Raw genomic sequence first — 72,089 nt, forward strand, 5'->3', positions numbered from 1 at the left:
ATCTCTCAATCAAATTCTGACAACCTTCGAGTCCTACACACCTTAGACAGACATTCATAGATTTAAAACCTAAACCTTCACCAAGTTTGGTCCTCTAATGACCTTTAATCCTTCAATACTTCTTAAATGAATATCCGTTTCTTAAAACTATAACTCCTTCACTTACCCAAACGACCTGATAAGTGTCGTCATGCTTCCACACTCACCACTTGATCCTGCTATCCGTAATCATAACTTATTATGCTAACATCATTCAAATCTTATCACATGGTCATTATGTCCGCAACCTCATAATCAACATCAATGATCACCAACCTTAACACTCCACACAACCCAGAATTCCTTTACTTCAAGATCTCTCTTATATTATACCTCAATGGTCTTAACCCGAAGCTCACCTTCAGGTCCTCAATCTTCTAAGATTCAACTCCTATTGTCACACCTACAACCATAAGATCTCCTATTCGTACGCGATTCTCGACTCTCAAGATTCAATCTTAACCCTAAGATTTCAATCCAACTTAGTAAATCTCACTTAGTAATCTCAGCATATTTCCTTGGAATCCATATCACCAACCTCAAGTATTCAACTTATGCTAAAACTTTCTTTCTCCAACTTAATCATTAATTCAACACTTTTCAAATGAAAATTCATCTCTTACGACTATAATGTCTCCACATATTAATCAAACGCTTAGCAAAACTTATTCCTCGAACTCGACTATAACAATCTAGTTCAGAGCTAATTCTTCTCAATCTCGCTACCATCAAGGTATCATCTAAAACATGATTAAATCCAACTTATTTAGTCTCTAACAACTCCCCTCAGCAATCACATAACCTATGACTTCATAACTTCCGAGAAACTACTTAATACTTTTCCAGCACTAAATCTCTTGACTTGGTCTACCTCTACTTGGAGTAATCACACGAACTAACCAATCAATGTCTATACGACACTCATCGAATTCCAAAGATTTAAATCTTAATCTTTCACAATCAAGTGCTTAACACGAACTTTCCTCCCAAATCCGACTAATCCTCAATCAATTCAAATTCATCTTACACATCCTTCTATCAAAGTCCATAACCAGCTGTGATTCCGAATATCACCCCCTCAATATTAGGTTGATCAGGCCTAATACATCGAAGGTGGAGATTTAGAAAAACCCACTGGAACAGTCAATGAGTTCCTATCCTCCAGTAGTCACAAATATCCTGATACTAAATCCTTTAATGATCCCGCTACGGAACTACACACCCTCAACATGACACGTATACTACCCATACGGAATCTCCCTAAGATTCGTTCTTCAGCTACTAGCTTCCTCATAAACGCATCGGTGGAAGACTACTTTCTAGACTTAGTGTGCTATTCCCAACCCCGTGTAACTTCTATAGTCAAATCACGAGCAACCTCGAATAAGGTCCTACATCGTTCCCACGTTCTTCCTCGTTCAACTCCTCAGCTCTTGCCCTCCTTGGCATGAATCCTTTCCTCTGGAGCAAGTTGTTTTCCTTTCCCAACATTCCCTGATGATTCGCCCCTGAGTGCCTTGCAATCTTGGGAGAAATGTCCCGGTTGGTTGCAATTGAAGCATAGACTTTCTTTGGTCTTGCAGTTCACAGCTAGATGCCCCTCTCGGTTACACTTGAAGCATCTCCATCCAGTCACTGAGCACTTGTTAGCAAAATGCCCAAACTTTCCACAACGAGTACATGTCACACCTTTGTCACCAACTGGCTCCCCTCCAGTATCAGCAGTCGTTGGTTTGTAGACTCTTGAGATAAGATCTCTTCCCTTGAAACGCTGATATGGTCCCCACTTATGGTAGCTCTTCCTTCCGTTGTAGCCTTGGGAACCTGACCTCATTGGTCCCCCAGCTCCTGTTCGGTTCATTCCTCTTTGTTGATACATCGCCGTCGCCATCAATCGTTGGTGATGCTCACGTGCAGCGCGCATATAAGCGTCTTCCGCAGCCTGGTTCATCATTGCCTCGATCAGTGTAGCTATTGCCCCCGCCATCCGGTTAAGGTCCACCATCCTATATCTCATCGAACGTCCGATTAGTACTAACCATACGGTAGCACTAGACAAACCACTCAATCCGATTGAGTAGTAACGCAAGCAATTAGAACGAAAATCGCTCTGCAGACAATCAATTTTCACTCTTTGCAGAGTCACACAACCTAGCACAGAAGACCTATTCCCCAAAGACTCCCAAAAGACTCGACTAAGCTCTGATACCACAATGTAACACCCCGATTTCCAGGTGTCACTTTAGTAACCAAAAATAATCTTTACGCGGAAAACAGGTAATTTTTTTGTTTGATACCTTTTAAATCAAGCAATAGAAAGTAAAGACATAACCCAACAACTAACTAACCGATAAACAAACATATACAAATGTACAGCCTCAGCTGCACTCTCCCGTCACGCGCACACGCAGTGACTCCAAGGTAGCATGCCCGTAGGCGAATATTTTCAAACCAGAACTGTACGCAAAAACATCAAATATACCACTATCCAAGAGAAAGTCGGCCTCAAAATGGCCTAAGCAAAGACCCCTATGGTCCGACTGACTCACTGTGATCCCTCAGTAAGAGAACCACACAAAAGTCATGCGTCGGGAACCTACCCTGTCCCAAAAGCAAAACGAATCAGAGCTATTACTGTAACAACCAACTCAAAAGACTCTAACCTCCCATAACCCACACTACTATCAGCGACCCTCCCTCGATCAGGCATGAAGTCCGGGTCCTCGTCGAAAGCTCTAGTAATAGTCATTCCGCTCCGGGTCTTTCCCGCGCCACGAATCATCACGAACCGGCTGACAGACGCCTGGCAGCAGGCCGACCGCCCAAACACAAACATACAAACAAAGCCAAGGCGCTAGGGTCAACTTACAGAATACAATAGATATACAATCAACATGCGATAAAAGGGGTATATATATATATGTTGTATATATACATATAAGTTATGTATTGCCTACTCTAAGGTATATACATAACATGTTCTCGAATCTCCTACACAGTTCAATCATTAATACCTAACGATGTTCATCAACATCAAATCATCATAATCTCAACAAACCCATGAGTTAGTGTCGGTCAATACAACACAACTCGGAGTAAGTGTCGGTCAATACAACACAACTCCATCCACAGAATACACAAGGGTCTAGTGTCGGTCAATACAACACCGCCCAAACAACAAGAGCGCTAAGTGTCGGTCAATACAACACCGCTCCAACAACAAGAGAACCCAAGGGATTAGTGTCGGTCAATACAACACAACCCCATCAACAAGAGTACGTAAAGTACTCGGTGACTTTCAATCATCACCATAGCTCACCTTAGTGGCTTTCCCCAATTCCGATAACTCTCCAAACCCGCAACAAAGGTCGACTTTTCCCCGTCTTTCGTAAATGTTTTCCCCTTTAGTTCTCCTATGCTTAAACGTTAATAAAAATGATTTCAATTCAAATTAGTCAAATTATGAGTTTATTTCTCAAAGTCTAAGTTTCCCAAAGTCTCTAGTTTACAATATTCTATTCATTCTAGGATTTCCGAAAACCAACCACCCAAAAGAAGTTTCCCGGGGAAAGTCTAAGTAAACCAACGAATCCCAACAAATGGCTAAGTCCCAAACCCCTCGTTTGAACTTGCCTAGGGTTGTTCATCCAACCCGAAACATCAAAGATCACCAGATCAATGAATCTCCACTCCGAAGTCGCGTCAAAACGCACAATCCAATAAAGCACAACATCACAACATCAGTTCATCAACATAATCAACATCAAAGTAAAGCATAAGTCGAATTGATCGACGCCTATCATGCATTCATAGCTAATATATAGTAAGTTGCCCTAACCTCGAGCTGTTCCAGCTTCGCAAACAAAGTTCTCCTCAAACAATTGCTCTGAGTCTTCTAAAGTTCCCTCAACTGAACCTCGGAGAAAAACAAAGCAGAACCCAAACAAAATCGATTAGTTCGATCGCAAAACAATACATAAACGATAGACAAAGCATTAAAGCTTCAGAATAGGACAATCAGGTACGAAAAGACAAGTTTTCGAAACCGAAAAACTCCCCCCTGATGGTAATAACCCACGGCCTCAAAGGAAAAAGGGCTTCGGCTCTTTTTCTTCGATCAAATCAATTCACAAGGTAGTTTTAGGATAAAACTAAGGCAAAGAAACTGTCAGAACAATTTTCGGACAATCGGGCCGAAATACGACTATCTAGGGGCATTTTGGTCCAAAATAAAGGCTCAAAACTTCAAAGTTATCAGTTCTGAAAACAAATTTGACAGCAACGATCCTCATGACATCCGTGACAACAAATCCTAAAGGCACGAAGTCAAATTATGACTTTTCGACAATAAAGTTTCGAAATGTGAGACAAAAAGGTTTTGAAACAGTTTTTCAGATCCTGGACAACTGAATCGCAATCAGAGTTTACTGACAGAGGTTTTAGACTCAGGGGAACGTAAGGAACATAACCCAACCAAGAAATCGAAGAAATCGGACCATTTTAGAAAAAGCTCAAAACTGTGAGCACAGAAACGACTTCAAAAACGCAACAGAAACAACAATCAGAGGTAGGAATCGTGTTAGTTACCTTGATACCTAGAAGTAGGGACGAACTGCACGAAGATTGATCAAGTTTTCGCGGAAATCCCCTCCCCCCTTGCTCTCCACGAAATCAGCCACAAATGGAGGAAAAATGGAAGATATTTTGCTTTTTCGCCTATTTATAGGCGGGCGAAATCGCGGGAAAATGAAAATTTCGCGATTCCGATTTTTGCAGCACGTTCACCAAGGAATTTTAAGAGAGATTCTGGCGTCAGAAATCCAGAACTCAAAACAAATATCTATGATATGGGAAAAACGATATCGAAAATCTCAAAAGCGGTGTAAGTTAAATCTGTCCCGAAAAACTACTTTTTGCTGTGATGCTCAAACGACAAAACTTCCAACAGAAGAAAGATTGGAAATGTCGAAACAAGTCTGGCAACGCGGACGGAATCTTCGTTAGAAGTCCCGAATATAAAAAGTCTTCATCCATTGCTCGAAAATAGGGTTTCGAAGCAAAGAAATTAGCGTCGGCGGACATCCGAAAAGTGAAACCCATCGTGCGTACAGTCCAGAGTTCCGGAATGAAACGCTGGTCGATGGAAAAATAAAGAGAATCTTTAAATTTTCCGAGAGTTCGAAATCTCACTCAAAACGTTGCTTTAAGAGCGAAATAGCCTATTCTGGACACGCTCGCCATAAGGCAGGTGTGCAGACGACTCGTACTAACTCCGGAAGCAACTACGCAACATACCTCAAGTAATTCCTGAACTTTCCTCTTCATTAATCTTTCTCAAATACCAAACTCCTGTCACGCTTACGCTGATTCTACGCGTGAGTCGGAAACTTAACTTGTTCTGAAAATCCAGGTCTTACAAATATGGTTAGCCAAACAATGGTACGTCCTCAAAAGGATACACGCTTCTAGCTAACACTCATTATTTCTACGGTACCCTAAGGTAAATGTCGGTTTTCCGACCAAATTGCTTCAACAAGATAAAAGTGCCTCCTGCACCCTATGACTTCTCACGTCACGACGGCTCATCTTCTTGATGCTCGAAACTCAGGTTCTCTTTCTCTTCTCAACACTTCAAAACTCTTTTTAATGTCCTAAGTCTTCTTCTCAAAATGATTCTCTTTAAATTATCAAAGTGTTATCACTTGGATTAGTTTCATTGTGATATTTTATTCTCAAAACTCGAAGTCTTTTCTTCTTTTTCCAAAACCTATAATTTTCAAAAGATTCCCTTCTTTTAGGACTTTTTTCTGAGTTTTGTGTGTTCCCCAATATAATTGCTAATGAACTTTTAGTGTATTGATTATCCTTTTATGACTACGTGTTCAGTGAGTCATTAAGTAAACAAAGTTTTTCGGCAGTGAAATGTTCTACTAATCTAACAGTAATGAGAAAATCACATTGATGTATTTAGGGACACGTGTTAAAGATATGCCGTATTACTATATTTCCGTCTTTGTTGCAAATGCAATCATTTTTGTTCGCATATTGAAGAGGTGTAAACAACAGCTCAAAGAGATTGAAACAACAAATATGAATAAAATAGCACACACAAAATCTTATATGATAGATATTACCATCGTTACTTATAAGTACAAACTTCAGCCACAAACTTAAACCTGGAATATAACATTTGGGGTCCATGACGTAAAGTAGATATGATATAAAGTAGATGTGACAAGACATCACCAATTGTCAAATCATTCTTGGTATGCGAAATTGTGACTCGAAATTACTATTCAAAGGTGATGGGACCTGAAAGGTGATGAGAAAGGATAGGAAGACACATTGTTGGTCCGTGTGCATGCACTGATTAGTAGAGGATGGGGTAAGGCAGCGCACGACTTTAAAAGGGCATGTTGTTGAACTGTCTGATGTTCAACACTCTTTGTCAGGTGGTGACAGTTTATTTATAAAAGGAGATGCTTCCAACTTGTGTTGTCCAGCTGAAAGGGACCCTACACAGACCTTACTTGCCCGAAACTCTAGGAGACATTTAGTATGGAGATCACTACACTACCAGTTGGCTCTGAGCATATGAACGTGAGCGGATTTTGCGTTTTCTTGCTTCAACCTCAAAAAGTATATCATCAATTTTCATGTATGTTTTTTCATTTGACGGTTCCTATAAAAAGGAAATCTGAAATTGAAGATTGTTACGTACGTATGTATCCTTTATATCAATTAATAAGCTCCTTTGAGAATGTTGGAAACATTAGATAACTGACAGGCATATTAAACTTACAGATCTAGTCGACAACCGTTTCTTCTTGACAGTTGGATACATAAACTGCATTCCCGAACTTATATTTGGAGTGGAATCAATGGTTGATTTCTACCATTTGATGGGCCCACACATGTTGCAATTTGTTTGTGGCTCATTACATTTGTGCTTTGACATTAGAATATGGAGAGGTTGATGACCTTTAATCGATTATCCCTATTTGGTTAAATGAGAAAGGGTAGTGTCTGATTCTTTTCTTGAAGCTATGGTTCCTCTGGTAATGGACATTCAACTTCGATTTTTCTACCATTAAGATGTATGCTGACAAAGTCTTTTTAAATGTTTATTGTTATTTTTAATATTAGAAATAAAAAAATTGAATGTAATATCTTACGTTCAAAATAATATCAAATATGTCATAAAAATTGATATAAAATAGTTTTAAGGGTTTATTTGGAAATTAACTCAAAAATTTTGTATTTTATGTTTTCATATATACATCTAAAAGATTAAAATAGTTTTGGTATATTGATTCAAAGTAAAACAAATTAGAAAAAAAATAGTTGGAATGTAACTGAGATTAAAATAAAACTTAAATATGTGATATACATATTTAAAAAAGAAAAACAAGAGAGAAAATATGAAAATGTCTAATATATATCAACAAAGTGCTTTTATTCCATCTGTGCATGACGCGAGATCAATACTAATATTAAGTATCCAATGTATGATTTGATCCATGTTAACTATTGGAAACTAGGAATACCTTGGAAAAAGAAAATATAATTAGTCATAAAAGTGCATTAAAAGTTACATAATTGATAATTCATATCAGTGTCTTCAATGACTCATTGATTTTGTTATTAATATAGTAAAACTAAAGTCAAATTTCTAGTTTTTTTGGAAATAAGTCAATGTTTTTTTTTAAAATGAAATGTATGTTATTAATATAAGCACTTGAGCCAATAGCACCTCAAGGCGAGAATTAAGTACAATCTGAACTGAACTCGAACGACCTATGAACAAGCTGGCCCGAACGAAATAAACCCACCACCACCCCACAAAATGGCATTAAACGAAATCTCAAGATAGAGCCTCATTAAAACCTTGCTAGGCAAAACCTAGTGGAAAAAAAGTCAATGTTACTAAAGTGCCTTCAATGACTTCATTGATTTTGTTATTAAAAACATTATTCTAATGAGATACATCCTCTCTATATATAGATAGATAATACTGGTTTAAAATATACATTAATAACTAATTAATATTGTAATTAATGTAAAATTCAAAATAATTCCAGTTATATGTTGTGATAAAAAAAATATTTTAACTAATTATATATTTTTTATATGTATTATAAGCTTACAAGTTCATATGTCTATTATAAGTTTAACATTTAATATGTAATATAATTAATAATAGCTAACAATGTGTAATACAATTGGTACATAGTTATGCTTATTAAGTACTCCCTCCGGTCCTATTTATAAGCAACAAAAAAAAATTCACATAGTTTAAGAAATGTAGTAAAACTAGATAAAATGCATTAAATTTGTCTTGAATCAAAATAAACTTCCAAAATTACCCTTTGTTATTCATGTTGGAAATTGGAAAGAGAGAGAATAATTAATGAGACACATTCTACAAGTTAGAATTAATAAGGGCATCATTGGAAAAAAATAATTAATATAGTTCAAACTTTCATTTGGTTCTTATAAAAAGGACTAAAATTTTTCTTCTCTTTCATGCTTATAAATAGGACCGGAGGGAGTATCTAGTTATCTGTGTATGATATGATGCATGTCAACTGTTGGAATATCTTGGAAAAAAAAATACTACCTCCGTTCCAAAACTACTTTACTTTAAGGTTATGCACAAAGTTTAAGAGTTCATCAATTAATATTATAATTTGACTGAAACACTGTTATTTAATATGAGTTATATGAAAAAGAGAGAATGTAAATATTTAGTCAACTAATTGGTGAGAATTGTGATTGGTGGAAATAAGAGGTGGTACTGAAGAGATACAATATTAAATGAAGGCATGAATGAAAGAAAATTGGATAACGTGCTTTGGATATTTAAAACAAAAACAGTTTAGAACAAAACAAAAAAAAACCAAAACTACAATAGTTTTGGAACAGATGAAGTATATAATTAATCATTAATGTTCATTAATATAACTATTAAGTGCATTAAATGTTACATAATTAGTAATGCATATAAAGTGTCTTCCATGACTCATTGATTTTGTTATTAATATAGTAAAACTAAAGTTAAATTTCTAGTTTTTTTTTGGAAATAAGTCAATTTTACTAAAGTTCCTTCAATGCTTCATTGATTTTGTTATTAAAAATATTATTCTCATGAGATACATCATCTCTATATATAGATAGATATAATATATCATTAAAAGAGACATTAATAACTAATTAATATTGCAATTAATGTAATTCAAAATAATTTCAGTTATATGTTGTTATATCAAGAAATTATAAATTTTTTAATGATCATTCATACGAGTTTCGTAATACTATATTTTTCTCAGAAATATTTAATTTTCTTTTTTACATCTAAAACATTTTAAAAAGGAAAAAATTTTTAGCTTTTAAAAATTATTATTTTAAAAATATCTGAAAATAAATTATTTGTAAAATAAGAAATGACAAGCAAGAATTATGTATAATATTTAATGGAAATTAATTTTGTATACTTAATCAAATATTAATCATATAAGGTTATATATGTAATTAAAATTATGATTATATTCTAATGGCTTGGAGTTACCAAACACAGCACACAAAATATTTGGTTTTATATTTAGTTAATACGCATAAAGAGTCTTCAAATACTCATTGATTTTGTATTTAATGGTAAAACTCAAGTCAAATTTACCCTTTTTTTTGAAAATAAGTCAACTTATATATATATATGTAAATGTATATATATATATCATTAAAATTGTCATTAATTTAAGGTTCAAAACAATTTCAATTATTATCAATATATCCCAAAATGATAAATTGTTTATTTTTGCGCTCCACGTTTTATTCGATACATTGAAAAGTTAAATTGCACATTCCAATGTGCAAAATAATAAATATTCAAGTAGCCAACGCGCTTATTGTTGAAGGTAATAATTTTTTTTTTAAGTGTACTATAACAAATATCTAATTAGTTTTAATATTATATTATATTATATTATATCATATCATATAATACTATATTATATTATATTATATTATATTATATTATATTATATTATATTATATTATATTATATTATATTATATTATATTATATTATATCATATCATATAATATTCTATTATATTATATTAAAAAAAAAATGTTTCACTTTTGTTGTAAAAAAATTCACATTAGGTAAGAAAGACAAAAAGTTCGTCATGTGGCAGTTCCATGATCTCTCTTCTATATAAAGCCCCCTTCAGACTTCCTACTTCAGAAATTTTCTAACCAACAACAGTTCCAACCAAATTCTTCCTAAGCATATTCAGAAACACCCAGATAGAGAGAATGAAAAAACAAAAAGTGGCACCTGGCCACTGCCCAACCTAGTGCCTTCTTCTCTCATCACCACCACCACCACCACCACCTCCACCACCACCACCACCACCACCACCACCACCACCACTCCCAATGCTTCCAATCTAAACAAACCCTTCACATTTTGATTACATGATATAATAGTATTATGAGTAACAACAACAACATGGATCCTCTTCCCAGTCCTGAACACTCTAACCACCCTAATTTCCTACCCGCACCACCCGGAATCCCAACCCCAATTCTGACACCGAAGCTTGAACCTTTAGACGAATGGGTCACCACAACCCAAGATCCGACCCGCACCGATTTCTCCAACGGGACCCACCAATTCAACCTCAACTTCTTCGCCGATGAAACCCTAGCCGCTTCAATCGACGGCGGCAACGCCGACGACGACAACAACGGCAACTCACTGTACTCCGACTTCAACCGAGTCACCGACCTGTTCCGAACCGCGTTCACGACGGGGTTGCAGCAATGCCAGAACGATGACGTTTCGGACCCGAACTCGCGCGCGATCGTTCCGGTGCCTGCGGAGGATAGCGTCGAAGCGCCTCCGTCGGCTGTGGTCTCGGTGGCGCGGCAGCGGCGGTGGAAGGAGCTTGTGAGGGTGACGGATGCCGGCGTGGGGGAGCTTCAGCATTTCCGCGACGTGGTTCGGAGGACGAGGATGGTGTACGATTCGCTCCGGGTGCTGGCTGCGGCGGAGGAAGAGCGGAGGGTGGATACGCGGAGGGCGAGGAGCGATTTGAGGGCTTCAGGGTTGATGAGGACTTGTGGTTTGTGGCTGAATCGCGATAAGAGAATCGTTGGTGCGATTCCTGGGATTTGCATTGGTGATGTGTTTTTTTACAGAATGGAGTTGGTTGTTGTTGGTTTGCACGGTCAACCACAGGCTGGGATTGATTACTTGCCTGCTAGCATGAGTTCCAATGGTGAACCAATTGCAACGAGTGTGATAGTTTCGGGTGGTTATGAGGATGATGTGGATGAGGGTGATGTGATCATCTATTCTGGGCATGGTGGCCAGGACAAGCATTCAAGGCAGGTTTTTCATCAGAAATTGGAAGGAGGGAACCTTGCCATGGAGAGAAGCATGCATTATGGGGTCGAGGTGAGGGTTGTTCGAGGTGTTCGCTGTGAGGGCACTCTCTCTGCTTCTGGTAAGGTTTATGTTTATGATGGCTTGTATAGGATTACTGAGTGCTGGTTTGATGTTGGGAAGTCTGGTTTCGGTGTTTACAAGTATAAGCTGTGGAGGATTGAGGGTCAGCCTAAGATGGGGAGTGCGATTTTGAAGGAGGCTCTTATGCTGAGAAGGGATCCGATGTGTATTAACCCGACATATTACATGTCTCTTGATATTTCCAATAAGAAAGAAAATGTTGCTGTGAGGCTCGTTAATGACATCGATCGAAATCCCGAGCCTCTTCTTTATGAGTATCTTGTGAGGACTACTTTTCCGCAGTTTGTGTTTCATCAGAGTGGGAAGGCTACCGGTTGTGAGTGCGTGGACGGGTGTGTGGATGGATGCCTTTGTTCCATGAAGAATGGAGGGGAGTTTCCTTATAGTCAAAGTGGTGTTCTGTTGAGAGGGAAACCTTTAATATTTGAATGTGGCCCCTTTTGTAGTTGTCCTCCTCACTGTAGGAACCGTGTCACGCAGAAGGGGCTGAAAAATAGGCTTGAAGTGATTAGATCCAGGGAGACTGGTTGGGGAGTTAGGTCCTTGGACCTTATTCAAGCTGGCGCTTTTATCTGCGAGTACACAGGGGTTGTTCTGACTACAGAGCAAGCCAAAATTTTGACAATGAATGGTGATACATTGATATATCCTGGTCGGTTTTCTGAGAGGTGGGCAGAATGGGGGGATTTATCTCTGATAGACTCCACTTATGAACGTCCGAAGTATCCGTCAATTCCTCCTTTAGATTTTGCTATGGATGTATCAAGAATGAGGAATGTTGCGTGCTATATTAGTCACAGTTCAACTCCTAATGTGTTGGTTCAGTATGTTCTGTTTGATCACAATAATTTGATGTTCCCTCACCTTATGCTATTCGCAATGGAAAACATCCCTCCAATGAGAGAGCTCAGCCTTGATTATGGGGTAGCTGATGAGTTTACCGGCAAACTATCCATATGTAACTGAAAGATTTGGAAGGAATGTACACCTTATAATTGCTGAAGTTGAGTTTTGGGCATTGTTCTCAAAGGTGAAGCCAATTTATTTCATTGAACTTATTTGTTTTCACCATCATGTTCCATCTGATTTTTATTTTGCCTTTCTCTCGTGCTTTGTCCAATCTTCAATGTAAACTCTCTCAACCATAGGAGTTATTGGCATATTAGTCATTGCAAATTATTATGTATTGTGACTTCAAGGATTGTGATAATACTTTTACAGAACTGATAAATACAAAAGCCTGCTTCGCAAACTGATTATTATCATGGTAACTCTGGTATATCATATATGAACCTTCAATTTAGTTTCTTCTGCTTCAAGCAGTTCAAACCTGTTTGCTTATGTCTTTCCCCGCTGTGTGTGTATTTAGATAGCACCTATAGTTTATTGGTGCTATATTATTTAACATATGCTCTTAGAACTCTCCTTTACCAAGATCCCTCTTTTCAAGATCAGCTTCTTTGCTAAATGATTCATTTTATTTACAGTCACATCATGTTATGTATTATCAATTGAAAAATATTATGTTCACACTTATCCACCTACACTTCATAGGGAGAGAGATAGAAAGAGAAGAGAGAGAATTGAGAGATAAGATAAGTGATTGATAGGATGAGGTTCTTTGTTAATTATTTGTTGGATTCGAGCCAGTCCTTTGTACTCGTGTTAGAGATAAAGAAAACGTATCTATCTGCTAAAACAGAAGGAATGTATGCATAAACTATAAACTATTATGAAGTTATTCTTTATCAAAGCTAGCAGCATTTGCTTTGGGAAACAATATATGGTATGGGAAGTGTTTGTTATCATTAATAGTGCATGATATACAGCTTTCAATGATATCAATAGGTCTTGGTTTATCCTTTTGAATTGGACTACAACAGCAACAACAACCACCAAGGCTTTTACTCACTAGGTGGGCTAGGTTACAGGAATCAAATAGTGTCATTATGAATTAAGTGAATGTTGAATTGAACTATCTATCAATATTTTATTGGCTGAACTACAAAAAGAATTTGCTTTTTATTTCTATTGTTCAGTTTGATGGGGTTAAAAATGGGGATGAAACTTTCATGGCTAGGTTTTATTAGTAAATTCCATTGAAAAATGCTCCATGAAATTTTCAGCCTGGTTCCAAACTAGTCATATAAGCTTAAAACAAGCAGCTCAATACTTTAAATAATTCATTTTCAACTGGCTAACAATCTTATAGATGTAGATTACAGTTTGCTACTAGTTATCTTTCTGCTCTTCATTATACCCCATACAAGGTGCTAATGACTAAAGTCTTCCCTCCAAATCCAATAATTGGACCAGTGAACTGAAAAGACAAAGTAAAGGTTGGATCAAGAAGAGAACTAAAAGAACTGAAAATGGAAAATGTATAGGAGATCCTTAAGTTATCACTTAAAGATAAGAAAGATGTTTTAAGGTCATTGAGATTATTGATAAATAGATGATGGTCTAAGATGATCTTTGATTCAGCGGATTATGGGGCAAACTATTGGAAGTTGCCATTATAGGCTACCTCTCTTGAATCTGTTTTTGCTAATCAGTGAGATCATCTTCAACTTGTGATAGGGAGAAACCTCCATAGGACGGCCGCACAGCCAGGATAGGCTCAAGCAGTGGAGGCGTAAACTGCTATAGGCAGTTAAGAGCAGTTAGTGGGTTAGAAACTGTTGGGTTAGTTATTATTAGTTAGTTACATCAGTTTATGTTAGTTATGTTCTATCAAAATTGCCTAGGGAGAGAACTGGCTCTCGAAGATCCGGAGTTTGTACAATTATTCTCCAGTATTCTGTCCTTATCAACTTACCTCCATGCTTGCATGGTAGAAATTAAGACAGACTAAAAATGTTAGAACTCTTGCTTTAATTAAATATCAATGTTGAATATATCTTTCTTTTCACCCAAGTTAGTACCCAGTAATGATAAATTAGACTATTATTGAATTTTTCCCTCCTCTACTTGAACAGAAGCTTATCTGCTTTAGTATTTTGTATTGAACTACTGTGATTTCATTCCATGCTTTTCCTAAGTATAAATCAGTCAGCAATTTTGTGTTGGTCTTGTATTTTACATCCTTTCCTGTTTTGCTCATTACATTATCCCCGATCGTTGTGCTATTAGTATTATTCATATTTAAGTCTGCTGATTTGTGTTAATGTTCATTTGCAGATATACAAATTGATGTATCCACCAAAAAAAATGTATTTACCAAAACAGATATGATGCAGCAAAACTTCCATAGGATTTCAACCTCAGGAGTTTACAAGGATCAGTGGAATTAATTGTTGTATAATTCTTGTAAGGGTATCAAACATGTCAATATGATTTATTATACTGTGCTGGTTTTATCTAACTCTCGTCGGCTAGTACAATGCGCCCCTCTTGGTTTGATAGATCAGGAATGCGTTTCGATACTAGTTGAATACATCGTGAACCGACTTTCATCCAATTCTATAAGAATAGTTTCTTTTCTATAAGAATAGTTTCTTTTCGTTCACATTGTCTTAAAGCAGGTACTAACGTACATTTGTACTAGTGTCAAAAGGTATCCAAACATACTTAGTTCCCTGTGCACTTCAATCTTGAATACTTCCATAATTTTCTCTTTTGATGATATTTCTATTTTTTGTTTATTCCCTCTTTAGGCGAAGCATTTTCTTGTTTATTCCATAAGCTTGTATAGGGATATGATGTTTATGGTTGATAATGATAGATGAATACCATGCAGCTTTTTAATTGGTTATTATGATTGGGCATCTGGTTACATAAATTGCAGGGAATAGCTAATGCTACATAAGACCATGTATGATGACTACCTTGTACTCCCTCTCTTTCAATATAAGACTCCACCTAGAGAAGATGCACACATATTAAGAAATGCAATTAACTTTGTTAGGGGATGTATCATATGAGAAAGATGTTCTTATGTGAGAAAATGAGAATAAATCATGACCGTTAGATCATGTCATGAACGATCCAGATTAAAACAATTTAATACTCACATGATCAATTAAAAAAGTCATGTGACTTAATGTTTTAATCTGGACCGTTCATGATTAGATCTAACGGTCATGATTTATTCTCATGTTCTCACATAAGAACACCTTTCTCACATGATACATCCTCAACTTTGTTAACTTTTTAAAACATATTATTTGTTTCTCTATTTTACCCTTAACAATGTACTTCTATCTCTCTTCATTTACTCATAGGACACTATATGTAAAAACATCAATTAATACTCTATTGGATTTTTAAGTGGACAGTTATTATGAAACAATTTTTTTTTCTCTAAGTGGACAATTATTATGAAACTGATGGACATTGATGAAAACAAATTGTTGTAAATTTATTCTCGCAAAAATCAAAATATATAATATATAATATATGTAAATTGTATAGTATAAGAATGGTATATGGTATAAGTATGGAGTCGTCATCAATTTATTTAGGAAAATTGGAAATCCTCAAATAATAATAATAATAATAATAATAATTATTTAGGGAAATTGAAGATCCTCAAATAATAATTATTGAATTGGTCTGCAACTTAGTTTTGAATTTGGGAATCACTTTAACGGTTAACTCTAATTGTTTGCTGTCAATACAAAAACTTCAAAAATATTTTTTTTTCCCAACAAGGTTTTGTTTTTAATATTTTTATGATTTAATATTTATAGAATAGAGGAAAGATGTTTTTGTAATTTTCTTAAAAAGATATTTTAAAGTGTTTTTATGAAGTCTTTGCATGTTTTATGGATTTTATACTTTTGTGATAAACAAAAGTATATTTTTGAATTTTGGACGATTAAGATTTTACACATGTTTACAATGAGTCTAATACTGGATTTTACCATGTTTACATCATGGTGCTCAGCTATGATGTGTTATAATGGTAGAGGGTTGCATCCTCAATGGACTTCTATTAGTTGGGCCAAAAATAGCTAGTTTCATTATATTGCTCTTTTATGAATATTAGTTTAATAGTTCTAGTATTTTATTATACCTTATGATCTAGAATATTCTATTTCCTAGGATGGTGCCACATGTAAGGTCACCTTTCATTCCTTAAGAGGATAGATAGTATAAGTTGTATTGCTTCCATGGTGAAATGTTAACAAGAAAATTGACAAACTTTTATTTTATCTTCTTTTCTTAGTTTTCTTTTGGTTTTCTTCATTTGATTTTACTTGGTAGAGTTTCTCTCTACCAAGTTGGTGCTTTCATGGTTGATCTCTTGCTTCCCACACGGTTACATCCAGTGATGTTTTCTCCAGATTTTCATCTTGCACCGTTTCACTCGGAGGTGCTTCATAATGGTGGATTTTCTGAGCAACATTCTGCTGATTCTGGGTTCACATATCCAGTTGCCCACCAGCACAACAAGCAACCTTCAATTCCACCACAACCCCCACCATATCCTCATTACCAAACCTCTTCCTACACCCAATCTGCCACACACTATTCCTACAACCCCAATCCATTTTCCCTCTCCCACGTATCACAAAACAGTACCCACTACCAACCATACCACTACACCCATCCAAACCCAAACTCTGAATATGCTTCACCTTTCCCACCCTATTACTCACACTACCCCCAACCGGTTACAGACCCTTACCCCCAGATTAACCAGTACAACCCACAACCTACTCCATATTATTACCCACACCATAACCCACATATTTCACGAGTTCAGACGCACAAGACCAAGGATAGCTCAAAACTTCCCTCATTCGATGGAGCAAACCCAAGTTCTTGGCTATTGGAGGTTGGATTATACTTTCTTCAGAATCCCTACCCATGGGAAACCCGTTTCCAACTGCTTGCTCAGTGCATGCGAGGACAAGCTTTAACATGGTTTCAGGTAATGCAAGATCAGATTGATTCATGGGAGAAATTCCGGGATGACTTCAAGTGGCAATTTATAACAAATAGTGTTGTCTACAAAACTGGAAGCAACCGATCAAAGACCTCTACCGCACAGTCATTTACCGACCTGTTCCAATCTGCAAACGTGGTTCCAACTACAAGCTCCTCTGAGAGAATCATTGAGCCGATGGTGGTTGTACAAGAGGTTATTGTCGAAGAGAAACAAGCTACTGCAAAAGCCACATAACGACTATTTTGACTCACATTGCATGCAATTAATTCCACATAGCCTAGATTGGAAAGTGTTTCGATCACTGTTTACAAAATCAGAAACAAGACTTTTTGAATTCCATGATATAATTAGGAAACAGTTTGATCCTGGCATTGTTCATGTGGTTGCTATTTGGGATTCGCTAGTTCTTATTTTGAATCATGACTACCTCAACTTCTCAAACCCTGTTACACGAGGATCAGTTTTGCATTTAGCCATAGATAATTGGCTGCCATGTAGTTCACTCCCGAATTATGGGACTGATACGCATTGCCTCAGGAAGTTTCACAGATGTCCTTGTCTCACAGAGATATACAACCAAATGATGGGTATTGCTTCTGCGTCCAGTGTGGGCATTGCTCTTGCAGTTGCTTCGTCTGAACATGGACACCAGGTTGTTTACATGTCTGATTGTGTTGTTAACTCATTATTCCTTAATTCAGTTTTGTCTAAATTTGACTCTTTTTCTAAAAACACAAACCAATTGTTCAATCAAATGCATGAGAGGAAACTACTTGATAAAATGCATGAGAAGCAATTTATGCAGATATATGTTGATGTTTGTTTTGAAAATCAAGTTCTGAATGGGTTACATGAAATGGTTATTAAACTGTTTGATCCTGGAATTACAAATGTAGTTGACATGCTAGCCATTGAAGACTTCTATGAACATACTATTGGAGTTACAGAACTGAGTTACCTAGGCCATGCTATCAGTAAAGCCAGTCATGATTGGTTTGCTAGGCGTTCTCACTTGCTTGTTGTTTGCTCAGTTACATGTTCACTCAATGCCTTAACAGACTCAAGTTTTTAAGCTTAGAATATATTAATTAAATTCATATTCACGATTAGGTTTCGATGTATCGTGACGGAAACCTGAACAAGTGTTTACCAAATGGACTAAATTTATGAAGGAGAAAGTTCAGGAAAAAACTAAGAATAGTATTAAAGTCGATATAAGTTATAACGCGAGTCTTATTCGCTTACGCCTAGGGCAAGAGCGTTAGTAAACGATTAATTTACCCTTAAATCACTATAGGAACTAATTCCAAAAAAAATCTTCAGAGGAATGTTAGAATTTCTCTTAATCCTTTCCATGACAAGCGTTTCGATATGAAACCCTGAGATATACGAACGTCCGATTCCAATTCTCGGAGGTTTGCCGAAACTAAATCCCTGATAGCTCAAGAACCTTAAAATAAACTGTCGATGAAGACCTTTTCTATTCAGAGCTTCAAACGAAGATTTCACATGCGTACGCCTATTTCTTTCGATGTTTTGAATCTTTCTTCAGAACGAAGTTTTCCCATTCGACATCAATTGCAAAAAGTAGTTTTTCGGGATAAATCGATTCACACCGACTTTGGATCGTTTGCTTTAATTCCAAGAAACCTGTTTCGAGTTCTGGAATTCTGTCGCCAGAACCTATCTTAGAATTCACAGAGGAATGCGCAGGAAAAATAGGAATCGCGAAATATTCATTTTCCCGCATTTTCCATTACCTATAAATAGCAAAAAAAATGAAAATTTCTCACCACCACCATTGAAGAGGCCGCGAGCTTGAGAGGAGAGGGAGGAGAAAAGATTTTCGCCGTTTCTTGCCTGATCGTCTCACTGACAGTTGCTACGCGTAGACATCGAGGTATAGTTGCTATTCCATACTTCTGATCGTCAATTCCGTCGTTTTTCTCTATGTTTTTATGTGCTCAAAGTTTCGAGCTTTTTGTAAAACTGTCCTAATAACTTGATTTCAGTGTCTAAACTTAATGCCTACATGCCCAAGAGCATGAATATCCGGGTTTTTTCTGCTGAATCTTGCCGAATTGCCGTCGATTTCAATTCTGCTCGAAAAAACCCATTTTTGGCCAAAGCTTCGTCCTTTAGGCTTAAAACTCTCGACTGAGCTTAGCGCTAGTAGGATTAGTTGTCATAAACGTCGTTGGTGACGTCCCTATCTAATTTTTTTTTCGAAATTCCAATTTTGAAATTCCGAGCTAAAAACACTGACCAAAATACCCCTGCGACAGTTTTCGATCCGATAATTTTTCCGAGCTTTAATTCGCCTTAGTTTGACTAATGATAACATAGGAACCAAGTTTGATCGAAGAAAAATCGGCGCACACAATTAATGTGTGTGGCCGAGAGCAACCTCCAAGGGGGGGAGGAAAATTCGTTTTTCGAAAACTTGTCTTAACGCGTTAGATTATCGTACTTCGGAGTTTATGATGCTTCGTGTAACCTTAGTAATTATTGTTTGCTGAGTTTCTGACTGATTGAGATTGAATTATGTGGTTTTCGCTCAAAGGTTCAATTGTGGAAACTTTGGGGTTAACTGAACAAGCTTGTGAGGGAGACCTACACCGCGAGACTGGAACAACTGGAGGTTAGAACAACTTACTTACTAGCTATTTGTATTGTAGGCGTCGATAACTTCGACTTGAATATTGCTTGATATTGAAGATTGCATTGAATGTTGATTATCGCTTTGAACTGGAAAATGTTTTCTGGAGGCTTCGACCGAGTGAACTTATATGAGACGTGTGTCTCCGTTTTCTGAGAGGCTTCGGCTGTTTACTGGTTTCTGTCTTACGATTTCCGCACAGAATTATTGTCGTATTGCTTCTTATAGCTTGAGATATTGATATTGTTGTCGAATCGTGCACTTTGACGCGATTGCGAAGTGCAGGACATTTGAATTGATTCTTTTGATCATTCGGGTTGAAAGAATAACCCTAGGCAGGTCCTGACCTGAGGTCTGAGATCTAGCCCTCTTTGAAATACTTAGACTTTTCCCGGGGATTATATTTGGGGGATTTGGGAAACTTCGAATAGTTAGAATTTGGAACATGAGAACTTATGGAACTTGGATTTCGATAAAAAACCTCATAACCTGATTAACTCAACTTGAAATGCTTTGATTAATTAACGAGACCTTTAGGGAAACTTAAGAGTTGGAAATGATTGTGAAAAAAGGGAAATAGTCGAAAAGCCTTGAACCATAGTGACCAGGGAAATGTCACTAAGAGCAATATGTACTCCGGCTTATCACAGCCTAATCACAAAGACGACTTTGACCTTCGGGTACTTTCAAATTGGGATTTGTAATTAAACACGTACGAGCGAGGACGATTCGATGTTTAGCTAACCATATTGCGTCTTGCATATACTCGGGGTTGGGACGGTCGAAAGACTGGGCCTTCACGAAGAACACCAAGAGTGTATCTTCGGCATAGCGGGCGCAAATCCGTGTGTTCAACCCGACGGGTTGGACCGATTCGGCAATAGTAGTTGACATGCGCGAGTCTGTATATTCAATCTAATGGATTGGATCGATTCGGCAAGAGTCACGCAGGCACGCGTGAGTCCGTACATTCAATCCGATGGATTGGATCGATTCAGCGATTGCCATTTAAACTCGCGTGAGTCCGTATATTCAATCCGATGGATTGGATCGATTCAGCGACAACCTTTCGACACGCGCGGATCCGTATGTTCAATCGATGGATTGAATGCGCGCAACGTCCGTATGTTCGACTCTATTGAGTGAACCGACTTGGCGTTGTCATTTGTTGCGTGTGCGAGTCTGTATGTTCAACCCGATGGGTTGGATCGACTTGACATGCCTATTTATTGGGACCATCTTTTGAATTGACATTGCATACATAAATGCACCATAACTTGGATTGTCGAGATATTGCTTATTGAGTTGTTGAGCCATTGTTTATTGAACTGTTGAGGTAGCAGATATTGAATTGTTTATTAGAGCCTTGATAACATGCTAAGTATATACCTTAAGATAGACAACTGAGAACCTATATAAGTATATACCCCCCTTTATCGCATGCTGTTTGTATATCTATTGTATTCAGTAAGTTGACCCTAGCGCCTTGGCTTTGTTTGTATGTTTGTGTTTGGGTGGTCGGCCTGCTGCCAGGCGTCCGTCAGTCGGTTCGTGATGATTCTTCACTCGAGGAGGACCAGGAGCGTAATGACCATTACTGAAGCTTTCGACGAGGACCCGAACTTCATGCATGAACGGATGAGGGTCGTTGACAGTAGTGTAGGATAGGGTTGGTTAGAGCATACTGGTAATGGGAGTTTCTGTCATAGCTCTGATTCGTCATTTGTATTTTTGGGACAGGGTAGGTTCCGACAGATTGCTTTTCGGTGTGGTTCTCCGTAGATGGGAATCGCATGGAGTAGTCGGACGTAGGAAGTCTTTTGGAGGCCGTTTTGGGCTGACTTACTTTCTTGGAGGACTGTATTTATAAAAGTTATGACTCTGACAATGGGTCGCACTTGTTTGCCGTTGGGCAATAATTTTAGTTACTTGATGTTACTTCCCGTCACTTGAGGGCACTCGTGACGATGTTTTTAGTTGCAGCGAGGGCTGTACTTATATCGTATGTTAGTCGCTGTTAAACGCGATTGGGTTGAGTCTTTATTTCGACAAGCCTTTTTTATTTAAACAAAATGAAAAAAAAAATATTCACGTTTTTCCGCTTTATCTTCTTTTTGAGTTACTAAAGTGACACCCAGAAATCGGGGTGTTACAGTGCTCTACTTTTCAGATTGCCTAGTTAATTGATTGGAGGTGTGGACCTGTGGACCTTGCTCATGTGCAGTTGCATCCCTTGCAGGTTTGATGGAGCCATGTTCTATTTGTTCCCTCGTTGTTGTCTGCATCTTGGGCGATGGTAGAGTAATGGCTTTGTTAAGACTTTTATGGTCTTACTGTTTTCTTTTTGAAGTTGCCTGAAATGATTCATGTAGGTTACTAACACACAATTGAATGGACCAATAAATATTTTTATAAATAAATTAATAAATGAAATATAGAAATTCTAACCCACTTATTTTCAATGTGATTGGACAATGAGTTGTTTAACTCATAGGTCATTTAGACAACACTTTATTTTTTCCTTAGCTTCCATTAGTCCTTATATATATTATGAGTAGAGTTTAATTTTGATGCACCGATGGTGTAAAGTTTTTTTACACCGTCAACCAATCAGATTTTAAGGATGTGTAATGTCAATTAATAACATTAAATAAAAAGAGAGATTTTCTCATATATTATTACTCTTTTTTGTTTTCTTTAATTTATACTATGGGGTTGAAGTACCGGGTTGAAGTACCCTTAGAACTCATGTTAATATATTCATTGACTTAAAAAAAGAGATTGGGGTGAAAATAAAGGGCAAATAAAGCGTATAAAATAAAGGGTTAATCCTCTAATTGGTCCCTGTGGTTGTGTGGCCGTCTGAAATTAGTCCCTCCCGTAAAATCTAAGTCCTCGCGTTTGAAAAAGTGTGTGTAGCAGGTCCTCGCCGGAGGGACTAATTTCCACACATTTTTCAAACGCGAGGACTTAGATTTTACGGGATGGACTAATTTCAGACGGCCACACAACCACAGGGACCAATTAGAGGATTATCCCTAAAATAAATCTATACACCGACTTAAATTATTAAATTGTAGCTGAATTCAAATAGGCTGAATTATGTACCCAAAAAAAATGTAACAAAAAAATAGGCTGTATTAGATCCCTTCTAGTCTAGATGGTAAAAGCAACCTGCATTAGTCAACAAATTAATTATTTCTTTATATAGAAAATATACAAAATCTTGATTCTACATTGATATCCTAAAAGCAGTTTCCAATAACCCCATTTATTTTTACTGATCGATCATATTAATGGTTCTACTTGAAAAACAACGAGTATTTAAAGTCGTCCACAAGTTTTATAAAAAAGTCGGCCACTAAATCACATTAAATGATTTAACAACTTTGATTGACCTCATTATACTCTACTGCATATATCTCAGAATTTGGATCCTCTCCAGCAAATAATATTGTCCGGCCCCTCCAGCAGTAAAACTGACCATTAGATGAATCTGATGGTTCATAAAATTTACTACAATACCTAAAAGTTAATTAGACATTAAAGCACAACCATTTGATACATCTAATGGTCAGTATTACTGCTGGAGGGGCTGAGCAGTATTATTTGCTGGAGAGGATCCAGATTCATATATCTCATTTTTACCCTATTCTGATCCATTATTATACAGTCGGCATTCATAATATTACTATTTCTTTCTTTTATTTTTATTTCTCTCTAAGAATCTATGGTAAAAAAGTATGAATAAAACTTTTTTCATAATTTAATAAGAAATATATTAAATTTTTTAATATATCATATCAGCTATCATATTTCTGATTTTTCTCTCTTCAATTTTCTTTCCTTACTTAAGAGAATCAAGTAAAAAATGTGCGAATAGAAGGTATTAATTGCCCCTTCATGAATTCATACACCAAATTAAAGAACAAAAATGGGATGCAAAATTTTCATTAAATAAGATGTTTAAAATTAACTCGGTAATAGCTAGCTAGCCAAGTTACAAGATAAAACCATTGAAGGAGTGATTGTGATCAGAATCAATCACAGATGGTTTGTGGCAACAAATGCAACATTACTCCAAAACATAATCTCTTGATTTATTCTATTAACAGCAGGAATAACTAGCTTTTCTTTATCCAATTCACCCTGACAACCGAAAGGTCCATCGCCAGCAACTTTTGCATCATAGTTTGCAGTCAATGGATCCTCTTTCAACTCACCCAATGAACTGCTAAACGACTCAACCGAGTAAGTATACTCTTGGGTTGCACACAGTTTTATGGCTTTAGAAGAAGGGTATTTGCTAATCAACCCCTGCAGATAAATCTGGCCCTTTGTCGCTCTCGTTATTGCCGTCTTTAGGACCAACCTGCAAAGTGTATTTTCTTATAAGTCGTAAAAAAATTTATATAAAAGCACAAGGCGTGTTTCAACTCATTTATATAATGAATACAATATATAAAATACAAAGGGCTAACATGAGAGATGATAAACCTGCAAAGCGTAGCCCAGTCTTTGGCTGCAACAATATGCGGGTCTGATCCTAGAACCTTCATGCAGTGAGCATCCCTATTGCACGCAATTACATACAACTTTTGTTGAGGAGAAGGCGCACGAGCAGGTGCAGCATGAGCACTGATGAGGAGTAAAGAAATAGTGAACAAAAATGAAAACAGTGTTGAGAGACTCATCATAATCTAGTTTTTTTTTTTCTTAGTACTGCAAAGGTGATGGTGGTGAGCGGCGTGACCTAGGGTTATTTATACAGAGATCCGTTATCCCATAAATCAAGAAATTAAGAGAAGAAAAATATTTGTTACTATTAAGTATTTTAGTAAATACTATGAAATATGTATTGTATATAATTTGATTGATTGTAATTAAATCTGGATTGAATGTAATTTTTTTTTTCCAAGAAATCGGATTGATTGTCATTTTCTTTCCAAGAAATGGATTGAATGTAATTTTTTGGTTCTAGAAAGCGGATTGAATCTAGTTTGTTACTATTAAATGAAATTAAATCTGATTGAATATTTGAATGTAATTTTTTTTGAAAGGATGATTGAATGTAATTTTTGTTAAAGGAAGATTGAATGTAATTGATATAATACTAGTGCTTTTTTACCCGCGCGTTGCACGGGGAATATGTCTATTGTATTTGATACATCGATTCATATTTTAAATTATAAATATTTCTAAGAATGTAAGAATAATTATAATAAAGATGTAGATATTTAAAGAGCACAAATTTTGAAAAACACAGAAGTTAATAAACCAAAAGCTTTAATTTTTTCATATGTGAGGTATAACTGAATTTTGTTTGTGAAGATGTATACTCGTGTTGCATAAAGGGTAATGCTTTTGTGTTTTAGATATATAACAATACATAAATATATATATTTTTTAAATTATTAAAAATACACTTAAGTTATAGAAAATGAATTTTATTTTTTTTTAACTCGTACAAATTTTCATTTTCATGTAAAATGTTTCTCCCCGTGAGATCTCGTAACTCTAATTTGTTAGCACTAATAAATTCAGGTCATAATTTTATAGTACATATGTATTAATATTTTGTATTCCTCTTACTTTTCTTATTATCAAATTATTATAGTTATATACTTATATAAATATACACTCTTAAAATTTTGAAAATAATACTAAAGTTAATTATATTAAATTTATTCTATTAAAATAATATCCATTAATTAGTTTAGAATATAATGATTGTATAAAAAAAGTATAATGATACTTTTTATATAAAACAAAATCTCACGTAGATAGCATTATAGTACTTTAAAATTCAAACATACAATTGAAAATTATACGCAAATACAAACAACAACCGCTTTTAGGTTTCAGAGCAGACTTAAATGCAAATCATCTTACTCAATGGATTCTCATTTATCAGAGAAACAAAATCTTATAAATTTCATAAATCAATATAGAAGGGGAAATTCTAGTGTTTTTTTACCCGCGCGTTGCACGGGGAATATGTCTATCGTATTTGATACATCAATCAATTATTTGATTATTTAAAATATATTGAACAACATATGAAATAGAAGGGTCTCAAATGCTAAGCAAAGTGGACCAAAAGACTTGTCATCTAAGCCTGATTGAGATCAAGATGAAATCGTTTCACATTCTTCATGAACATGAAAACAATGACACAAATAATAGATATAAGGAATCACCAATAAAGCAAACGATAAACACATATTATGGGAAAAAAAAAGATGTGATAGTAACACTAATCAGGATTGTAAAAGATAAATCATAAAGTATGACATCATTTTGTGTTTATACTAAGTCATCCAAGTTTGAGTCAATATTGCAAGGTACCTACAAAATTTATGAAATATATCGGAATTTTTTTTTTGGTTTGTTTGCTCTGTCCTGTTTTCTTTCCGGCACTTTCTAGGTTTTCCTATCTTTCTGTCTTTGGGTTTCTTCTGTTTGGTTTTTGTCTGGCTCGATCTTTGGGTGTACTTTCGGGTTTTTTCCGCCGGTGTTGGTTGGTTTGTATTTCCTGCTTAAGAGTTTGCTCTCAAGCCTTTTGATATTTTATATATATATATTTATCTTTCAAAAAAAAAGTTTGACTTTTTTATTAGTAGTTTGTCAACACTACTTTAGTTGCATATAATAATAAAATGTGTAAGAAATATATATTGATTCGTCTGCTTGAAATTTGTCTTCTAAAGGAGAAGAGCCGAAATATATAGGGAGTTTATGATCTTTTATAGTATATCAAGTAACAATTTTGTGTCTAAGGGTGACAACTGTCCTATTACCACAACGTGATTCCACCCTTAGTACATTCATTAAAAAATTATTCTTTTTTTGAAAATGGAAGAAATAGCACATGATTCTTTTTCAAAAAATTCAACGTGTCAATACATTAGATAACAACTGTGATTCTGTTACATATTTAATTTTAAAAAAAAAGTGATTATTAAACAATAGATGAAATAGAAGAGTCTGAAATGCTAAGGAAAGTGGACAAAAAAGAATCACCAATAAAGTAGATGATAAATACATATTAATCATGAAAAAAAAAGAACGTGATAGTAGCACAAATCTGAATTGTGAAAGATAAATCATAAAGTATGACCTCATTTTTTTTATTTCAAGTCATCCATGTTTGAGCTAATATTGCAGGGTGCCTACAAAATTTAAGATATATATCAGACTTTGTACATACTTGTTTTAATCAATAAAGAATTATTTCATTGTAAGGGAAAATAGAATGAACCTTAAATCGACAATAATATTTTTGCATCAGATGTTCATCAACTTATAAGATGTCATAGACATCATGTTAACAATGAAATAAAGTTAGGTCACTTAGAAGTCAGTTTGTATTAAAAAAACTATTAAGATAAAAAATTAAACTAACCACTCATATGTTCTCAAAAACTTCTTGGTAGACAACATTGCGCTTGGAGTTTGAAACTACCCCTTGTTTATCCCCTAGTGTTTTTTACCCGTGCGTTGCACGGCAAATTGATTGTTGGAGTTGACATTAATAAAAAATATAACAAAATGTGATGAGTATAGAGAAATACGTGTGGTATAGAGTAAATTATATAAGTTGTTTGTATGAGAGCTGTGATAGTAGAGAAAGAATGACGTAGATTCTCTCCCATCGTTGGGTTAAATAGAGAATAAGAGAGGGAATTAGTTTGCCATGAATCGACAATTAAATAAAAATAAAAATATCAAAATATAAAAACAATGATAGGCTTAATAAATTAATAAGATTACTCCCTCCCAATAACCAAAAAAATTAATAAGATTACAATTGGAAAGCTAAAAAAATTGATCAAACTTTGTTCTATGTCTACTCAAAATGAGAAGATTGAAAAAATACATTGGACCCACAAAATCTGCCCCCTTTATCTCTCATCCCTTGCCAATCAAACACACTAACTCTTATCTCTCTCTCCTCTATTTCTCTCTTCTCTTTCACTACCATATCAAACAAAGCATTAGAGAACCTAGTTGAATAGTTTAGCAAGGCTATAACAAAATGGCATAGGAGTTCTTGGAAAATAATTTTAAAATTTCTTTAAATTATTTTTCAAATCTTATCCAATATAGCTTTTGTTTGAAAGTAACATATCCACTTCATTAGCATTCTTTGTGTGCAATCACCCTCCTCTCTCTCTCTGTCTCTCTATTCTCCTGCCTACAACTCATTTCCTTCTTCTAGCTTCTCATACCTTATTTCAAGTAGTGCCTTGATTTCTTTAAGGCATTTGATTCAAATTAGCCTAATTGAACCAACCAAAACACATAAAGAATAAAATTAAAAACAGACACATAAGTAGCTTCAAACCAATACATTAATCTTATGAATCAAATGCTAGACATAAAGAACTTTTAACTAAAAGGATTCATTCTCCTACCTCAGAAATTAAAAGCATTAAGCCACATGCTTTTTCTTCTCAAACTCTATCTCGAGCCTTTAATGTACTTCAACAATTCTTCTCTAATTTTTTTTGAAATCTCCTGCATTCTTCATTCCTTAGCATAGTCTGAGAAAACAAATCATAATATGTCTTAGATCAAGAAAATCATTTCAACCTACAATATTATATCAAGAAACTGATTTTGGAGCAACACGCGTAGGTAGATTGGCGGAACCATCACCTATAACCCGAGTCAAAATAAGATTAGACATAAACAAAACTATGCAAAGAAGGAATTTGAAGAGGAAAAGGGAGAATGCTCACCACTTTTTCCGGCCAGCTCTCCAATTGAGTCATGGAACGTGACAAAGAGGGGAGTCGAAGCCATCATTATAAATTTAGTAAGGAGTAGTAGTAAATCTTCTTTCAAAATATAATTTATTTAAATCTTAGATAATTAGGGAAAATCTTTTAAAATTCAGGTTTCAAGATAAAATAGCACAACATAAGAGAGGCTATCTAACAAATTGACAATAAAAACAAAACAAAATCTTTAAAAAATATTTAATAAAAATACGATAAAAATTCGGATTTTTTTAGAGTATTAATTAATTTAAGATAAAAATAAACAACCTAAATCCTAATTGATTTATACTCTAAAAATAACTCTAAAATAGAATAAAATATTTCCTGTAGAATCACATACAAAGGAGAATTAGAAAACATAAAAAACAAATCAAAATATTGCAAAATTCCATATAGAATATAAAATGGACTCACCATCCATGGCTTCCAAAGAATCTCTTTTGGTGGAATATCTATAAAAAAAAACCTGAAGAAAAGAATTTGAAATTAGCATGGCAAGTGATGAACGAAATTGACCTTGAAGTCAAACATGAGTAAATGAAAGTTAAAGGTAAAGTAAAATAAAATTGAAAAAAATCATAACATATTATGCAAGCAAAGGAAGAAAATAATTTGAAACCTCCATCTGCAACCTTCCCAATCAGTCCAAGGCAGCAAATCGGAGGGATGCGATTGCAAGTCGATGGCAAAGTGGTTCCGTTGAGAGATGAGACGATTTTGTGGGGGTGGTTCCGTTTAGTGGAGAGATGAGATGAAAATTGCATGGAGGAGATGAATTTCATGGAGGAGATAGTGGAGGTAGGCAGGGTTTTAAGAGGATTTTTGCTGATGGGATGTATTATTGATTTAAATCACTTATCACAGATTTTATATTAAGATAAAATCATGAAATAAACAACATAAATCCTAATCAAATCTAAAATTAAAAAATGTACCAAATAAATATAGATAAAAACTATCAAAATCTAGCAAATCACAATAAAAACTCATAAAATCAGGAATTAATTAAAAATCCGAAAATTCAATAAAAATACTATAAAAAATAAATAATAATATAAATTAAGATAAAATACAGAAATAAACAACATAAATCCTAATCAAATCTAAATTTTAAAAATGTACTAAATAAAATAGATAAAAACTATCAAAATCTAGCAAATCACAATAAAAACTCATAAAATCCGGAATTAATTAAAAATCCCAAAATTCAATAAAAATACCATAAAAATTAATTAATACTCTAAAAATAAATCAAAAATAAATTAAGATAAAATCAAGAAATAAAAAACCTAAATCCTAATCAAATCTAAAATTTAAAAATGTATTTTTTTATTAAGGAGAAATAAGGTAAGTAAAAATCAGGGCACATGTGGCAAGTGGGGCCAAGGAGAAAGAGCTTGCATGTAAAATATTAGGTGAGAATTAATCTGGGAGCGACACGTCACTAACTTGGCATGTGAGAGCGACATGTCATGCTAGAAGTTGTTCTTTTCTAATATACTAGTGTTTTTTACCCGCGCGTTGCACGGGAAATATGTCTATTGTATTTGATACATTAATTAATACTTTGATTATTAAAAATATATTAAACAACGAATGAAATAGAAAAGTCAGAATTGATGAGTAAAGTGGACATAAAGACTTCTCTTCTAAGCCCGATTGAGACCAAGAGGAACTCGTTTCACATTCTTTGTAAATATGAAGACGATAACACAAATCATATATATAAGGAATTATCAACATATTAATCTTAAAAAAAATTAATGTGATAGTAGCACAAATCAGGATTGTGTAAGATATATCATAAAGTATAACATTATTGTGTTTATTCCAACTAAGTAGGGATGACAATGGGTAGGTACTATAGTACCATCTTCATACCCGCGTTTTTAAAAATTACATGTACCCGTCTCCATACTCACGTGGGTAGCAACTCGAAGCTCTCCACCTTTAGACAATTCAATGTCATTATAGGAAGCTATCCATCTTTGCCAAAATCTAAATCTATGGATGACAATGGGTCTCAAAATCATAGGGTACCCGCAAAAAATATCCACTATGTGTAGGGTAAAAAACCGCTAAATGGGTATGAGGTTGAGTATAGATAATTACCCGCAAAAAATAGAGGGTATGGGTGCGGGTATGGGTACTATAGTACCCAACCGGCCCAAATCCGCACACACATGTTATTATTATTATTATTATTATTATTATTATTATTATTATTTGGGAATATATTAACAAATTAACTTAAGCTATAGCTTTCAAACTCACTCTTTTTAAAAAAAAAGTTTGGGATATATTAATTAATACTCTAAAAATAAATAATAAATAAATTAAGATAAAATCAAGAAATAAACCACCTAAATCCTAATCAAATCTAAAATTTAAAAATGTATTTTTTTTACTCTAAAAATAAATCAAAAATAAATTAAGATAAAATCAAGAAATAAACAACATAAATCCTAATCAAATCTAAAATTTTAAAATGTATTTTTTATGAGAATTAATCTGAGAATGACACGTGTTATTTTTTTTTCCAATTAGTGAATATTCTGCACCCTAGAAGATTTTCTTTTCCTCAATCCTTTTGCTTTTGATTAAGAAGATAAAAGCAGGAATCCTTAAAGCATATGACATCTTACAATTAGTTGAAGAACAAAATCAATTCATGAAGAAGATTGAAACAGAAACCCAAAATGAAGTCTTGAAGAACAAAATACCCTCTTTCACCAATTTGAAAGGACTGTGGTGAAAGAATTGTATTTAGTGTATTTGTGAATCTTGGGGTGGAGCCCTTGTGAAACAAAAAATCAAAGGAACATTTCAGTCAAGAGAAACAAAAAATGATGTATTGCCCCATATGTGCGCACCCCAGCAAATTATTTATATATGTAAGAAAAAAACAAAATAATTCTCTCACCCAAAATAATTGTGGTTACTTCACCAATAAACTTATACTAACAATAAATTTAAATTGAACTTAAGGAAATATATAGAGTAAAGTAAGATAAGTCACCCAATTGACATACTAAAACATGAGTATATGCAAAACTAATGAGTTTGAGGAAAACATGAACCAACCTTAAGAATGAGCTAACCATACTCATGAAGATTAAATGTGAGCTCTTCATATGCTTTCATCAATTTGACTGACCTGTGCATCATTAAAATTTTTTTTTAGTAAGTTGTGCATCATTCACATGCAGTGCAAATAGTATGCTTATACACACAGCTCAAACATGATGAATAAAAACGTGCAAAATTTGAGAAATGAATATAAATTCGGGCTATCCTAAGTTTCGTAAATTTCTATAAATTATACCAAAATATGGTTTAGAATGGCTTCAAACGCATGGATTTCTACAAACTATACTAAAATCTGGTTTAAAAAAATACAAAAGCGGAAGTAGAACAATAAAAAAAACATTACGTCTTCAACAATGATTCGTTAAAGGGTCTATGCAAAAATTTGTAAACTTTTGGATCAAAACACACAAAATATGTGAAATTTTAGAATCCAGGATTGAATTACGAACAAAGGATAAACTGAAATAGCACAAACCATCAATCACAACATGATAAACTCTTCTTCACGTAACATCATCATACGACATACCTCTGTCGTGATCGCGACATGTGGCAGAGGTAGAAATAGCAGCTATCAAATCTCTGCGTGTCCATGGTAGCTTTGTGGACCCTCAGCACCAAATCAACTCCCTTTTCTTAGAATTAACATTAAATAAATAATAAGATAAATTAAAATAAAATCAAGAAATAAACAACCTAAATCCTAATCAAATCTAAACTTTAAAAAGGTACTAAATAAAGATAGATAAAAACTACCAAAATCTAGCAAATCACAATAAAAAACTCATAAAATCCTGAATTAAATAAAAATATGAAAATTCAATAAAAATACCATAAAAAATCATTTATACTCTAAATGTAACTCAAAAATAAAATAAAATATTTCATGAAATTAAAATTAAATTAATAATAAATAAGGATAGATAAAAACTATCAAAATCTAGCAAATCACAATAAAAACTCATAAAATCCTGCATTAATTAAAAATTCGAAAATTCAATAAAAATTAATTATTATACTCTATAAATAAATGTAAAATAAAATAAAATATTTCCTGGAAGTAAAATTAAATAAATAATAAGATAAAATTAAGAAATAAACAACCTAAATTCTAATCAAATCTAAAATTTAAAAAGGTACTAAATAAAGATAGATAAAAACTACCAAGTCTAGCAAATCACAATAAAAACTCATAAAATCCTGAATTAATTAAAAATCTGAAAATTTAAGAAAATTTAATTAATATACTATAAAAGTGAATCTAAAATAAAATAAAGTATTTTCTGGATTTAAAATAAATGATAAGATAAATTAAAATAAAATTAAGAAATAAACAACATAAATCCCAATCAAATCTAATATTAAAAATGGTATTAAATAAAGATAGATAAAAACTAACAAAATCTAGCAAATCACAATAAAAACTCATAAAATCCCGAATTAATAAAAAATTCGAAAATTCAATAAAAATTAATCAATTTATTCTAAAAATAAATTTAAAATAAATTAAAAGACCAAATCTTATCTTTTAAAATAATATCAATCAATTATTTTAGAATATATAAAATTAAAACATATATCAATTGAAAATTATATCTTCTAAAATAATATCAATTAATTAGGTTAGAATATATAAAATTAAAATATATATCAATTGAAAATTATATCCTCTAACAAATTGACACGTGGAATAATTTTTATGAGAATTAATTTGGGAGCGACACGTCACTAACTTGGCCTGTGGGAGCGACACGTCATGCTAGAAGTTGTTCTTTTCTAATATATATAGATATAAAATTTAAAAATGTTCTAAATAAATATAGATAAAAACTATCAAAATCTAGCAAATCACAATAAAAACTCATAAAATCCGAAATTAATTAAAAATTCAAAAATTCAATAAAAATACCATAAAAAATAATTAATACTCTAAAAATAAATAATAATATAAATTAAGATAAAATACAAAAATAAACAACATAAACCCTAATCAAATCTAAAATTAAAAAATGTACTAAATAAAAATAGATAAAAACTATCAAAATCTAGCAAATCACAATAAAAACTCATAAATCCGGAATTAATTAAAAATCCGAAAATTCAATAAAAATACCATAAAAATAATTAATACTCTAAAAATAAATCAAAAATAAATTAAGATAAAATCAAGAAATAAAAAACCTAAATCCTAATCAAATCTAAAATTTAAAAATGTATTTTTTTATTAAGGAGAAATAAGGTAAGTAAAAATCAGGGCACATGTGGCAAGTGGGGCCAAGGAGAAAGAGCTTACATGTAAAATATTAGGTGAGAATTAATCTGGGAGCGACACGTCACTAACTTGGCATGTGAGAGCGACATGTCATGCTAGAAGTTGTTCTTTTCTAATATATATAAAATTTAAAAATGTTCTAAATAAATATAGATAAAAACTATCAAAATCTAGCAAATCACAATAAAAACTCATAAAATCCGAAATTAATTAAAAATTCAAAAATTCAATAAAAATACCATAAAAAATAATTAATACTCTAAAAATAAATAATAATATAAATTAAGATAAAATACAAAAATAAACAACATAAACCCTAATCAAATCTAAAATTTAAAAATGTACTAAATAAAAATAGATAAAAACTATCAAAATCTAGCAAATCACAATAAAAACTCATAAAATCCGGAATTAATTAAAAATCCGAAAATTCAATAAAAATACCATAAAAATTAAGTAATACTCTAAAAATAAATCAAAAATAAATTAAGATAAAATCAAGAAATAAAAAACCTAAATCCTAATCAAATCTAAAATTTAAAAATGTATTTTTTTATTAAGGAGAAATAAGGTAAGTAAAAATCGGGGCACATGTGGCAAGTTGGGCCAAGGAGAAAGAGCTTACATGTAAAATATTATGTGAGAATTAATCTGGGAACGACACGTCACTAACTTGGCATGTGAGAGCGACACGTCATGCTAGAAGTTGTTCTTTTCTAATATATATAGATTGTGATTGTATATAGTATTTGTATTTCGTACAAAACAATGCGATTTATATGAGGACTGAGGAGTAGCATATTAGTCGATGCCGTACAAATACACTCTCTGGAAAAAGATGAAGTGTCTTAATGAGTTAATGGTGATTAAATCCCAAATTTAGAATAGTCGCATACTCGCATATGAATGGTTACCGGGTACCGAGTAGTTTATAAAAAAAATTATTAATGCATTTAACTCACCTATATATTCTTTTTTTTATAAGCCATAGTAATATTAATAATAAAGGCACAGGAGTGCCACCCATTACAAGAAAAAAATAAGCAAAAAGGAAAAAAAAAACAAAGGAAGAAAGAAACAGTACAGGATCATAGCAAAAACAATACAAGGGATGCCCATGACTATGCCAGCAAATCACCGAGTAAAGGAGATTTGCAGCCTACAAATAGATAAGGAAAAGTAAGGCAATGTCCAGGTAAACAATTAGTAATATCCTTCTAATGCTCCGCTTGGAGACATAGAATGGGTTGTGAGATCCATTCATATAGAGAACAATGGAATCCTGTAGCCCTCCCAGAAAGCCAGTGCCATACACGGGTTTGTGCCCTGTCAAAGAGTTCATCTTGTTGCAGCAGCTCTCCCCCATTAAAAATTATCCCATTCCTATGCATCCACAATGACCAATTCATCGCAAACCAAATCATTCTGAAAGCTGCATTTTGTTTCAATGATAATCCTGGCCAAATAAATTGCAGTAGGAGATCTCTGCAATTTCCCGGAGTCGCTAATAGACCTCCAAACTATAACATCTAGTCCACAAACTGAGAGTAAAAGGACATCTCACAAATAGGTGGTTTGCTGTTTCAGTTTCCTGCATACAGAAAATACAATTCAAATTAGCATCTGCAGGTAGGGCTCTTCGCTGCAGCAGGTTTGATTTGGTTGGCAATCTGTCCAATAACAGTCTCCAGGCAAAAACACACACATTGGATGGGGCTCTAGACCCCCAAATCAGTTTGAAGATCGGATCCACATTCTCAGAGGGGAAACCTTTGATTAAATTGTAAGCTGAATGAACTGTGAAAGTACCAGTTGGTTCCAAGGTCCACAGCAAAGAATCAGATATCCCATTATGCAATTGCACTTGCAATCCCCCAATAGTCCTTCTAAGTTCTTCCACCATCAGGTCTTCGCGCATGCTAAGAGTCCTTCTCCACTTAAAGTTCCAGTTTAAATGCCCATTAACCCACTGAACCATGTCCATCAAAGTGCAATTCTTCTGAATTGAGAGGTGAAAAAGTTTGCTAAAGCCAATTTTCAGAAGTCCATTCCCACACCATTCATCTTTCCAAAACCTCACCGTGTTCCCGCACCCAATCTTTCGTTGAAGACCTAAGTCAAACCAGCAAACATTCAAGCTAGGTTGATAACAAGCTTTGAATAAGTCACGCCACCAAGGCGAATCTTTATTCGTGCTATTTAAGCCCCCGATCACCTCTCTATTTCCATAGCAAGCCCAAATAACCTTGCTACAAATATCATTGTCTCGCCTCAAGAATTTCCACCTCCATTTTCTCAAAAGTGCCAAGTTGAAAGTATCCCAATCCTTGACCCCAAACCACCCTCATCTTTTGGTTTACATATTGCATCCCACTTCACCCAAGTGATTTTTGAGGTTGAATCATTCCCTCCCCACATAAAATTTCTCATAATCTTCTTAGCTTCCCTCAAAACAGCTTTGGGGATTCGGAAGAATGAAAGAAAAAACAGTGGTATTGCGGTCAACACACGGTTTATTAAGCAGACACGACCTCCAAAAGAAAGGGTCTTTTGTTTCCAAGAGGATAGCTTCTTTATCAAGCGTTCAACACCGGTTGCCAAAGAATCGCCCTTCTGGGATTTCCACCCATTGGAATGCCAAGATAGGTAAGAGGGAGGTTTCCAATTCTATAGTTCAGAATGGTTGCGAATATTCGCAGAACATCAACAGGTACATTGATTCCCACACAACAAGTCTTGAGAAAATTGACTTTTAAAGAGAGGATGTTCTGTAATGATGCATCCCCCATTAGGAGTGTAACACCCCAATTTCTCAACTGAGGAATCACATTAGTAACCTAACAAAGTCTAAGGACTATTCTGCAATCCCTAAAATCCAAGGGTATTTTTTTTTTCAAATTGAGAATGAATACCATAGGGTTGGAAACACATGATAACTTTATTTAAATAACCTGTTTCCCGATATATAGTAATAATAATTTACAACACCATAAGTAAGGTTCAGAATAAACATGCACACTTTAACAGTGGCAGAAGCAAAGCTTTAATAACAGAATTCTCGTATAGAAAAGGAGACTCAAACATAATCCACAAGAAGAGAAGCAAAGCTGCTTCTCACACCTCTACTCCACCGCTTACAACTCGATCTCCAACTCGAGCAGCTAAGCCTCGGCGGAAGGATCTCCATTGCCTAATAGCGTTAAGCGCCCAAACAACAAGTAGCAAATAGAAAGGGTTAACTCCATGCAATTACCATGTATAAAAGAGAAAATCATGTTGTTCAAATTTAATTACCTGGCATGGTAAATAACTAGCAACATAACTAAACTCATATATCAACAACTTAAACATAAATTAACTCAGATAATAATAACCTCAACAATGTAGCATCAAATCAGATATCAATAAACCAATAACTAAAATCCAACAACATAGGGTCAGGTGTTAGTTTCCTATAATGCAACTATATGCTGCTAACAAAATGGATCGATCAATATCGTCTCTCAAGACGGGACAATGATAGGACCACACCTCCTCATCGTCTCTTATAGCGTCTCACAAGACGGGACAATCATAGGACCACACCTCCTGATCGCCACTTATAGCGTCTCTCAAGACGGGACAATCATAGGACCACACCTCCTGATCGCCACTTAGCGTCACAATGGACGGGACAATGATAGGACCACACCTCCTCATCGCCACTTTCAACTTAAGCCTTATATGCCAAGTCAGACAACAACTCCCAAACCAATAGTCAATTCAGAGTAACCACATGTTATTCATAATCACAACATTCACACAAACACATCAAGCTCTATTGAGCGATAAATCAATAATTTAGTGCTGTAAAACATAACCATGTCCAATCCACTAGAAAACAGTAATGACAGAAACCAGTAAACGGCCGAAGCCTCTCAGAAAACGGAGACACACGTCTCAATAAGTTTACTCGGCCGAAGCCTTCAGAAAACATTTGGCACAAGCCTAAAAAACAGTCAATATAAGCAAGCATACAACATTGCAAGCATAATAATCATAACCCAATGTCAATCAATATAAACATCTTCATCTCAAACGCAGGCAGTGCGATAAATACATGCAAGACTCAAGGACACTCTAAAACTAAGTTACCCTTACCTTCGGGAGTAGAAGTTGTGCATGGAAGTTGTGAACCTAAGACAAGGAAACACAATCATCAACACAAGCCTCACTAGAAACAACACTATCTAATAACACTGATCGAAACCGGAAAGAAAGCTTTTAAAGCTTCAGAGTTCCTATTTAAGCACAAATTGACAACGGAGACTTCGTTCGCTAAAACGAGCATAACTCGAGCTACAGAACTCGGAATGACACGAAACCGGAGCCAAAATATCGACAATCGAAAGAGCTACGCAATGGCTCAGGTCATAGAGACCCAAAAATTATTTTTGGACACGGTACCCTAACAAATGGGTTTCGACCACTCTCAAAAATAGGGTTTCCGAACTTTTTCTTCGATCTAAATCAATTCCTAGGTATTCTTAGGCGATATCTAGGCCAGGGAAACTCTCAGAAAAATTATCGGGTCGAAAACTGTCGCAGGGGTATTTTGGTCAATATTTTTAGCTCGGAAACTCAAAATCAGAATTTCGAAAAACAAATTAGATGGGGTCGATACCAACGACGATTATGACGACTAATCCTACTAACGCTAAGCTCAGTCGAGAGTTTTTGACTCAAAAAGCGGAACCTTTGTCAGAAATGGGTATTTTGAGCAGAATTGAAGTTCGGCGGCGATTCGACGAGATTCGGCGAAATGTAATCCGCTAAACATGCTCTTGGGCATGTAGGGAATAAGTTTAGACAGAGAAATCAAGTTATTTGGACAGTTTTACAAAAAGCTCAAAACTTTGAGCACAGAAAGACATAGAGAAAAGCGACAGAATTGACGATCAGAAGTAAGGAAAAACATCAGTACCTTGAGGCCTACGCGTAGCAACGAACTGTGGGACGATCAGGCAAGAATCGGCGAAAAACTCTTCTCCTCCTCCTCCTCTTGAAGCCGCGGGTTTGGGTGTGTGTGTTGGGGATCTTTTTGTTTTTTTTTTTCATTTTCCAAGCTATTTATAGGAAATGGAAAACGCGAAAAAATGAAAACTTCGCGATTCTGATTTTTCCTGCACATTCCTCTGTGAATCCTAAGATAGGTTCTGGCGACAGAATTCCAAAACTCAAAATAGGTTTCTTGGAATTACGGTAAACAATCCAAAGTCGGTGTAAATCTATTTTACCCGAAAAACTACTTTTTGCAGTGAATGTCGGATGAGAAAACTTCTTTCTGAAGAAAGATTGGAAAGCTCGAAAGAAATAGGTGCATGTGTGTGGAATCTTCGTTTGAAGCTCCGAATAGAAAAAGTCTTCATCAACCGTTTATTTTAGGTTTCTTGAGCTATCGGGGTTTTAGTTTCGGCAAACCTCCGAGAACTAGAATCGGACGTTCGTACATTCCAGGGTTTCGTATCGAAACGCTTGTCATGGAAGGATTAAGAGAAGTTCTAACATTTCTCTGAAGATTTTTGGAATTAGTTTCCATCGTGCCTTTAAGTGCAATTCAGTCGTTTGCTGACGCTCTCCTCCTAGGTATAAACGAATACTACTTGTGCTATAAATTATATCGACTATAGTACTATTCTTAGTCATTTCCTGAACTTCCTTCTCCATAATATTAATCCAACCATCAAACGAAAGTCAAGTTCCTCTCACGCTTACACATAATCCTATGCGTGAGTTGGAAATTATTTATTTATTTAATTCTAAAATCTTGGGTCTTACAAGGAGCGTGTCATCCGCGAATTGAAGAATTGCCACTTCTTCCTTTTCCTTCTCACCCACCTTCACGCCATTTAATTTGTTCAAAATCATTGCCCTCGTTACTAGGCCCGTTAATCCTGCCGCCACAATCCGGAAGAGGAAAGGTGCCAATGGATCTCCTTGTCTAATTCCTCTTTTCATGAGAAATTCATCACCTGGGCTCCTATTCACCAATATTGATATCGAGGTCGAAGATAAGAAAGGATCGATCCACTTGATCCATCGATCACAGAAGTTCAAGCGACGCATCATATATCTCAGAAAACCCCAATCCACAGTGTCATAAGCTTTCTCAAAATCGACTTTGAGGAGAAAGGATGGCTTCTTTCCTTTCTTTGCCGCATGTACAATTTCATTTGCCACTACTACCCCATCCAACATACTGCGACCTCCAAGAAAAGCTGATTGTTTCTCATCAATGATCTTTGGAAGCACACTTTTCAAGCGTTGAGCTAATAACTTGGCCACAATCTTGAACAAACACCCAATGAGTGAGATGGGTCTAAATTCATGAAGGTCTTGTGGAGAGGTGACCTTTGGGATCAAAACAATGAAGGATGCATTGCTTCCTCTAGGCCAAGATCCGTTAATCCAGAAGTCTTCAACCACCCTTTGAATATCCTCCTTAAAAATTTCCCAGAATTCCTTGATAAATTTGAAGTTGAAGCCATCGGGTCCTGGGCTTTTGTTGCTATCACAATCCCACACAGCATCTCTAATTTCCTCTGCCTGTTCAAGAGTATCTCAGAGGAAGATACTCACCTATATATTCATTATTTACTTTTTCCTTTGCCTGTTCAATTTCTTATGCATTATTAAAAAAGTAATGTCATGCACAAAAATTCAGCTATAGAAATATTTTACAGATCTTTCTTATTAAAATATAATAAAATTTTATAAATTTTAAGTATTAAAAAAAATTAACATATTATTATAAATAAGTTATACTTGTTCAAAAAAAAAAGGTTATAAAAAATTCCTTTGTCTCCTAAAAGATAGCTCAAGTGGTAAGAGTTGGGAACATGTGGGTGGGAGGGAAGGTCAAAGGACCAGTTATTAAAATGTGTAATTTATATTTCCGATGTACTAAAAAAATAATTGTAAAAAGTATGGCTTAATTGCAACTTTGGTCCCTGACGTTTACAAAATCCACAATTTTAGTCCCTTACTTAATTTAATTACAAGAATAGTCCCTCCCATTATATCCCCGTTTGCAACGTTAGTTTTTCTGTCTATTTTTTAACAGGGGAGGATCATGTGGTGGCTGATTGGGGACGTGGCAGTGCCACTAGAGAAAGAGAGGGAGTCACCTGCTGGTCACGTGACCCTGCAACGATCATCTTCTTCCCCCTTCCTCCTTAAAAATAGAGTCACGACATTAAAGTGGGAAAAGCTTCTGCAACTCGCGTGAAAGGGGAAGAGAAAGAGAAAGAGAAACAAAGAGTACTAGGAGGCGAGGAAGAAGGTTGAAACTGTTAGAGTCCCACATTGGCTAGAGATGTGGCCAATCAAATGCTTATATATGGTTGTGCAAACCTCAACTCTTGAGCTAGCTTTTGGGTTGAGTTAGGCCTCCTGATATGGTATCAGAGCCTATCCTAGATCCATTTGTTGTGGAGACCTCCCATATTTGGGCTACCCATTTCATTCCACGCTCCAGAAGACCAACTATGGGCGTGAGGGGGTGTGTTAGAGTCTCACATTGGCTAGAGATGTGGTCAATCAAGTGCTTATATATGGTTTATAAAAAAAAAGTGCTTATATATGGTTGTGCAAACCTCAACTCTTGAGCTATCTTTTGGATTGAGTTAGACCTCCTAATAGAAACCTTTGCAAATCCTTGGGTTCAAAGCTTATAAGAGGATTTAGCGAAGCTTCCTCTGCCTTTTTTGGATCTGGAAGACGACACAACAAGTCCAACTCATGCTCAAGTAAAGCTTTGTTACACGCTTCACACATGCTATTTACATGGAGATCACAACATGTGGTTCTGCTATAAGCAGACCTTGACCACTGATTAGGAGGAAGATGCCTCAACTGTTGCAAATTAAAGCCTCCTCATTTAGGGCTTTCAATTCATCCATTGCTACATTAAACTCTGGAATAATGTTTGTTTTTTGTAACACCCCAATTTCTCAACTGAGGAGTCACATTAGTCACCTAACAAAATCTAAGGACTATTTCGTAATCCTAAGAAAGCACGATATATATTTTTTTTCCTTTTTAAAACAACTAAACATAGTTGTATACATATCATAATCTTAATTAAACAACCCGTTCCCGACATAATAATAATAGTGTCTTACAATACCATAAGCAAGTTTCCAAAATAAGTACGCACACTTAAACAGTGGCGAAAACAGGGTTTTAGTAACAGAGTTTTCAGATAACGAAGAAGACTCAAAGCATAAACTACTAAGAGGAAACTATACAGCTTCTCCCATCCTTGCTCCGCCGGTTACTATCCCTCCTCCATCTCAGCATGGCTAAGCATCGTCGGAAGGCTCTCCATCGCCTAATAGCGTTAAGCGCCCAAACAACAAGTAACAAATAGAAAGGGTTAACTCCATACAAATACCACATATAAAAGAGGAAAGCATGCTATTCAAATTTGATTACTTAGCATCGTAAATAACCTAGCAACTTAACTCAAATTAGATGACAACTCATCCTATCGATCACGAAATCAAATCTTATATCAGCATATCAGCAAAATCAACGATATGGTTTTAAAATAGATATCAACAAAACTTAACAACATAAATTAACTCAGGAACCAATAACTCAAAAGCATAGATTAATTCAGATAACGATAACTTCAACAGTATAGATGTAGATCAAATTTCAACAAAACCAACAATGCAAATCAACCCATATATCAACAAAACCAACAATATAATCAACTCGGATATCAATAACCTCAACAATATCAATCAAACAATAACGTCTCGCAAGACGGGACAATCACGTGGGACAAACCAACCTCATCGCCACTTTAACGTCTCAAAAGACGGGACAATCGCGTGGGACAAATCCACCTCATTGCCACTTTATAACGCCTCAACAGACGGGACAATCCCGTGGGACAAACCCACCTCATCGCCACTTTAACGTCTCAAAAGACGGGACAATCGCGTGGGACAAATCCACCTCATTGCCACTTTATAACGCCTCGACAGACGGGACAATCCCGTGAGACAAACCCACCTCATCGCCACTTTAGCGTCTCAAAAGACGGGACAATCACGCGGGACAAACCCACCTCATCGCCACTTTATAATGTCTCGACAGACGGGACAATCCCGTGGGACAAACCCACCTCATCGCCACTTTAGCAAACCAAAACATCTCATCCAATTCAGTAGTCACTCAAACAACAATCTCAAATCCAATAATCAAATTAACATAATCACATGTTATTCATATTATCAACAAACATAATTCAACTCAATTGCATACCAACTCAGTTCAATGACAGAAACCAGTAAACGGGCGAAGCCTCTCAGAAAACGGAGACACACGTCTCAATAAGTTCACTCAGCTGAAGCCTTCAGAAAACATTTGGCACAAGCCTCAGAAACAGTCAATATAAGCAAGCATACAACATTGCAAGCATAATAATCATAATCCAATGCCAATCAATATAAACATCTTCATCTCAAACGCATGCAGTGCGATAAAAGCAGGCAAGACTCAAAGACGCTCTAAAACTGAGTTACCCTTACCTTCGGGAGTAGAAGTTGTGCATGGAAGTTGTGAACCTAGAACAAGGAAACACAATCATCAACACAAGCCTCACTAGAAACAACACTATCTAATAACACTAATCGAAATCCTAAAGAAAGCTTTCAAAGCTTCAGAGTTCCTATTTAAGCACAAATTGACAACGGAGACTTCGTTCGCTAAAACGAGCATAACTCGAGCTACAGAACTCAGAATGACACGAAACCGGAGCCAAAATTTCGACAATCGAAAGAGCTACGCAATGGCTCAGGTCATAGAGACCCAAAAATTATTTTTGGACACGGTACCCTAACAAATAGGTTTCGGCCACTCTCAAAAATAGGGTTTCCGAACTTTTTCTTCGATCTAAATCGATTCCTAGGTATTCTTAGGCGATATCTAGGCCAGGGAAACTCTCAAAAAAATTATCGGGTCGAAAATTGTCGCAGGGGTATTTTGGTCAATATTTTTAGCTCAGAAACTCAAAATCAGAATTTCGAAAAACAAATTAGATGGGGTCGACACCAACGACGATTATGACGACTAATCCTACTAACGCTAAGCTCAGTCGGGAGTTTTTTATTCAAAAAGCGGAACCTTTGTCAGAAATGGGTATTTTGAGCAGAATTGAAGTTCGGCGGCGATTCGACGAGATTCGGCGAAATGTAATCCGCTAAACATGCTCAAGGGCACGCAGGGAATAAGTTTAGACACTAAAATCAAGTTATTTGGACAGTTTTACAAAAAGCTCAAAACTTTGAGCACAGAAAGACATAGAGAAAAGCGACAGAATTTACGATCAGAGGTAAGGAAAAACATCAGTACCTCGAGGCCTACGCGTAGCAACGAACTGTGCGACGATCAGACAAGAATCGGCGAAAAGATTTTCTCCTCCTCCTCCTCTTGAAACCCACGGCCGTGTGTGTGTGTGTTTGTGATGTTTTTTTTTTTTTTTCATTTTTCAAGCTATTTATAGGTTTTGGAAAATGCGGAAAAATGAAAATTTTCCGATTCTGATTTTTCCTGCGCCATCCTCTGTGAATTCTAAGATAAGTTCTGGAGACAGAATTCCAAAACTCAAAACAGGTTTCTCAGAATTAAAGCAAACGATCCAAAGTCGGTATAAATATATTTTACCCGAAAAACTACTTTTTGCAGTTGATGTCGGAAGAGAAAACTTCCTTCTGAAGAAAGATTGGAAACATCGAAAGAAATGGGTGTACGTGTGTGGAATCTTCATTTGAAGCTCGGAATAGAAAAAGTCTTCATCAACCGTTTATTCTAGGTTTCTTGAGCTATCAGGGTTTTAGCTTCGGCAAACCTCCGAGAATTAGAATCGGACGTTCGTACTATCTAGGGTTTCGTATAGACATGCTTATCATGGAAGGATTAAGAGAAGTTCTAACATTTCTCTGAAGATTTTTTGAATTAGTTTCCATCGTGCCTTTAAGTGCAAATTAGTCGTTTACTAACGTGTTCGCCCTAAGGCGGAAGTGAATGAACTCGTGTTATAGCCTATAGCGACTATATAACTATTCTTAACCATTTCCTGAACTTTCTTCTTCATAATATTAATCCAACCATCAAACGAAAGTTAAGTTCCTCTCACGCTTACACATAATCCTGTGCGTGAGTTGGAAATTATTTATTTATTTAGTTCTAAAATCCTGGGTCTTACAATAGACAATCGAAAGAGCTACGCAATGGCTCAGGTCATAAAGACCCAAAAATTATTTTTGGACACGGTACCCTAACAAATAGGTTTCGGCCACTCTCAAAAATAGGGTTTCCGAACTTTTTCTTCGATTTAAATCGATTCCTAGGTATTCTTAGGCGATATCTAGGCCAGGGAAACTCTCAGAAAAATTATCGGGTCGAAAACTGTCACAGGGGTATTTTGGTCAATATTTTTAGCTCGGAAACTCAAAATCAGAATTTCGAAAAACAAATTAGATGGGGTCGACACCAACGACGATTATGACGACTAATCCTACTAACGCTAAGCTCAGTTGGGAGTTTTTGATTCAAAAAGCGGAACCTTTGTCAGAAATGGGTATTTTGAGCAAAATTGAAGTTCGGCGGCGATTCGACGAGATTCGGCGAAATGAAATCCGCTAAACATGCTCAGGGGCACGCAGGGAATAAGTTTAGACACTAAAATCAAGTTATGTGGACAGTTTTACAAAAAGTTCAAAACTTTGAGCACAGAAAGACATAGAGAAAAGCGACAAAATTTATGATCAGAGGTAAGGAAAAGCATCAGTACCTCGAGGCCTACGCGTAGCAACGAACTGTGCGACGATTAGACAAGAATCGGCGAAAAGATTTTCTCCTCGTCCTCCTCTTGAAACCCACGGCCGTGTGTGTATGTGTTTGTGATGTTTTGTTTTTTTTTTTTTCATTTTTCAAGCTATTTATAGGTTTTGGAAAATGCGGAAAAATGAAAATTTCGCGATTCCGATTTTTCCTGCGCCATCCTCTGTGAATTCTAAGATAAGTTATGGCGACAGAATTCCAGAACTCAAAACAGGTTTCTTAGAATTAAAGCAAACGATCCAAAGTCGGTATAAATCTATTTTACCCAAAAAACTACTTTTTGCAGTTGATGTCGGAAGAGAAAACTTCCTTCTGAAGAAAGATTGGAAACATTGAAAGAAATGGGTGTACGTGTGTGGAATCTTCATTTGAAGCTCGGAATAGAAAAAGTCTTCATCAACCGTTTATTCTAGGTTTCTTGAGCTATCAGGGTTTTAGCTTCGGCAAACCTCCGAGAATTAGAATCGGACGTTCGTACATTCTAGGGTTTCGTATCGACACGCTTATCATGGAAGGATTAAGAGAATTTCAAACATTTCTCTGAAGATTTTTGGAATTAGTTTCCATCGTGCCTTTAAGTACAAATTAGTCGTTTACTAACGTTTTCGCCCTAAGGCGGAAGTGAATGAACTCGTGTTATAGCCTATAGCGACTATATAACTATTCTTAACCATTTCCTGAACTTTCTTCTTCATAATATTAATCCAACCATCAAACGAAAGCCAAGTTCCTCTCACGCTTACACATAATCCTGTGCGTGAGTTGGAAATTATTTATTTATTTAGTTCTAAAATCCTGGGTCTTACATTTTTGCTGCAGACCACAATGCAAGCTTCAATTTATTTCTTCTTGAAATTCCCATAGAGATGCTTCACGCAAAGTCTGCATTCTACATTCTCACCCAGTCGACGAAGTGTAGGTTAGAGACCCTACAGAAAGCTAAAGCAACATAAGTTATGAAATTAACTTAAAGCTACACAAAATGTAATGAATTAAGTGAAATTAATTTTTTTAATTTCTAAAGTCTTAATTTTTGATGAATAAATACACAACGTGAACATATTGAAAAAATTACATTATCTGTACAAACCCAAGAAAAAATATCAATTTTGCATGAATATTTCAAATAAATACATTGGCATGGATAATTCCACTAGTTATTTAGCTAAAAGTCAAAAATCGTAATTTATACTAAGGATGCGTTTGTTCCACCTTTTTTGTGACTTAAAAAAGTTCATTAAAAAAAAAGTTGAAAATAAGGGCTAAAATTGTAAACCAAAATAAAATGAAAAATCAAACGACACCTTAACGAGGGCAAAACCAATCAACCCAAGAAAGAAAAAAACTAAAAACCTATATAAAAAACTACGGTAAAAAACTAACCAATACCATATATATATTTTTTGTAATTTTTTATCACTTCTACATGTAGTCGTGTTTATAATTTTCATACATGGCTGGCTACATGCTATCACTCTTTTGTCACTCAAAAATATGCAACGAGTAGAAAATAGTCAAAACGTCTCACTTACCAACATGGTTGAATAACCGGTGGAACTCTAGCCGAAGTAATGTGAGCAGTTGTTCGAACAGGATAGAAATCGATAAGGGCTTGAACTTGGACACGATTGAGATGAATGTACACATGCCTTGGCCCACAACAGAGATATTCCACAAAGGTTCTAAAAGCCATACATGTGGAGAAAATCATCCAATGGTTTCGTCCCTTGAAAATATGGAAAGCGGTTAACACTTTAAGAACCGGCCGAAGCAAGAAGCTTGGCTTAACCAAAGCTTCTAGGCTTATAAGATGAAGTAACTTCCAACACTCCTACGAAGTGTAATTATGCGCAGAAGGTAGTGTCAGGACTTATTAACAGTTGTAGGTTAGTCGAATTTGCCTCCTTAAATAGAGGAAGGTCATTTGTAAGATACACGACTCATCAATAAATCACAACTACAAATTTCCTGCATTTATCCTTTCCTTTACATTTTCATGCCTTTACTTTATAGCTTTTAAGATTCATTTATAGTCTTTCAGCCATTTACCTTTCCAACACTTTATTTATTCAGCTTTATGTCATTTACTTTCAGCTGATTTAATGCTTTCTTTATCCATTTTCGTCTTACCTTAATTAGTGGTCATCCTTTTGATACAAATTCTTCAATAGCGATCACTAAGAGATTTTTGGAGTGTCTTAAGAACCTGCATTCAGGGGAGCACCAAAGCAACAACCACGGGCAACCATCACCATTAGTTGCGCAGAACTAAGTACTACCCCAACCACCACCGGTCATAGTGAACCAACCGCCTAACCCTCCACGGTTTGGATACCAGGAAAATCTTCTGAACGATGGCAATCCTAGGGGGCCAAACTTCATCAACCCAAACATGATTGCATATGCGACTAGGCGACATGTCAACCTTTAGATATTTATTTAGGGCTTGGAAGTGAGAATGTGGAAGAGTGAGGTCTCTTGTGCAAAGATCGTATATGTAATTATGTATACATCTAGGGTCGATAAAATATTAATTTTGAATTAGCTTTGGCTTAATTGATTATTCCTTGCCTTTTTAAAGTACTAATTTGAATTTCCACATTAAAAAAAAAATTTCCACATTTGTTAAAAGAATGGTTTGGAATTTACATTTGACAGAGAAAGACTCATTTTTTTCTTTCTTTCTTTTCTATTCGTTGGTATAAATTCCTCACCAATTTTCATTGAAAGCAAAATGAGAGAAGATCTAATCTAAAGTCTCACTCATCTCATTTTCTGAAAGTGAAAGGGCAGAGAAGAGACTCAGAGAGAGAGCTTAATTTTTCCAACACCCATGACTCGCAACAAGAACTCTGCAATCTGTTTCTTTAAGATCATCACAACATACATGCATTGAAGCTGGAAAACTTGTAAGCCTACTTTTCTTCATCTCTTCTTTATTTTTGTGGATTTTCTTTTGAAATTTTTACTGTCACAGGCACAGTAGTACACACTACATGCCAATGCCAGTGCCAGTGCCATGGAGATTAGTTTTTTACCTTTCCTATGTCTTCTTGATGTACCTTGTCTTTTTGCAACATAGAAGACCAATAGTTTGTCATCATAAGTGGCCCTAAATTTGAACAAAGTTCCTCCCTTTCATGCATTTGGATTTTGGACTGATTAGGAAATAGCAGGAAATCATTGTTATCATTGATCTAAAAAAAGAAATGTAAGCTTTCTGTTATTATTGTGAATTTCATTTTGCATGCTTACAGTATGTTCTGTGCAGAAGCTCCCAAATGGTTTCATTAAGAAATACAGTGGTGATATGCCAAACCCAGTAATTCTCAAGCCCCCTGATAACACTAGTTGGGAGATACATTGGAGTAAACATGATTCTGATATTTGGTTTCAAAAGGGTTGGGAAGAATTTGCGAAATATTACTCCCTCTACCATGGGCACTTGGTTTTGTTTGAATTCAAGGATGCTTCTCATTTTGGGGTGCATATATTTGACAAGAGCACCCTTGAAATAGAATATCCTATGATCTATGACAATCAAGATGAAGAGAACAACAACCCTGATCAGATGAGTGACAACTCAGTTGAGATTTTGTATGAGATACCTTCTTGGAAGAAGACTAAACTGAAATCACCCATTGCATGTCCTCAACCAAGTAAGAAATTGAGAACCAGGACAAGCAAAGATGTTGGAAGAAGCCCTAAATTGCAAAACTTGTCTAAACAAGTCCAAACTATTGAAGGTATTCAGTCTCATGTTACAAACTTGGAGAAGTCAACATTGGAACCTGTCCATAACGAATTGGAGGGTATGTGCTTTATTGTTGGACTATCCTCTTCACTTCACACATCAGATTGTGATTTTAAGGCCATAATTTTGTAACATAACTTTTTTGCTCAATGTTTCAGATGGTGCAGGTGGAAGCACTGAATGTCTTAAAAGGGATCACTTAACTTCTAAAACCACTAAAGCTTTGAACCAAGCCAGAACCTTCAAATCTAAAAATCCGTCCTTCGTGAGTGTCATGAAACCTGCCTATATTTATCGACATTCCTTGGTGAGAATTTTGTTTAGCCTTATTTTTATCCGTTAAGTTAGTTTTGTATGGTGCAGAACAGCAGAAGTTTAACTTGTTAGATTTTATGGCTTGTATAAAAAAAATCCAGCATGTCTCATCACAATTTGCAAAAAACTATTTGAAGAAGAAGAGGGATATCATTCTTCAGGTCTTGGATGGAAGAACTTGGACTGTTAGTTATAAACTCGGCAAATTCACTGCTGGATGGAAGAAGTTTGCATCAGATAATAAATTGAAGGTTGGGGACGTTTGCCGTTTTGAGCTGAACAAGAGGGGAAGCCTTTCATTGAAAGCATTGATCTTTCCACTTGCAAGAGAACCTCATTCCCCTCAATCACAAGGTAATCCAAGTTGTTTTTTGATTCAAAGTTTTATTCTATTTGATCATCATAGTAACGGTTGTAATTTTTCTTCCTTGAAATCAGTTCAAGGAGATGGAGCCAATTGGAGAGTCCAGGACACTAAAAGTAAAACTGTTACTACTACCAGTAGAGGTAAATCTTAGAGGTCAATGTTCTGTGACTAATTGATAGTAATTTTCTTGTTACTCCCAAATAAAGTCTAATGTTGAATAAAGTAAAAAAGAAAACATAGATGATTCAATATTGAGCAGAGCAGCAGAGTGCATCATCCTTAAACTATATGATTATTTTCTTACCATGCATACAGGTGGGAAGGCAACTCAACAAGATTCAATGTTGATTAATCCCTTAACAAATGGAGCTCTGGATGAAGCTAACAAATTTACTTCAGAAAATCCCTGCTTCAAAGTCACAATACAACCTGATCGTGCGGGGAATTATTACAGACCGGTAAGGTTTATAAATTAAGCAGCACATCGAAAGAGGTGTGGTAAGACCTCTCATTAGTCTCCTAGTAGTACCTTCCATTAAAATTCATATATCTGCATAGGGGTGGTCTCATTTTTCTGGGTCAATTTTGAAATGGTCCCTCCATCCAAAATAAAAGGCATACTATTACTTTGTAGTTAGCTCCTCTGAAAGGATGTAGTTGGTTCAAAGGGTAAAAGAAGTGATCACAATGGTTGACTGAGAAACTGTTGAAGTTTAAAAAAGTGTATGATCATAACCTAAACCGTTAACTTCTTAGTCAACAGTTGTAATTACTTACTTTACCTCTTTTGAAGTGATCCTCTCACTTTATATAGATGAACTAAATCGTGTTACTTTATGTCACACAAGCAGTTAATCTGCAGTTATTGTACTTCCATTAATTGTCAGGCTATAATCTCATGGTGGTAAAAATATTACTTGATGCAGCACGTAACTCTTACCTTCATGAAAAAGTACTTAAATAAAAAGAAGAATGTGATGTTACAGTTTGGGAACAATTTGTGGCCTGTGAAGTTGCTCCATTCAGCCTCATATGGAGCCAAGTTGTCCAAAGGTTGGGCCCTATTTGCAGGAGAAAGTAAATTGGTAGCTGGAGATGTTTGTGTCTTTGAGCTCATCAACAAAGAAGATGCTGTGTTTGATGTTCATATTTTCAAAGGTCACTGTTCATATTTTACTCATGTGAAATGCAATGAGTAAAATGCACCTTTTATTTTCATTATCAAATATCAATCTATCCTTAAATAGTTAAATGCAAATCTGGAACATTGTTGTCTACTGTACCATACCAAACTTTGCTTAATATGCAGGTTCCTTTGCTATTTTGTATTTGGTCATAGTCTGGGGGTCTTAGGTACTGCAGGATCTCTTTGCATAATCTCCAAAATATGTTGTCACAATTGAAGTTCTTATTGAAGGGTCATCTACTAAACTTTTGAAGTTCTTGAAAGAACTCTCTTTTTGAAGTTTTTGAAAGTAGCAATGTCATAAGCTGGGATTATTTTGTAGCCAAGATGTGTTTGAAATATGAAACTCATAAGGACAATTGCAATTATAACAGAGGTTCTGAAATTTAAATGGGACAACAGTTTTTGTCAAGCCACAGTGCTATTCAATCAAAATCCCAATCACATCCTATCTAAAATTAAATTGTCAGATTAACCATGAATTTTAACCTAAAAGAAATAAAAACAACAAAGATTGAAAGAGATAATTTCACGAATAATGTTGCTTTCACACCCTTCTTTGCGGTGGAAAGAGGTGGAAGGTGTAACACCCTCTAAACCCTGCGTAATTTTTATAACATAAATCAGAGTAAAATGCATAACACGAGGGTGTCACACTTATTCTCCAAAACCATAAATCAAAACACCTGTCATGGCCAACATGGGTTGGCACAACTGACTTCAGGTTCCGGGTTTAGTTCTCACCTCCCAAAGGTCGAGGGTTTGAATCCCCCTGGGGTCAGTAAAATCCCAGTTGGTGGGCAACCCTCCTCGGGGAGATCCCCCGGCGCTCCTTCTAGAAGTGGGCCTCTGCTGGCCTCCCCAGCATGCCATTGGCGCCCTGCCCGGTAGTCTGGAGGTGCTTTCTCTCCGTTCTACCATTCTTTGTAACAAAAAAAAAACACCTGTCATGCTCATAATAAATATATAAATTTTCCAACTTTAATGTCACAACTTCATATGCATAACACAACAGATTTATTTTCAACTCCAAGATAAAACATAACCAAAAAATAAATAAGAGAGTTCATAAAATAACTCTTAACATCAAGGTACAAAACTAAGCGTTTCCCTGGTGTTACATAACAGAGCATGACTCCCCTAACTAAACCATAAATGAAATACTAGCTCATCCAACTAACCCTCGCGAGAATCTCCACTATCCTCGGTACCTGAGCGATGTCGCATAGAACATCATTCCAACAGAAGGGTGAGAACTCATATCATATGGATAAACATAATAATAAATAATGTAAAAACTTATCTATGTTCTACATAAATTCTTCACACTCCACTTACAAATAATAAATTATGTAAGTTAATATAATCAATTAATCTCACAGTTATGACAATACTCCATAATTCATAGCATCAAGTAAGAAAATATTATTGTCTCCAATTACCACAACATCAAATCTCAAAAAATATCACAATTATCATTAATTAGCATCAACAGCTCTCTAAGGCCTAGCATAACAATTTTACAATAGCAAATATGACTCAAGTGAGACCCGTGCAAATGTCTTTGGTACCAAAGTTGTTATCCTTAGCGGTATCACCGCGTCCACTCCAGACAGATAACCACCAATAAAGCACTCGCTCTAGGCTTCAAAACCACATCAGTTTTGGGACAAGTCACTAGCCTCCACGAGAAGTAGCAAACATTGTCTCTTGACAACTATGCAGTTTATTGTGTAAAACTCAACTAACATATGCATTTTCAGACCATCTCCAAGTCTTAATTATTTTAGCATATTCATCACCAGCTCAACAATTCACATCATCTCCAATTTCACAAAACACACACTTACATGTTATCAATCACACAACTTGCAATCACGGTAACTTAGCAACTTAACACATAACATCAATTCAGAAACAACATCATATAAGGAACTATTAAACATATATAAATTAAATATAATTCATATATAACAGGTTCTGCAACTATTATACAAAAACTAGATTCTTCCTAATTTTCCCCAAAAACTCGTCATCTCTGCACCATCTCCCTCATGCGCGCACTACCTACATGTGCCACCTCCCTCGCGCGCAACCCTCGCCATGTCCGCGCGCCACCGCGCCTTGCGCAGCACCACGCGCGCGCACCACATCTTTTTTCGAAAACAAAATTTGCACCTAAAATGACTCATTTTATTCAAAACGGTTATAAACTGTACAACAACCTACACGTTTTGTAAATCGCTGTAAATTTTCAACTCTAAATTCGAAGTACAAAATTCAGGAAAAATCTAACACTAACAACAGTTCGTGAGAAACGAGACAGCTTAACCTATCCTCACTAAAATGCATCTAACTCGAGCTACAGACGTTGGAATGACGCGAAACCAGCGACAAACGTTTTATAACAGAAAGGGCTACAAATTTTATGAAGACTACTTCTTCAAATTTGTCATTAACACGGCTCGAAATAGGGTTCAAGAGCTCGTAAATTTCTGCAGCCCCATGCGCGGCGCGCTACCCCCTCTCTTCCACCCACAATTCATAACCCTAAATTCAACTATCGACCTTCAGTTTAGAAAAAACTGCATCCTAGGGTTCCTAAATCAGGCTTTCTATCATTATCCACTATCATACCAATCAAAAGAACATGAATTCAAACCCTTACCTCTTGAAGATCAAATTCTAGGTTTTCTTCTCTTTTCTCCCCTTCTCTCTTTCACGCTTCTTTTCTTCTGCTCTGCTAACTCCTCCAATTCTCAAATTTTGATTTCTCTTTTTCTATTTCACTCCTAACCCTAAAATAGTCTTATAATGGGCCCCACTCCCAACTACTCACTTAATTATCTAATAAAATCACTTAATCACTTTATTATATAGTAAAATCACCTATTTATTCAAATCACTATATAACCTAATAATAATTAAAATAAATTAATAAATATTCTACTAATCGGAAAATGAGGTGTTACAGAAGGATGAAAGAAGTAGAAAGAAAAGAAAAAGTAGAGAGAAAGTATGAGATGTGATGGATGCTAAGAAGAGAGAAATATAAATAAAAATGAGTGGAAATAAAGTGTATAAAAAATGAGGCATGAACATATTATTGTTGGAATTTTACTCCTTCGCGGTTTTTAGTGATTCGAGTTCAGTGTCTCACTTGTCATTTACACTCTGTTTGGTAGAGATGAGAGAGATAAATAAGAGAGAAGTTGAGTAGAGAGAAATAAGTGAGAAATAGAGTGGATTTATATAAGGTTGTTTGTATGGTAGAGATAAATGAGATAGATGAGATATAATGAGGTGGAAGAGAGAAAACAAATTAATTTTTAATTGAAAAAATATTTTTATAAACAAAAAAAGTATGAAAGCACATAGTGGTGGTTCTAAACCGCCACTAAATGCCTCGAAAATGAAAAAAAAAAAACAAAGTGGCGGAAAATCGCGACAAACTATTAGAGAATTAAAAAAAAAAAACTGGCACATAGTTCCCCTCCCGTCACGTCACTGTTCCTTTTCTCTCCAAATCAGAGAGACCCAAAATAGGCAAGGGCCTTACCGATAAAACTCTCTCATCTCTCATCTCTCCAACAACAAAACACACATTGAATCTCATTCCTCCCCCTAACTCTCTTTCCCATCTCTCTCTACCCAAACCTCCCTCTACCAAACATAGTGTTAGTGATTGAATCAAAATTTCAATATTTTGCAGCAAATTCCTGTACAATTTGAGGATTATCCAATATACATATTCCATAAAATTTACAACAAGTTCCATTAAAAGTTCTAAAAGCAAATTCTTGTCCCCGAATGATAGCTCAAGTTGTAAGAGTGGAAGAGAGAAAAAAAAATAATTTTTGATTGAAAAAATATTTTTATAAACAAAAAAAGTTTGAAAGCACATAGTGGTGGTTCTAAACCGCCACAAAATGCCTCGAAAATACCAAAAAAACAAACAAAGTTGCGGTTGAAAACCGCAACAAAGTATTAGAGAATTGAAAAAAAAAATATAAAAACTGGCACATGGTTCCTCCTCCCGTCACTGTTCCTTTTCTCTCCAAATCGGAGAGACCCAAAATAGGCATGGGGCCCACCGACACAACTCTCTCTTCTCTCAACTCTCCAACAACCAAACACACATAGAATCTCATTCCTCCCCCTAACTCTCTTTCCCATCTCTCTCTACCCAAACCTCCCTCTACCAAACATAGTGTTAGTGATTGAATCAAAATTTCAATATTTTGCTGCAAATTCCTGTAAAATTTGAGTGTTATCCAATATACAAATTCCATTAAAAGTTCTAAAAGAAAATTCCTGTCCCCGATTGATAGCTCAAGTTGTAAGAGTGGAAGAGAGAAACAAATTAATTTTGGATTGAAAAAATATTTTTATAAACAAAAAAAAGTTTGAAAGCACATAGTGGTGGTTCTAAACCGCCACTAAATGCCTCGAAAATGCAAAAAAAAAAGTATTAGAGAATTGAAAAATAAAATAAAAACTGGCACATGGTTCCTCCTACCGTCACTGTTCCTTTTCTCTCCAAATCGGAGAGACCCAAAATAGGAATGGGGCCCACCGATAAAACTCTCTCTTCTCTCAACTCTCTAACAACCAAACACACATATAATCTCATTCCTCCCCCTAACTCTCTCTTTCCTTTCTCTCTCTACCCGACCTCCCTCTACCACACATAGTGTTAGTGATTGAATCAAAATTTTAATATTTTGCTGCAAATTCCTATAAAATTTGAGGGTTATCCAATAAATCCATTAAAAGTTCGAAAAGCAAATTCTTGTCCCCGATTGATAGCTCAAGTTGTAAGAGTGGAAGAGAGAAAAAAAATTAATTTTTGATTGAAAAAATATATTTATAAACAAAAAAATGTCTGAAAGCACATAGTGGTGGTTCTAAACCGCCACTAAATGCCTCAAAAATGCAAAAAAAAAAAAACAAAGACAATGTTCTGTGCTAGAACATAGAGAGGAAAGGTAATACCCAAAGTGTGAGAGGAAAGTGATGTGAATGCTTAGAGAGAGAAACTCTAACCGCTTAGAGAGAGAAAATATAACTGAATTTCAATGCTATTATTTCTCAAATGAGCTAAGAGTCCTTTACGATTGGTATTCCCCTCCTATTTATAGAGGTGGAGTTGGGCTTTGACTCCCTTAATCTGTCCAAATGGGCAAGTTGAGCCTAGGGAAGGGAGGCCCAAGGTCATGGCGCGTCCCCCGCCCAAGGTCAGGTTTCCTTGGCGAGGGACCCTGGAGTCTCGCCCAATCCACAAGACACCGAGCTCGAAGCATGAGAGCTAAGTGTGTCTTTAAGTAAGAAATAAGGCGAGATCCCCTAAGGATACTGTCTAAAACTTAAAAACTTCAAATCTAGAAGGGAAGAACAACGGCCAACATGGCCTGATAAATAGAGCCTTTTGTAATCAACACTTTTGGACCTCTAGCCGCGCCCTCTTCTTCCGGGCGACCCAAGTCCACAAGCAGGCTTGTTGCGAAGGCTTTTAGTCTGCCCGCCTCAGCATAGTTACGCACGTGCTTTGAATCGTGACACTCTGTCGAGTGTTGTGTCCATCCCACGCGTCGAGCCTTGAAGTGACGCCAGTGGTCTGTGAATCCACAGAATCTCAACCGCTACCTTTGACATGTTCCTTCCAGTCACGTCACAATTTTGATAATTTGAATTTCAATCAACCGGCAGCAACCGTTGCAGCTTTCACTCAATGCGGCACCCCCATTTTTCCAAAATCTATGCCACGTCTCCCGAGGCAATCATTCCACCTTTGTCATGATGGGGCACGATTTCCCAACCGTTCATTATCCTAACCTTTAAATTCAACTTCACTCTCTTACTTGCCACCTTTGAAACCCTTCACAGCCTTGCAAAGTTACTCAAGTTATTACCCCAGCATCTTCTCCTCTTTCGACTCAGCTCCACTCTGCAAAAGATGACTCCTCAACGCCGCACCAAAGGATCCTCTCGACTCCAGGGCCCCGCTCAAACATCCCGCGCCCCGACCACTCCTCCTCCGGCCGGGGGACTTCCCCTTAAGGAAAATGAGAAAAATGCCTTCTGGAACCAAGTCCTTTCCACCCTTCCTCCGTCTGCCACCCGGAAACCCAATCTGAAAGCTATCTGCCGACCCTCTGAGTTGTCAACCGACAAATCCATCGCCGAGTTAGCCCGCCGGGTCGGAGGGTTATGCCACGAAAAGTCCCTCGAGGATATCCTTATCACCAGCCGAGGCTTGAGCATCCGTCGCCCTTAGAAGTGTCGCACACTCGAACAAGGCGCGTAAGAGCCCCACTTCTTCTATGTTTACGAGTACTTCTTTCTTGATCTGGGGATCAAACTACCCTTCTCCCCTTTTCTGTGCCAGGTTTTGAGGGAGATCAACGTAGCCCCAAGCCAACTTCATCTGAACGCCTGGGCTTTCATACGATGCTACGTGATTATGTGCAACGCCGTCAACCTCGAAGCCAAAACCTCCCATTTCTTCTATTTCTACGGCGTGGAGTGATGACCCTATTTTAGTAGTGTTTTTAGGGTCATTTCTTTGTTTGTTTTGAGTCTTTTTGTTGAGTCTCATGTAGTGTTTCATGCATTCTCATGCATTTTTATTTTTTTCTTTAGTCTTTATTTAGTTTTGGTAATTTAGTAGTTTTATAGGTAGTTTTCTTGCATTTTAAGTAAAGTTTAGGACTTGCATGGTTTTGTTGTGTTTTATGAAGGACCTCTTGTGCTAATGAGCTCTTGGAGCTTCTAGAATCTTCCTTGACTTGTTGGTTAGGTTTGGAGAGCAGAAACTGAAGGAGAAAGAAGGCCAAGAAGCATGGAATTGATGAAGAACTTAAAGAGGATTGAAAAGAGGAGTTTCAGAAGCCAAAAAGTCCTTTTCAGGCGAGCTTAAGCGCCTAGGCGCTGTGGGAATGGGCGCCTAGGCGCCAATAGGGTCCAGAGGCATGTTTTTCCACATGCAATTGGCGCTCAGGCGCTCTGAATTGGCGCCTGAGCGCCCAGCTTCGTGTAATTTGCTTATAAATAAGGCTTAGGCCAATTTCTTTGATACATTTTGACATTTTACTCATTTTTGATCAAGTTTGAGAGCTGAGGAGAACTTTGGGGCCAAGGGAGGCTTCCAACTTGTACTTTTTCTCAGGTTTTACTTACATTTTCTTTATGAATTCACTAGCCATGAGTGGCTAGTCTACATTTTGCTTTGGGTTAAGAGATTCTATGAAATTTTAGTTTGTTAAAATCCTATCTCTATGCATGAGTTCTTGATTCAATCTTGTATTTCAATTCCTTATTGCATGTTTAGCTTTGGTGCACCTTTGCTATAGGCTAGATTATAATCAAATGGAAATTTGTTATGATTTAGGGACATGAATTGGAATAGATCCTTCTATACTTGCTTCTAGGCATAGAGTGAGGGTAGGGTTTTGTTGGCCTGAACATACATGCTTATTTAACTCTTATGAATGTTTAAGTACACAAGGAATTGGGCTTATCTTTCAGTTTGAGAGAATTACTTTTGTGAGGAATCAACTAGTAAGTACATAGGCTATAGCAACAAGAGATAAATCAAGGTTTCACATGCATAGGATAGGTGAACTAAAGTGGATTAGATGATCAACAACCCAAGGCAATTTCTCATCAATTGTTATTTACATCATTTTCAGCATTGCTCTTTTGCAAAACCTTTGTCACAATCAACCAAAACCAATTTCTGAATTTTACTGTTTTAAGAACTTGCAAACCTTAGGCTTAAATCAACAATTCTCACTCACAATCCCTGTGGTTCGATATTTTAAAACCCGGAGGTATTCGTACACTTGCGAATTGACCAACAAGTTTTTGGCGCCGTTGCCGGGGATTGTTTGTGGTTTTCGATTTAAGTTAAAGAGTTTGTTTGTTCGTTTTACTAAGCATTGCATTGAATAGGTGTTACTAACCTTTTCTCTGTTTTTTGATTTCAGTTTATGCACGGTAGACTTGGTTCGGATCCACTGCTGTTTGATCCGGAGCCAGAACGCACCCTCCATCGTCGACGAACTCAACAAAGAGCTGCTGAGTTAGCCGCCATGGCTGCCCATATGACGGAGGAGGAGATGCAAGCCCACATTGAAGAAAGAGTGAATGAGGCTCTTGCTCAAAGACTTCAAGAGCAAGAATTGGAGAATGCCAATCGTTCTCTTAGAGACCTCACCTCGGCTGCCATGAGCTACGATTATCCGGGCAGCATAGTTTCCCCCGATGGCACGGGAAATTTTGAACTGAGGCCGGCATTCATTAATTTGGTGAGCCAAAATCAGTATGGTGGAGGTGCTCTTGAAGATCCTCATGCACACATGGAGCGGTTTATCCGCCATTGCAACACCTACAGAGTTCAGAATGTTTCAGCGGACACCATCCGCTTGAGTTTATTCCCTTTTTCATTGAGGGATACTGCTGAAGAGTGGTTGAATTCACAGCCCCAAGGTAGCATTACATCTTGGGAAGACTTGGCTGAGAAGTTCACCACAAGGTTTGTTCCGAGAGCCCTCTTGAGGAAGCTCAAGAATGACATCATGACTTTTACTCAATCCACCGATGAGAATCTCTATGAAGCTTGGGAGAGGTTCAAGAAGCTCTTGAGGAGGTGTCCTCAACATAACCTTACTCAAGCTGAGCAAGTAGCGAAGTTCTATGATGGTCTCCAATATTCTTCGAGGTTTGGTTTGGATGCAGCTTCAAGTGGAGAGTTCGATGCCTTGCTTCCACAAGTGGGGTATGAGTTGATTGAAAAAATGGCTATAAGAGCCATGAACTCTAGTAATGATCGCCAAACCCGAAGAGGAGTCCTTGAGGTTGAAGCTTATGATCAACTTATGGCCTCCAACAAGCAACTCTCCAAGCAAATGAATGAGATTCAAAATCAAATGAAGACTACCAAGATTGGTGGTCGAGTTGCCAAATTGGAGTGTGTGACTTGTGGAGGGCCACATGACAGCGAAGAATGCACAGAGACTAGACCGGAGGAGGAAGTGAAGGCTATGGGTCAAGCTCGGAATGACCCATTTTCAAATACTTACAATCCAGGATGGAGAAATCACCCTAATTTTTCTTGGAGGCAAGGTGGTAATGGGCAAAGAAATGGTTTTCAAAGACAATTTCCTAGCCAAGGATTCCAAGGCCAAAGCTCAAGACAACCTCAAGAGCGAGGAGAAGGTGAAGGTAGTGGTTCCAAGAAGAGCTTAGAAGAGTTGGTGGAAACTTTCATCAACCGGATGGAGAATAATTACAAGAATCAAGAGGCGGCTATCAAGAATCTTGAGAATCAATTTGGTCAGCTGGCCAAGCAAATAGCCGAGAGACCTCAAGGTAAATTTCCTTCCGACACTATCCCCAATCCTAAGCAAGAAAATGCCTCTGTTGTAGCCACTAGAAGTGGGAGAGTGATGAATGAATTGAAGAAAAAAACAGAGGGAGAAAAGAGAGAGGAGAGAGTGGAAGGAGAAGTAGTTGTGCCTATTAAGGTGAGAAAGGAAGTTGATCTTACTCCTGAAACTAGCAAGGTTCCGTTCCCTAAAGCATTAGCTAAGAGGAGCTTAGATAAAAAGTTTTCAAAGTTTGTTGATGTTTTCAAAAAACTCCACATTAGTATTCCTTTTGCCGATGCTTTGGAACAAATGCCTATATATGCTAAGTTTATGAAGGATATTCTGCATAAGAGAAGAAGATTGAAGGGAGTAGATGAGACGGTGTTGATGACGGAAGAATGTAGTGCCATTTTGCAGCGGAAGATGCCTAAGAAGAGAAGGGACCCCGGAAGTTTCACTATTCCGGTGGAAATTGAAGGCATGGCGGATGTGGAAGCCTTGTGTGATCTTGGAGCGAGCATCAATTTGATGCCTCACACCATGTTTGAGAGGCTTAACCTAGGAGAGGTTACCCCAACCATGCTCTCCTTGCAAATGGCGGATCGATCCCTTAAGACTCCATATGGGATTGTGGAGGATGTAATGGTGCGGGTGGACAAGTATGTGTTACCCGTAGACTTTGTTGTGCTTGATATGGAGGAGGATGAATATATTCCTCTCATTCTTGGTCGACCTTTCTTAGCTACTGGTAGAGCTAAGATTGATGTTGACAAGGGTCACCTCATTCTCCGTGTTGGTAAGGAAAAGGTACGGTTTTCTGTTTTTAATCCTATGATTGAGACTAACCATGACAATGACTTTGTCTGTGATGTGATTAGAAGCAGGTCGAAGGTTTCGGAAGAGATCCCCAAAGTTAATGCCCAAATTGATGAGTTCCATCCGGCTCTCATCAAGCTTGTTAATGGTAATGTAAGACCCAAGATTTTAAGCTTAGGATCAGTGGAAGAGATTTCCATTTACGATTAGGGTTGATGTATTGTGAAGGGAAACCTGAACTAGAGTTTACCAAATGAAATAAATTTATGAAGGAGAAAGTTCAGGAAAAGTCAAAGGATTACATCATGATCGATAAAAGTTATAGTACGATCGTTATACGCTTAACCTAGGTCAGAAACCCTAGTATATAGCTAATTTTCACTTTTAGGCACGATGGAAGTTAATTACAAAAATCTTCAGAGAAATGTTAGAACTTCTCTTTTTCCATATATGAAAATCGTTTCGAGGCGAAACTCTAGGATCTACGAACGTCCGATTCCAATCATCGGAAGTTTGCCGAAACCGAATCCCTGGTATTTCAAAACCCTAGAATTTCTCGACGATGAAGACTTTTTCTATTCAGAGCTTCAAATGAATATTCTACACGCGTACACCCATTTCTCTTGATGATTTCAATCTTTCTTCCGAAGGAAGTTTTCTATTCCGACATTCGATGCAAAAAGCAACTTATCGGGTAAAATAGTTTTATACCGACTATGCATTAGTTGCCAAAAATACAAGGAGACCTCTTTATAGTTTTGGAATTCTTTTGCCAAAACATATCTATTAATTCACGGAGAATGACGCCGGAAAAATCAGATTCGCGAAACTTTCATTTTCCCGCGAATTTCCAACCTTTATATATAGCAAAGAAAGGAAGAAAAACTCAAATTTTCCTCCATTTTCTTCATCAAGGCCGCGAGTTCTACAAGGGAGGGAGAAGAGAAGATTTTCTTCATCGTTTGCTTGATCGTCGATCAATCAGTTGCTACTTCAAGGCTTCGAGGTATAGTCGCTAATCCTTACCTCTGATCGCTTTTTCCATAGCTTTTCTGTAGAGTTTTCTGAGCGGATAGTTTATGGGTTTTTGCAAAACTATCCTGAATCTTTCATTTCTGATTATAAACCTCTTCCTTATGTGCCCAAGATCACTTCTGCCGGGTTAGATTTTCCGTTATGTCGCCGGAATTCCGCCGGAATCAATTTGAACCTAAAATACCCATTTTTGGAGTTTTTGGTGTAAAGCTTCAACCTTTAGGCTGAAAACTATCGCCTTAGCTTAGTGCTAGTAGGATTAGTTGTCATAAATGTCGTTGGTGACGTCCCTGCAAAATTTGTTTTTTGGGATTTCAGTTTTGAAATTTCTAAGTTAAAAATCATGACCAAAATACCCCTGCGACAGTTTTTGATCCGATAATTTTTCCGAGTTCAGAATACCCTTAGTTACGGCTAATGAAAGCATAGGAACTAAGTTTGATCGAAGAAAAATCGAGCCCCATAATTGTGAAAAGTGGCCGAGCCCTATAGGGGAGGAGGGGGAAAATTCCTTTTCCGAAAACTTGTCCTTTCGCGCTAGATTATCGTACCTCGGAGTATGAACTACTTCGTGTAACCTTAGTGAGCATGGATAGCTTAGTTTCCGATAGATTTTGATAGAATTCTGTGGTTTTACTTTAAAGGTTCTTTTGAAGAATTTCCTGAAGATCAAGGAGCTCATTGTGAAGGAACGTTTGAGGAGAACGCTGGAATAACTAGAGGTAAGGGCAACTTACCTTACTAGCTAATGCTTTAGGTGTCGACGAATTCGACTTGATTTATTGTTTATGCACTTGTTTGTGATTGACTGGGAAAAGTTTTCTGAGGCTTCGGCTGACAATGTAGATGATTCATCTACTGAATGTTTTTGGAGATTGACTTACATGCTATGTGCTATGTGGGTAATCTAGGATGTGTGGTGCATGCCTTATATGCTAAGTGCTATGTGGTTATTGCTTATTATGTTGATATATGACATGTTGATTGATGGTGCTGAGTTATTTATGCTTTAGCAATGAAATCTGAGTTTCTGAATAGTGAGAATAGCGGGCAGGTCATGCCGATTTTATTTTGAGAGTTTTGAGAAAGTTTGATAGGACGAATGAGATTCGGACCTTGTTATGATGTGTATGGATCGAGACATTCTCTGGAGTCATTTGGGGATTTGGAGATCCCGAGAACTTATAGGATTTGCGATAAGTCTAAAAGGATAGTATTTTGTAAAGAAAACTCATAAGACATTAAACAACCTCTAAATCTTTAATTAATGATAATAAAATCGAAAGGAAGGCGTGGAAGTCAAATCTTAGTTTTGGAAAACGAGAAGTGTCGTCGGATCCAAGTGTTGAGGAAGTTGAGAAGTAGCGAGTATGTTGATACTCTTGCTCGTTGAGCAGTTTTGACCATCGAATGGAGATGAGTCGGATGATTTGGAGATCATCATGAGATACAGTTTATGCCTTCGGGTACAGTTTATGCCTTCGGGTACAGTTTATGCCTTCGGGTACAGTTTATGCCTTCGGGTACAGTTTATACCTTCGGGTAATTCGGACATCGACGGGGGATATGATCGACCGTGAGGTTAGGATCGACCTGTTGATTGTCGGGCATAGCGGAGGGAAAAGTCGACCCGCAGGGTTAGGACTGATCCGGCTATGTCAAGGTTGTAAGTGACACTCGGGGGTTATGGTCGACACAATGCCAGTGTTAGGACCGACTCAAACGTGCCCAGCCTACTCTTTCCGGAATCGTCGAGATTGACGTTGCATTGACATATCATGCACTCTAATTATAATCGTTGTTTAGCTAACCATATTGCACCCATGCATACACGCGATGAAGTGCCAAGTGGAGTACTTCGGTATAGCAGGAAGCAACGATCAGCCGTGTAGAGTTGAATCGGTCCTGACTATACCTGGCACAACAGGAGGTAACGATCATCCATGTAGAGTTGTATCGTGCCTGTTGATGTCCGGCATAGCAAGCAGAAATGGTCGAACCATGTAGAGTTGGATCGTCTTGACTATAGCCAAAGGTGATAAGCGACGCCCGAGCAGAAATGGTTAAACACGAGGCCAGTGTTACGGTGTTACGACCGTCTCGAGGTGCCCAGCCTTTAAGTGGCAATACCATTGGTTTGTCCCGTCGCCAAGCAGAGTGACGTTATTCGGGTTTGTGTCAGCATATTCTGCATTGGCACACCATGCATCTTATTATGATTACCGTTGTATGACATATCATGCACTCTAACTATAATTGTTGAGATTTGGATGAGTAGATGTTGATAAATATCGTATGTGCTTTGATGATTGAATTGTACTAGAGATTTGATAACATGCTATGTTTAAACCTTAGGGTAGACAATGCAGAACTTATATGTATATAGACAACATATATATATATATACCCCTTATACTTTATCTGGTGTCTTGTATTCTCTATCCTATATTCCGTAAGTTGACCCTTGCACGTGCTACCTGTGTTTGGGGGGCTATGTATGCCCTTTTTGTCAGATGTCGTTGGTGGATTCTTCCGTGATTCCTCGTCGTTCGGGGAAGACCCGGAGCGAAATGACTACTATTGAGCCTTCGACGTGGACCCGGACTTCATGCATGACCAGATGGGAGTCGATGATGGAAGTATGGGGGATGGGTGATTAGAGTCTATTAAGGTTGGGTGTTAGTGTCCTAGCTCTGACTTATTCTTATTTTTGAGGGCTTGTGTTGCTGACACTTGACCTAACACTTTGGGATTGTACATTTTGCATACTGGCGTTACACTTTTCTACTTTCCGTCATTGGAGGTTACTCGTGACGAGGTCGCTATTTACAGCGGGGGATGCTATATATATTGTATATTAGTTCTGTTGCCTTTCGCATTTGGGTTTTATTTAATTCAGTCTTGTCTTAGTTATTATCAAAAAAAAAAATATTTACGTTTTTCCGCATTAAGTTTACTTTTGGTTACTAAAGTGACGCCACCGAAATCGGGGTGTCACAGGTAACAAGTATGGGGGGTCCAAGTACGAGAACTTGCATGCTCATATGGTGAAGTTTACCCAAGCTAGGACCCTTGCTAAGATTGAGGGTGTTTCAAGTGATGAAGTGAAGATTAAACTCTTCCCTCATTCTTTGACAAGGGAGGCTAGAGCTTGGTTTGATGAGCAAGAGGACGTTGCCTCATGGGAGGATTTACTCTAGAGGTTTTGTGCAAGGTTTCTTCCTTGCGCTTGTGGTAAGTTAATCAATGGAAAGGAATTTCCTTCCTAACACCATCGGAAGGAGAGTCCACCTAGGACTATAACCTAGGGCTAAATGGGAGACAACCCATTATTTTAATTTTGTTATTTTTTTATCTTTGAATTTTGTAGTATTTTAGGTGTTTCATTTCAAAAAAAAAAAAAAAGTAAAATTTTTGTGGAAAAACTGGGTTGAGCGCCTAGGCGCCAATTCATGGGCGCCTAGGCGCCAATTAGTGGCAGAGGCACTGCCTCTAGAGCTGGTGTGAGCGCCTGAGCGTTCTCCTCGAGCGCTCGAGCACTCTTGTTCGTATTATTGCCCACATTTTGAGTTTTAAAACCCCAACCTTTCATTTTCCCACTCTTAACTCTCATTTCTCTCATATAAATGCACCCCACTCTCTCCAAACCCCATTTCTACTTCTCATTTCTCACTTGCACACACTTTGGCTCTTCCTTTTGCTTCAAAGTTCTGCATTGCATCAAGTCTATTCTACTTGCACCCACTCACTCTCAAGTCAAGGTAAGTTCCATTTTCCACTTTCCTTCATTTTGGTTCATGAGTTTTGCAATGCATGCTTCTTTTGGGTAAGGGTGAGTGAATTTGTGTTAGTGCAAGTTGGGTTTGGGGTTGTATTTGTTCATTATGGGTTGGTTTTGTGCTTAATTAGAAAGGGGTTGTGAATTTGTGAGGAATGGGTAGTTAGGATTTTGTGGATTAGTTTAGTTTAGCTTTTGCTTATAAGGTGTTTGATAGAATGCCTCAATGGGTTCTCTTAGTCGATTTTTGGCAAGTGCTTGTGGTAGTCTTTCTCTCTTTGCCAAAATCACTAAGAGACTTGTTGGGTGCTCTTAGGTTGTTCTATTTTTGTTTTTGTACAAAGTTTCTCCTCTCATTTCTTTTTATTTTTGAACTAACATTTCTAACGTCTGTGGCTTGTGTATGTGCTAACAACTTTGCAGATGCCTGTAAAAAGAGCAAGAACCAACACAAGAGCTGCAACTTCTTCCTCCACCTCCCGGAGTTTTGATCGCTCCCGCTTCCTATCAGCGATTAAGGAGGAGTTTTACCGAGCTCACCTAGCACACAAGGAGTGTGTGAAGGAGCGGGGAGTTTTGTATCGGGAGGGAAGGAGAGACCTCTTGGGCATGCAAGAAGCCATGGAGATTAGGAGGTGGAAGAATTGGGTCAACCCCATTCCGTTTGCTTGTGAGGTCATGGTTAGGGAGTTCTACGCGAACACCTACTGTGACAATCAAGAGGACAGGTCCAGGCCACCGGTGAATTCATCTTGGTTAAGGGGAGATGTGATTGACTACAATCCAGCAGTCATTCGCAGGCATCTTGGTCTCCTCACGGAGGACCAAGAGAAGGAGCTTTTCCCCGAGAAGGCCACCTATCATGAGCTTTTAGAGGAGAAGTCACCGGAGATTTTGGAAGACATGAAGGCAGTGATTGTTAGGCCTGGGCGGGACTGGGAAGCAGTTGATGATGAGATTATTTTTGTGAGGAGGAAGGATATGACACCGCTGGCTAGAGTTTGGGCTGAATTTTTGCAAGATTCCCTCATTCCTAGCTCTAACAAGTCTAAAGTTAGAGAGGTTACATTGGTTGCCATCTACTGCATCGTGAGAGGTCATCCTATGGACGTGGCCACCATCATTGCTGGTCGGATTTATTCCCTCTACAACAGGAGTAAAGACAAGCATCGACCCATCTTTCCTCACTTGATTTGCTCTTTGATTCATGCGGTGAGGGACAGAGCTAGGAGGCCAGTCCATGTTATTGAGAAGAGGTTGCCTGTGGCACCTCTGCTCAGTAAGGAGAGGATCGCTCAACTTTATAAAGAATGGACGGCAAGGATGCCTCAAGAGGAGGAAGAGGAAGAGGATCCTGAGGAGCCAGCGGAAGAAGAGGAAGAAGAATAAGAGGAAGAAGAAAATGTTGAGGTGGTGAATGAGGTGGTTACTCCACCACGTGCTGACCCTTCTCCTGCTTGGATGGAGGCCGCTTTCGGGCGGATGTTTTTGAGGCAAGATCGCCTACACAGGGATCTTGACCTCCATTGGAGGGGAGGTAGCACATCAGACCTCAGGTACAATGGGCCCATGGATTTTAATACCTTGGAGCAGGGGATGATAGACTTGAGCTTGATGCATGATGCCGGTGTTCATCCGGATTATGGCGATGGAAGGGGTGACCATGACCCCATGGAGTGACTTTGTTGAGGTATTTCTGCTCTTAGTTTAGGTCATGCATCTTTAGCATATTTTTCAATTTATAGACTTTGTTTTTCTTTTTATCATGCATTGTTAATTAGCTTTTTGTTTTTGGGTCTTCTACTTCCCTATACTCGCTTGTTTTTAGCTATAGTTTTGCTTCCCTACTTGTGCTGTTTTTGAAAATGCTTTTGTGAATACTTGTTGTTGTTTTTGGGGTTGAGTGATTGCTTGTTGGGGAAGAGAGGAGGAGACTTCGGTCTTCCGAGTGTCTCTTGAGAAAGGAGTCGGTGTGAGTCCATTAAGGGTCTATCTTTGACCCTTCACCATAAAAATTCTCTGGAGGATCCTGACTCACTTGCAATTCTTGGTTCTGCGTTGATTTCGCTCATAGCATGCTTAGTGATTCTTGCTTTATTCTTGAGACTTGTAGGATTTCTTGAGATTCTGAATTTGTTGTTTGAACATTGTCCTTAGTTGTCCCATTTGAGCCTTATTGGAGAATTTGTTGTAGCCAAGTTTTTGGGACGGATGTTTGGTTGGAATATTGGGGAGTGATGGTCCTTGTTGTGTTGTATGGAGCTGGAAAAATGAGAAATAGTCTCTTGCCCCAAAAAGAAAAAAATCAGTAAAAAAAAAGGAAAGAAAAAAGAACTCCTAACCAAAAGTTGGAGTTGGAAAAAAGAAAAAAAAGTTTGAAAAGGTGGGTGCAAGAGACTTGTAAAAAAAGTGTGTTGTAAGCTCCGGGGTTATTAGAAGAGGACCACACTCAATGTGCTTGAAAGCCTAGTTTTCCCTTAGGGACCAACCACCATCATGTTTTACCTAGCCAATGTTTCAACCATTTTGGAAGTCTCTTTGAATATTTGCATGCTTAATCTTTGTTGCTATTGAGTGAATGACATTCAGGACCTATGAACTTGCTTGTGTTCTCAGTGCACTAAATGAACATCCCATCCTAGGATTTGTAGATCTAAATGCTTCTCATGAACGGACTCTACACTCTTCTCTTTTCAAAAGATGCATGAAGTAGGTTGTTGGGTCTTTCTCTTGGAACTAGCTGTGATTACTTTGTCCCCCTGTTTTTGTGAAGTATTCCTTGTTGAGAGCACTTGTTTGGGAGCATTTCTTGCGCTTGAGGGCAAGCGAGTGTTATTTACGCTCGAGGGCGAGCTGCCGTTGAGTATAGTGGTGTGATGACCCTATTTTAGTAGTGTTTTTAGGGTCATTTCTTTGTTTGTTTTGAGTCTTTTTGTTGAGTCTCATGTAGTGTTTCATGCATTCTCATGCATTTTTATTTTTTTCTTTAGTCTTTATTTTGTTTTGGTAATTTAGTAGTTTTATAGGTAGTTTTCTTGTATTTTAAGTAAAGTTTAGGACTTGCATGGTTTTGTTGTGTTTTATGAAGGACCTCTTGTGCTAATGAGCTCTTGGAGCTTCTAGAATCTTCCTTGACTTGTTGGTTAGGTTTGGAGAGCAGAAACTGAAGGAGAAAGAAGGCCAAGAAGCATGGAATTGATGAAGAACTTAAAGAGGATTGAAAAGAGGAGTTTCAGAAGCCAAAAAGTCCTTTTCAGGCGAGCTTAAGCGCCTAGGCGCTGGGAATGGGCGCCTAGGCGCCAATAGGGTCCAGAGGCATGTTTTTCAACATGTTTAGCTTTGGTGCACCTTTGCTATAGGCTAGATTATAATCAAATGGAAATTTGTTATGATTTAGGGACATGAATTGGAATAGATCCTTCTATACTTGCTTCTAGGCATAGAGTGAGGGTAGGGTTTTGTTGGCCTGAACATACATGCTTATTTACCTCTTATGAATGTTTAAGTACACAAGGAATTGGGCTTATCTTTCAGTTTGAGAGAATTACTTTTGTGAGGAATCAACTAGTAAGTACATAGGCTATAGCAACAAGAGATAAATCAAGGTTTCACATGCATAGGATAGGTGAACTAAAGTGGATTAGATGATCAACAACCCAAGGCAATTTCTCATCAATTGTTATTTACATCATTTTCAGCATTGCTCTTTTGCAAAACCTTTGTCACAATCAACCAAAACCAATTTCTGAATTTTACTGTTTTAAGAACTTGCAAACTTTAGGCTTAAATCAACAATTCTCACTCACAATCCCTGTGGTTCGATATTTTAAAACCCGGAGGTATTCGTACACTTGCGAATTGACCAACAAGTTTTTGGCGCCGTTGCCGGGGATTGTTTGTTGTAAGGCCCAAGTTTTTAAGCTTATGCTAAGTGAATAAACTTCCTATTCATGATTAGGGTTGATGTAATGTGAAGGGAAACCTGAACGAAAGTTTATTAAATGAAATATATTTATGAAGGAGAAAGTTCAGGAAAAGTCAAAGGATTGTATCGAAGTCGATTTAAGTTATAGCACGACTAATATTCGCATTTAAAACCTAGGACAAGAACCTTAGGAAACAAAACTATGTTCCAGCTTTGGAACACTATAGGAATATAATTTCCAACAAACTTCCAGCTTTGGAACACTGTAGGAATTTAGTCCAAAAATCTTTAGAGAAATATTAGAACTTCTCTTTTTCCATATATCACAATCATTTCGAGGCGAAACTCTAGGATCTACGAACGTCCGATTCCAATCATCGGAAGTTTGCCGAAACCGAATCCCTGGTTTTTCAAAACCCTAGAATCAACCGTCAATGAAGACTTTTTCTATTCAGAGCTTCAAATGAAGATTCTACACGCGTACACCCATTTCTCTTGATGATTTCAATCTTTCTTCAGAAGGAAGTTTTCCATTCCGACATTCGATGCAAAAAGTAACTTATTGGGTAAAATAGTTTTACACCGACTTTGCATTAGTCACCTAAAATATAAGGAGACCTCATTTTAGTTTTAGAATTCTTTCGCCAAAACCTATCTTAGAATTCATGGAGAATGAAGCCGGAAAAATCAGATTCGCGAAACTTTCATTTTACCGCGTTTTGCCAACCTCTATATATAGCCAAGAAATGAGAAAATATCACAAATTTCCACCATTTCTCTCCAAAACCTGCGAATTTGCTAAGAGGAAGAAGGAAGAAGAGCTTTTGTTCATTTCTTGCTTGATCGTCGATCAATCAGTTGCTACTTCAAGGCTTCGAGGTATAGTCGCTAATCCTTACCTCCGATCGCTTTTTCTATAGCTTTTCTGTAGAGTTTTCTGAGTGGATAGTTTATGGGTTTTTGCAAAACTATCCTGAATCTTTCATTTCTGATTCTAAACCTCTTCCTTATGCGCCCAAGATCACTTCTGCCGGGTTAGATTTTCCGTTATGTCGCCGGAATTCCGCCGGAATCAATTTGAACCTAAAATACCCATTTTTGGAGTTTTTGGTGTAAAGCTTCAACCTTTAGGCTGAAAACTATCGCCTTAGCTTAGTGCTAGTAGGATTAGTTGTCATAAACGTCGTTGGTGACGTCCCTGCAAAATTTTATTTTTGGGATTTCAGTTTTGAAAAATCCTAAGTTAAAAATCATGACCAAAATACCCCTGCGACAGTTTTTGATCCGATAATTTTTCCGAGTTCAGAATACCCATAGTTACGGCTAATGAAAGCATAGGAACCAAGTTTGATCGAAGAAAAATCGAGCCC

General features: G+C 36.8%; 2 protein-coding genes and 1 non-coding gene across 3 annotated transcripts; 2 read left to right on the forward strand and 1 right to left on the reverse strand.

Moving 5' to 3' along the window:
- Positions 1-10,289: 10,289 nt before the first annotated feature.
- Positions 10,290-15,183, forward strand: LOC130737449 (histone-lysine N-methyltransferase family member SUVH9-like). Its single transcript, XM_057589213.1, has 2 exons — positions 10,290-12,604; positions 14,755-15,183. The coding sequence occupies exon 1, from the start codon at positions 10,534-10,536 to the stop codon at positions 12,538-12,540; it is 2,007 nt and encodes a 668-aa protein (XP_057445196.1). The 5' UTR covers positions 10,290-10,533; the 3' UTR covers positions 12,541-12,604; positions 14,755-15,183.
- Positions 15,184-48,843: 33,660 nt separating this feature from the next.
- On the forward strand, positions 48,844-51,927 carry LOC130737450 (B3 domain-containing transcription factor VRN1-like). The gene is made up of 7 exons (XM_057589214.1): positions 48,844-49,081; positions 49,444-49,984; positions 50,085-50,233; positions 50,343-50,595; positions 50,680-50,748; positions 50,924-51,066; positions 51,535-51,927. Exons 2-7 carry the CDS (start codon positions 49,483-49,485, stop codon positions 51,805-51,807), a joined length of 1,389 nt encoding a protein of 462 aa, XP_057445197.1. The 5' UTR covers positions 48,844-49,081; positions 49,444-49,482; the 3' UTR covers positions 51,808-51,927.
- Positions 51,928-60,355: 8,428 nt separating this feature from the next.
- Positions 60,356-60,462, reverse strand: LOC130741538 (small nucleolar RNA R71). The gene has a single exon (XR_009020431.1). It is a non-coding gene; the product is annotated as a small nucleolar RNA R71 (small nucleolar RNA).
- Between the last annotated feature and the right edge of the window lie 11,627 nt (positions 60,463-72,089).

This window comes from Lotus japonicus, chromosome 2, assembly GCF_012489685.1.
Source record: "Lotus japonicus ecotype B-129 chromosome 2, LjGifu_v1.2".
Classification (NCBI taxonomy): Eukaryota; Viridiplantae; Streptophyta; class Magnoliopsida; order Fabales; family Fabaceae; genus Lotus; species Lotus japonicus.

Bases quoted from the DNA above. Each gene is read 5' to 3' on its own strand.
- LOC130737449 (XM_057589213.1), top strand. From the start codon at position 10,534: ATGAGTAACAACAACAACATGGATCCTCTTCCCAGTCCTGAACACTCT.
- LOC130737450 (XM_057589214.1), top strand. From the start codon at position 49,483: ATGCCAAACCCAGTAATTCTCAAGCCCCCTGATAACACTAGTTGGGAG. The intron at 50,234-50,342 runs GTGAGAATTTTG...AAAAAAATCCAG, and splicing joins ATATTTATCGACATTCCTTG to CATGTCTCATCACAATTTGC. The intron at 50,596-50,679 runs GTAATCCAAGTT...CCTTGAAATCAG, and splicing joins TCATTCCCCTCAATCACAAG to TTCAAGGAGATGGAGCCAAT.